The following is a 69,435-nucleotide window of genomic DNA, read 5'->3' on the forward strand; positions in this document are numbered from 1 at the left end:
AGTATCAATTATATTATACTAGTTGCATTAATACATATGTACTGTATTTCCAATACTTTTCACAGTATTGCTCTTTAATGTGCCTAACTAGATTGGGGCACATAATTTGCAGGAATGTCTGCACTTACAGTATATCATATTGTCTGTGCTTTGAGGTCATCACTGGAAATTGCCAGTAACTTTAACTACAATTCTACCGCTTGTTATGAGACATGGGGCCTTTTCAGCTGTAGTCTAATTGGGAAATACAGTCCCCGTTGATGTTCTTCAGACATCTTCAAACTCATGTTTAGCAATCCCTAAAGACTAATCCATTTTCCTTGGCTTTTGCTATTGAGACCGTTGTAGATGTGCATCTTGTTTTATCTAATAATTTCAACATGATTTTTGTTATTCTTATTTTTATGCTTTTTAAATTGGTGCATATATTTCAGAAATTAATTTTAAAAAATATATAAATAGAAAACTGTTACCAAAAGGAAAAAAAAAAAGGAACTGTCCAAAAAGAAATTCTGAAATGTTTGGAACAGATCTCAAGTTGAATATTTTGCTTTAAATTAGTCTCATTAATATTGGCAACTGAAGATTTCGTGAAAATTAAAAAATAGATTATTTCTTTTATGTATTATTTATGCTTGATTAAAACATTTAAATCCATTTTCAGTGGGGGTTTTTTAGCAGCACAAAGCTAATTAACACTTTTACAAAATAATTCAAAATAAAAAATATCCTGTGCTACACAGGACGTTTTCCAGAATAACTTGGAAAATATATTTCTGTATATAGACAGATAAGTTACATAATTATATTTAAAGATTGAAAATATTTCCATATTCCATACATGGTAGCTCATGTAATATTTGCTGTTGACTCTACCTTTACCATGGGTTTTGGCAAGGCTGGAGGAGATTAATGCTTATAGGACTTTTCATAATATGATGTAATTTCTTACTAGTTTTATATATAGGTGTGTATACCCTCCCTTTATTCAGTTCAATAAAGATAGGCAAATTCCTTCTGCCAGATACACCTTCTTCCTTCATCCAGGATTCATGACATGAAGCACTCCGTCCAATCAGGGATGCTACTGCTGTACTATCTCAAGGTTTAGCATAACTTCTCTTCATGATGTCATGTAACATTAGCACATAAAATCATCTGAGCCAGCACCAACCGTTTGTGTATCAGTAATATAATCAGGCAAATGATATTACTGAGGATAAAAAAGTACTGAGATTGAGAGAGAGAGAGAGAGAGAGAGAGAATAGTTTCAACAGAGGCATGGCAAATTACAATAAATGAAAATTATTTATGTATTTAATTTGTTTAGATAGCTAGAATCTTTTGGGACTGATCTGTATGAAAATGAGCCCTAGGGAAGGATATTTTTATTTCAAAGAAAGAAAAATAACAATAAAGGAAGGGAAAAACAGATTGATTGCTTAATATAAAACCAACAACAATTCCAAACAACAAAAGGTCCCAATAAGCAGGAAAGAAATGAATTTATATTTGGGTTGCATGCAAAACTGCCATGCTAAAGTGCATTTTATTGTAATATTCTGTTTGTCTTTCTTTCCCTGCACCCCACTTCTCAAACTAATGAATTTAACCTTGCTGTTGTTGTTCTTTTTCCAGAATAGATTGAAACTGACAGCTTATATACATTTGGCACTGTTGAAATGCATCTCAGTTTCAGCAAAGAAAATCCCTGAAAGAAATCTAACTGGAACGTCAGTCAATGCTGCAGCTTTCCTCTGGAATTCTGAATAGCTGAACTGCAGGACTACAGTTGAACTGGCATTCATTTTAAGGTACTGTAACATGGAACCTTGGAAGACATCAGGAGGTTGAATTTCAGGAAGGTAATGTAGATATGCTTGGGGAAAGTCCGTGTCCCTTCACTGGCAGCCAAGTCTTATGGCCTTGCCTGCTTTTCTTTTAGCTGTTAAGCATTATATATTTATTTACAATGTACTTCTCAAATGTCAAGATAAAGACATTCTTTTCTGGAAGGTGGTCTCAAGCGTTCAAGAAAAGGCATAAATGGCACAAAGTTAAGAAATAAATAGTATGCACAAATTGAAAACATTGTACATTTAAAACCAATAATTAGCTTGCCTGGGAGGGAAGCATACTGTTTCAGAAAGCAGCAACGACAAATTCTAACTTAGTTATGTGCAAGAGTTATACAAAGCAAAATGTAGTTAATTCTCTTTTCAGTTTAGCTCCACCTCTTCACAAATAAATGCTTCTGGAGTCGCGTGGCTGAATCTGTAATTAAAGGCAATATAAATATTTACCAGTGGAGTTCAGGAACACACTCTCCATTTTATCTCATGCTGTCTCAGATTAGCTTTACCTCTCTGGAACTCATCATCCAAGTAAGGATAAAAAAGGTTTTTTAAAAAACTAATTATTTTTTAAACTTATATATAATGCTATCTCAGATTACTATATCTGAGCTGCCAAATATCTGGACTACTACTAGATTTCCCTCCACACAGACAATCTCAGTTGTAACTTAACAGGGAAACAGTTGAAATCTTAGAACAAGACAGATAAAAATGTGTTGGAGAATCCTTAAAAGCGCAGCATCCTGACCAGGCTGCAGTCAGCATGCCTATAGACTTATAGTCCATAGACTCTCTATGGAGTTATCAAAAGATATAACCAAAGACCCAACATCATTGCATCAGCTCAACATGTAACACATTCCTCTTCATTCATACAATAACCAACATCTAGATGAACTCCTTATCAACCTAACAACCAAAAAACAGACTACCAAGAAAAGAACAACACTCCTGTCCCATCAAACCTAATTGATCACATAAATAATATCCAACATAAAGACAAGACTTGGCCCTCATCAGCCAAGTAAATAGTCTACCAACAATAAGGCATCAATCAGGTGTGAAGCAACATCTGCCCACAAGATCATCTCATCCAAGCATGTACAAAGCAGGACAGAAAGAAGGATATATAATAACTAACAACCAACCAAACCTTACAAACCTTACATCTCCAAAACTTCTTCAATAATGCTGTTACCTAGTATAGTAATGAAATATCTGTAATAAAAAAACCAAATACTAAGAACTCCAACCATCTCAAACAAACACATAACTATCCCAAATGTTCCTTCCACTGCCCACAATTCCATTGCTCCAAATTATTAAAGCTGATTTCACAGGGCAGTTATGCAGAAAAATGTGGAATCAGTTCTATTTTCTGAAGCTCTGGGGATGGAAGAAATGGGTTCAGAAGTCTAGCACAGTGGTTCTCAGCCTTTCTTAACTTAAATCCCACCCTTCCCTGTGTAACAAAACAAAAAAAGTTAAATGCTGCCCGCTATCCTGTCGTGTGATCTCCCAGCTACTGTACTTGTAGCTAATAATCTGAGTATGAGAAACAGCTGGGAGAAAACAGATAAGGGTTTTTCACACATACAGAATCTCTCACAAGGAGAGAAAGAAAGATGAAAATAGGAGCTAGCAGGAAAAGACTTGTGGCTTCTGGACTCAGAGAAGGAGGAAAATGTGGTTAGCAAGCAAAAATGGGATTAGGTAGTTTCAGACTGCTGAAGAGAAAAGAGATATAAATTACTAACTGATTTGAACAAATATGGGTCAGCATAGGGGGAAGAAAATGGTGCAACATAAGATCAGCCTACCCAGTGCAGATGCCCAGATAAGGAGAAGATGATCTGAAGACCCAAGAAGAAGATCAAAGTTATGCTAGCTATGGGTGATTGCCAGCTAAATAAAGCCCTTGATTAACTCTATGGGGAATTTAATAATAATTACACACTTAGTAATAACTTAAGATAGGCACACTGATGCAGGAGCAGAAGCATTGCTATTGCAGGCAGAGAAATAAATAATCTCTGAATGATAGATGCATTGGGTCATGAATCCACTTTGCTGGATTCTATTCTCTTCAGAAAGCAGGAGGGAAAAGCAGGAAGGAGAGGGAATCAAGTTTGTATGCTTAATTGAATGTGGCTTGCACAATTAATTTTCCATGGCTGAAAAAGAAACCACACCTTTTTCATCTTTGAAATGTTACGAATAAAGAAAAAAATGGCCTAATCTACAAGAAAGCATTTTGTGCTGTATTTTGTCTGTTCATCTCTAAAGGAACTTCTCACAGCTCAAGGAGAAACAATTTGCCTCAGCTGCTCAATGGAGATGCTGATATGGGATTTATTAATTTATTAAACATATGCCTCTCAACTCCTTCATGACTATACATTTCTCCCATTCCAAGGCTATCCAAGGAATTAGCAGGACCAAATGAAGATACCAGCAAAGCCACCCCTGCAGCCTGTCAAGCCTTACTGCACTGGTCTCTATCCTGGCCTCCCAGTCAGCACACTTCTTGGTCTCCAGCACCACTCACTTGGAGTAGAGTGGTGCTGGACTACCTCCAAGTGAGGAAGAGGTAAGATTTTTTTTACAGTCTTTTTCAGTGGACATTCAATCTTCCTCCACATTATTCAAAATAATTCACAAACTCCAAACCTCACAACTCATCTCAGCTAAACTCTGGACCTCCATAGATATAACAGCCTTCTGGATTCCATCTTTAGGGAAGACCATGGAGGTGTGAAACTGATCTGTAGTACAAATCCACATGTGAAATGCCCAGAATTCAGTATTATCAACATGTTGATTTGTATTAGACTATAATTCCCACAATTCCCAATCAACATAGCCAAAAAGGGATTTTTTGGAATTGGTCAGAAATAATTATTGAGGTGTGGACAAAGAACATAACTATGCTGTCCGCTCTCCTAACTTCTTGCCAACCAATTCCCGACACACAGAGACCCAAAGAAATCACTGTTACTTCTTTCCCTAATTCCATTTTTAATATAAACCAGTTGTTTCCCTAAGATCAAAGTCCAAATGTGCCTCAGCTCCTGTCCTGGTATGTAGATATCACTTGCCTGACTGGCCTTGATTGCCTATTAATTAACCGTCATTCTAGTGTCCCAGCCATCCTAAAAGTAAAGGCAGACTTTGAATAACCAAGCAGCAGTGTTATGCCAATATGCCTTTCCTCCTGGGTCTCCTTTTTCTAGTATACAGCCTACTTTGCATAGCCACAAATGTTCAGACTCTAATTGTTTTTGTATTCAAAACATATTGTCAAGCACAAAGTTAATTGAAGGCAAAGTGGAAGTCAAAGCTGAAGCTTATTGAAAAATGTTAAAACCACTGAGGCATTTTATACTTTCCAAATATCAAAATCAGAGTCATTTAATTAGCAGTTATTTCTTATGGGCTGATTTTTAAAGCTTTGTATTCTTGGGCTTCTAAAAGATTTAACCCCATATTAATTTTCTCTCAAGCAATTCCCAATGGGGATAACAGAGAAGAGAGAAATGGTCCTTTAATGTCTGGGCAGAAGCACTGTAATTTTTAAGTGCAGAAATTTGGCAGTCTTTTGACAAGCCAGGAATATGGGCAAAGTCACCCAAAACAAGGAGGCATAATGTGGTGTGAGAAAAACCCAGATCAAAAATATTACAAGATAGATTAAATGGCTCCAAATTCATTTCTGTCTATATGGAGCATTAGTGGCTTTCTAGGAGACCCAAAATGACAACCATAAAGCACATAACTTCAGAGTCTTTGATTTTTTGAAAAATTATTTATTGTTTCTACTTATAACTTGACATTCTTCCAAGGATGTAGGTGATATATGTGCTTCTCTTTTCTTTTGATTTTTATCTTTCCAATATCCCTGTGATATAGCTTGAGAGTTGACTGGTCCAAATTCACCCAGTGACATTTCTAAGGAGGAGTCTTGGTGTCTCCCTGGCTCCACTAATAACTGTAGAGTTCCTATTCTAGTCTTGGAATAAATAACTGGATATTGCAGCTTCCCGAGGGAAGCCTTTGCACATCATGATTAAAATCAGGATTCAGTTGTGCCTGAGTTCATGTTTTGCATAAGGCAGCCGAAATAAAGCATGGTAAGACTTTATCCTCCAATCCAAAGGCAAGTTGATTCAGGTGGTAGGGTCCAGTAATCAATAGTGAATATTACCAAGTCTTTCTTGTTCAGGGTCAGGTGGCATGGGACCCCTTTGCACCAGGCTGGTCCCTTACTTAGTGCAAATATTTTTTTAAAAAATCAAACAATCATGGTAGGATACATCAGCTCAGGATGTGAGACAGGACGCTTTGACCTTTTCCACATACATATTTCAAATGAAAATTGCTGCCAGCCTAGCTCAGAAGCCACTGTACACCTCAAGAGGTTATTCATTAACACAGCGGGAGATTTCTGCCCAATACAAGCAATGGTTTCAAGGAAGGGCACCTTTTCAATTTAAAATGTAGAAAGTTATGTATAAGGTTATTGCTTTACCTCATTCTTCTACTCTGTGCCTAAATAATGTTAATTGTGTTAGAGCCGCCAACAGTGGTGCAACTAAGAAACTTTAGATCTTGGGCTTAATGACCTTAATGGAGTCCCAATGTAGATGCCAGTGTGTTTTTTATTTGCTACAGCTTCCATATTCAGATGTGTTAGAACAAACAAAACAGCAAACCAAAAAACCGAATGACATCTGCATAGTGATAGGACTGGTCATACAGAATACTTGAACTACATGTACTCAATCAGCTATAGCATCAATCAGAGATATTCAGATCAGTTTAGTCTTACTGATCTCATAATGTTCTGTCATCTTTATTGAATACTAGACCACCCTGTGACCCACTGAGTCATCTTTTGAGAGGAAGGTTGTGCAGTCTGATGTGACCAGAATGAACATTAAATTTTAGGCTGACCATATTTTTTTTACCCCAATGCTGGATGGTCACGTGATCATCTAAGAAGAGTACATACCATAAATAAAAAAATAATTGTAGTTGCAAACAACAATAAGTCAGTATTTACTTACCTAAGCAGAGACACAGAATGACCACGGGCAGGCAAAAAAGCAGTGGGAGCGGAAGCGACTTCTGACTTCCTGCCAGCTTCCCCATTGACTTTGCTTGTGGGAAGTTGGCAGGGAGTGTTGTAAATCATGATCACGTGACCGCGGGGATGCTGCAATGGTCATAACTTTGTAAATAAAACTGGTCTGAACATCGTGGAAATTTCAGTTCCACAGGAGTAATGGGTCCCGGATGTTTTACACATTCTTTAGGTTAGCGGATTTTAGGTACCTTGATTCAAAAATTGTTGTGGTATAATGCACCGTTTGGGCTAACTTGAGGATACGAACAGACAAACAGATAAACACAATGAGAGTTTTAGTAGTATATAGCTAGATATAATATCACAATCACACACAACACCTTGTCTTGCTGAACAGGGATTCATGTTCTAAATATGCATTTTTAGTTTTTTAATTAAATGCTAATTCAGTGATGACTATACAGTTTTAGATTTATTAAAAAGAAGATATGAATAGATAGCCCATAACAAGTTCTCACAAAACTAGAGCTGTAGGGTTACTTGCCTTTCCACCTTGAATTTAAGTCACCAGATTATTACATGGTTGTATCATGAGCTTTTCACAGAAGTCCTCATCCAAAAAAGAGAAGCTACAAGTCCAGACAAAGTCCCTATTGACCCTGATCCTGGGAAACTCAGCCTAGCAACAAAGCCTTAGTAGGTCAGGCTTCTTCTGCCCTGACTTCATATGACCTCCATGCCCATTAAAACATTATTTCCACTGCACTGAGAATCAAACAGTGGAGTATAGAAGAGTATGAAGTTGCTTGGAATAATATATTTGGAGTAATGGTCTGCCTGGAAATTCTGGCACCTATAATCCGGTGCTATCAGTGCTGGCTATCCTTGGATGGAAGTCAGGAACTTCAAAGACAGAAGTCTATCTTGGACCACTTGGTTCTGAAACAATATAGGTGGTGATTTGCCTTAATTGCACTGTTCCTTGAACCCAGCACTTGCTATATCTATTTGCAGAATTTCACTCCTGTCACAGGTTTGACATCACTTAGCTGCCTAATGCTCCATGTGTTGCTGCAGATGGTGAAACCCTTTGCCTTACATCTTGACCAGGACTTCATTGTGGCCCTCACTGTGAGAGACCTGGATCAGGGCACTTGGCCAAGCAGCTCCATCCTCTTGGAGCAGTATTTTCTAATTTGGAATTCCTAGGCTACAGCAGGAATAGGCAATATGGTATTTGCATACATCAATGTGCTTTCAGTACCTCCTGTTACCCACCAGTCTTCCTCTCCACCTGACTTTAAATAAATAAATAAATAAATAAATAAATAAAGAAAGAAAGAAAGAAAGAAAGAAAGAAAGAAAGAAAGAAAGAAAGAATAGGAAGTTAACATGTTTTTAATACCATATTTATTCGCAGTAATTCCTCTGGGCCTCATCAAAGTTCCACTTGGATGGTACCAAGGATCCTGGTGGGGGGTAGTTTGCCTTTTCGTGAGTGAGTGTTTTGTCACTGGCCATGCTCACGACAGTGGCCATTTTGTGAAACTATCCATCACGTGTTCCCAGAACTCCATATATCTCCCTGCTCCAAAATTTCTGGACTAGAACCAGAGAATTCTCATTATTAAAAAAATAATAATTGCAACTCTTATATAATATCAGGAAGAGAAAGAGGTAGATGGCTTAATTTAGCTGTTCTTGTGGGACTTTTATGTTTCCCTTGGATCAGTATCATAAGGTTTCTTGCAACCATCAAAGCTGTGAAGAAAGCAGATTTTAAAAAAGGACAAGACAGATTCAATACCAGTGTATGATTTACACTTAAATCATTTCAACATAGTTTTTGTTTTAAAAAACAGAATTGAATATGAGGGAAAAAGTTTGAAGAAAGGAGTCTAATGAATGAGTTGACTACTTCGCAAATCAAGACTGTAATTAAATATCTGAAAGAAGATATTGAGCATTATTAGGGGCTATTCAGTAGGAAATGAAAAAGGGGAGAAAAATCAATGTTTATTATGAAATAATTAAGAGTTAGAGAAAAGAAATTACTTTATTGATGAATATTGGGAAATGAAAGCTAGGATAAATCATATAAAATACTAGATATGATGAAGAGGACAGAAAAGGATAAATGTCCACTATACTGTACATGCAATAGATTCACATGAGATGCTTCCATAGGCCAGGTAAAGACCTGGTGTTTGCAATTGTACAATGTGCTGTTTGATTACTTTAGGTTGTTTTTGGAGCCTGATGAGTTGTGCAAGCCTAGCCCATTCATTCAATCTACTGTTCAAAGTGTTGTGGAAATCCAGAAAAAGGGTTAATTTGGTATCTTCAGAATGTTATATGAATGCAGCTGCTGTATAATATTACAATCTTGTGGTATGACATGTGGGTTTACTTAGAAATTAATCTCAGAGGCTGGATTGATTCCATCATGAATCATACCACTGTGGCTTATGCAAAAAACTTGTTTAAACAAATCATGGCTTACCACAATGTGTAAACCAGCTGTTCGGTTCTAAGTGGCTTTATTTCAGGTAAGTATGTGCTCAGCTGCATGTACTGGCTGTATTCCTACATATATGCACCCTAAAGCTGCAATTCTGAATATAATATAATTAACTGAGAATAATTCCCACCAACTCAATCTCTACTCCATCACTATCACAGATACATAAACATTTTTAGAATGGATTGTAAATACATTTATTTTTTGGCAGGCATTATAAATAAGAGGCAATTCAATGTGATTGTGACAAACTTATGGAGGTATCAGTTTGAAATCAAGAAATATTATTAATTGTAAATGATGCTAGAGAACTTTGCAAAGAGTTGCAGGGGAACAAAGTACTGTATCAGTGGTTTACTCAAAACTTTCTTCTGAACTAAGAGTTTTTTCAAGACAACGCCCAAAATAAAAATGAGCACAAAATAATTGACAAAGTCACAAAATTCGCACCAATAACCACATAAAAACAATTCATTCCAACCAGTTATACTATAGGTCCATTAAAACCAATTGTTTGTTTTTTAAAAAACACTTTAAAAATATGACTATGTCACATTCTGATACTACTACAATGTTGAAAATGATGCTTATGTAACTAGAAAAGGCTGTATATATTCCTCTTTGCTGTTTGCTGTGCCATTCCCGTGACTTTTTGATGAATGAAAATGGGAGGAACATGGGCCATAAGATACTAATTTTGAACTGCGTCAAATTAGCCTCTCCCTCAATGAAATGGCTTTTGTTGGGCAGGATCCCTTTGTATCCCTTAATTACTCTCAACCTCTGCTTTACAGAGTTAAGGAACTCTCCAGAACAGAATTTGAGGAGGATGTAGGGACAAATAGGGAGGAAGATAAGAGCAAAGCTCCACTGTGAGGCATCATCACTCTTTTTGAAACTATAAACTAAATATAGGGAGCTTACAGGTCTCCAAATGTTGCTGAACTACAACTGCAAACTTCTTTCACATGAAGTCATACATGATGGGACTGTTGGGACCTGTAGTTCAACAAATTTGGTGACCCACAAGTTTGCCACCTCTAGTTTAAAACAAAATTGTAGCAAGAAGGAATTCTAACAATTTATTTTCACCAGAAACACAGACTGTATTTGTTCAAAAAGAAGACTTAAAATGATGCCCCTCAAAAAGCAAGGGTGGATAGAAACAGTAGATGCATGCATGTGTCATTTTTATGCACATTTGTATGAAATAATAAAACATTGATAATTATGGTATCAGCGAAATAATATGATTAAATCTGGAGAGTTAAATAGCACAAGGAATTATCCAATAGATACAGCTGAAGGAAAGATATGATATAACTTCTAATACAGTGCCTGTGGTATTTATATCCAGAACATAGAACTGTTATCATTTTTCTTGATGCTTATCGCATTTACTTGCAATCTGGTATGAATTTTTTATGGTACTACTCTTACCAGAACACCATGAAAAGCTGACTGTTATACTTATTTTTTAGCTAGTAGATTTATGGCTTGGCTTTCAAGATAAAAAGCCCTCCCAAGAAAACTTAAAAAGTTAAAATGAGAACATCCAATAATTTAAATACAATTAATGTTCACAACACATAAAAATTAGTATCCACTAGCCATTAGCATGCAGAACACATTAATAAAGGCCTGAAAAAACAGGGAAAATGCATACAGGAGTTGGTTAGGCAGATAAAACTGTGACCATGCATATTTCCTGAAGCAGAGAATCCAGAATATGGAACATACCTGAAAGAAGTCCAACATCTGCCAAGGCTGCCAGATCTGAGATCAGATACTAAAAGGACAATTATGGGTTCAAGTAGGTTTCAAAGGATTCAGGCAGTCCTTCCACTAAATTAGTTGCTAATCCTTCATGTTCAAGACTTTAAAGTTCATGACCATGTAAGGCTATGCAGCAATCTGAATTCGAAGGGGAATCAACTCTTCAGAAGTTATGTCTTTTCCCAAGCTTGTGTGGTGGAAATTAAGGAGGAGTCGACAGATGCCACATGTGTGCCCACCATGTTCTGAGTCCCCTTTAATCCTGATCACTGCACTGCCCATCAACACATTTAACTCAGCCTATAAACAGGCAGTCAGCAGATGAAATTACTGTAGCACTATACTGTTATAATATGAAGAAATTGATTTAGGGATAAATGGGGATTAAGAAGAGGGGAAAGCCAATTGTGAGGCATTGTAACACTAATCCCTGCAAAGAATTTGGTGGCTATATACTGTACCTGCTGAACTCTCCAAATTCACCTTCCTAAAGGCAGCAGTACATTTATAATGGAATGCATTGTTTGATTATACAGAGAGATTTCCTGTCATTTCACTTACTAACAAAATAAATATGGAATTATGACAGAATGCATTGATTATCCAACCCTAAAAAGATTTGCCATAGGTAAATGCTACAAAATGTAATCCATCTAACTTCCTTAGATGAAGCTGAAAGCTGAATCAGAATTTGGAGGCAATTCTTAAACAAAGTGAGGAAAAATTTATTAAAGGCTCTTAATTGAACAAATACTGCCTACTGCAAAGCCTGAACCAGAGATTTTGGTAGTGAAGGATCTATTGATCTTTGGAAGGATGACTGAAAAATGACAATCGGAACATTGCCATGCATTTAGTGGAGAGATAATATGAGATTCTGCCAAAATGATATCCAAAGAGTCAAAGATATGCATAAATCATATGCTAGGTTTTGAAACTATGAAAATGATAAGACAAGTATGTTACATATACAATGGTCATGATAAAATATATTTGTAAAGAAATGGAAGAAGATGTAATTTTATTCAGGCAACAGAAATATGGATCCATTAGTTTTACTGTTGAAACAAGCTGTTTTTTAATCTACTAATGGCATAAGACGTACTAATAGGGAAATATGGATTCTAAATACTCAGCTCCAATGCATTAATGGATTCATAAACCATGGCAATTCAACCTTATTGAAATCACATGCAATGGAAAATTTGTAGAAGGGTGAACTAACTCTACTGATACTTTCTGCATTTCCAAAAGTGCCAGGATAAAGTCCCCAGCAACAAATGATATTCCATGTAATATCCCCAGCTAAGACTGTAAGACTTTGTTACAAGTTCTATGACTTCATTAGGCTATGCAGAACATTTGACCTCATCTCTGATCTGCATATACTCATGACTTTGTCTCTTTTGAACTATTGTCATCAACCAGCATTTTCCCCCATACATTTGTTTGAGGGGGAAATCTGACTATGGGTGGTATGTGTCTTCTTCAATCTCAGATCCTCTACCAGAGGTCTGGGAATTTGAGGGTCCTGCGCAGTATCTTAGCTGTTCCTAGCACTTCTCTCTTCTGGACAGAGAGCTCTGATGTTGTTCCTGGGATCTGTTGGAGGTACTCTCCCAGCTTAGGAGTCACACCCTGAGCGCTTCTACCACCCCTAGCACCACTTTGGCCTTTAATTTCCACATCCTCTCTAGTTCCTCGTTCAGGCCCTGGTACTTCTCCAGCTTCTCATACTCCTTCTTCCTAATGTTGCTGTCACTTGGCACTGCTAAATCTATCACTACCACTGTCTTCTGGTCCTTGCAATTAGATAGATAGATAGATAGATAGATAGATAGATAGATAGATAGATAGATAGATAGATAGATAGATGATAGATAGATAGTCATAGATAGGCAGGCAGGCTTCGGAGTGCATGGGAGTACACATATGTCTGCAACTCTTTAAGGCAGCTGTGTCTTTTCTTGGGATCCACAATTCTGAGGAAAGATTAATGTGCGTACCTTAAGGAGGCGTAGACAAGTGGGACATTTCCTCCCCTGCATGCTCTGCTCCAAGGCGACTTTTCAGAATCCAGTCCAAACTTGCTCAGCATTACTGATATTCCCTTGAGAATTTTGAATGTGAAAAAGTGGGAGGAAATTAAAACAGCGGAGCCAACAGTTGGGAATGATGGTAAGCTGTACAATCCTGACATTTCTTCACAGAGAGAGAGAGAGAGACATATTCACGCACCAAAAAAAGAGCAAAAATATAAATATACTGTACAGTTCCAATTGTATAGGATTGCACAACTGAAAGGATGCTTTTAAAAATGGTATATAGTGCAGTTGGTTTGTTATTTTCTATAAATGCTACTCTGTGGTCATAGAGAGAACCTTCATCAGGTCTTAATGAATATGCTCAGCCATCCTAATTACATCTATCCCTCTAGCATTTCTCTTACTCTCATTCATGCCATTCCCATAATGAGTTTGAGGGCACAGCCAAATGACCGCTTTAAAATGCTTTCCCCATTCCATGAGCCAGCAGAAAAGCATGTGGGCATAAACTGCATTGACGTCATTACTAATGCCTATTCTATCACAGGAACAAGGTGGGCAAATCATATTCTCTTTACAGATTTTATGTGAGACAAGATAAGGAAAGCAGTTGGTAGATTTCCCTGGCTTCATTATTTCATTGCCTGCCACTAAGAAAAACAACCACCAATCATTTTCCTTAATGGGGGGGGGGGGGTGAGGCTGGATCAATATAAACAGGCATCTGGGCTGAAGGCTTAATCACCTTTCAAGTTCCCTGAGTGACAGGTGGCAAGGGCAGATCCATGCTGTAATCCAGTGTTTCTCAACCTTAGCAACTTTAAGATATGTGGACTTCAACTCCCACATCCTGGCTGGGGAATTCCGGCTGTAATCTATCAATCAGGCTGTTTCTGAACATGTGTCTTGTGCTCTTCTGAAAGAGCACTAAATCATGTTCAAAGATGGCCTGGCCCATAGGATGCAGGCTAGAGGAGGATTTGCCCAGAGCACAAGCACAAGGAGAAATTCCTCCCACTTCATCCGGTGTCCCTCCTCACATCTCCACCCTCTCAGCCAGGCTACCTCTGAACAGGGATTTTGTGTTCTTTCAGAAGACTGCTAGACCCATGTTTGGAAATAGCCTGTCAGGTCCCAGGCACAAAAGTTGGGGAGCTCCCTCCAGATTCACCCAGAGTTCTCCCCTCTGCCCATGACCTACTGGGCTATTTTTGACCACAGGTCTAGTATTCTTCAGAAAACAGAGTAGGAGCATTGGAAAAGATCCCTCCTGCTTCATCCAGCGTTCCTCTTCTGTAGCTGCATCTGCCAACCAGACGATTTATCACCCTTCACAGCAATTTTCCTCCTGCTTTTCCTCCTCCTTTGCTGATGAAACTGCAACATAGTTGCAGTGTGGCAAGGTTTCAGTTCCATGATCCACTCCCTCCACTGTGCTTCACTTATGAGTTCTGCACTTGGCATGGCTGCCAAGATGGGAACATCCTGGGAGGAGGAGGAGCTGGAAGCCACGTCTGGTATCTGAGGCAGTCCTCCACAATAGTAAGCCGTCTTATGCCAATTTTGGTATGTGGAAAAGGAACCCAAAAAGTAGAAGGAGAATAGTTCCCTGCCTTGAACTTGCCCCTTTAGAGCACTGAGAAACCAGAAGACAAGAAGAAAGGGTGAAGGGAAATTAAAATCAGTCCCCCAAGATTGGATGGGGTCATAAGATAGACAAAAATGGCAGACACAACACCGCAGGAGCATACCAGTTTGGGGAAGGCAGGCTTTTGCCAAATGCTGACTTAACAGTACAAACATACATCTTTAATTGGCAAGTCAGTATTTTGAGCACTCTATGACGTACACACATTGTGAGATGTAATGGTTATGCTTTTATAGAGGCATAACTATTAAGTTTTCACCCAGCAAGATGATGGCGACTTCAAGGTCACTTTCTGATCTTTTCAACATTGGAATATGGGTTGGCACAAACAACATAGAGTGAAAACATGAAGCTTACAGTAACAGACACGGAGTTCAAAATGAAATCACTGCAACCTCCAGATTTTCAGGTTGGACCTATGATGCTATCTTTAGAAAGGCCTTGAAGTCATTCCACAGGCCATTTGGAGCCTAATGTTTATGAATGATCAATGTAGTGTCATTGCTTTCTGAATATACTTGTATTTATTCTGGTTTTTATTGTGTTGATTTTATATATAAATTGCAGAGAGTTGGTTGAAGCCAGCTCTATCCAAATGTAATAAATACTTACAAAAGATATTATACTGATATATACATACAGTGAACTTTGGTGATGGAGCTTTTTCCTTTACCTTTCTCTGACAGCTGTCAACACTGAAAACAATGAAGTGTGTATCCTGGAGAAGTGCATGGTAGAGTTGGAGGAGGCCTAGGGGTGCAGCATTACCTAATTCATTCACATTCTTCCCGTGCTTCTCTTCCCCATAGTTCCAAAGTGTTTGATGTTCATTCATATAAACACATATACCAGTGTTTCTCAACCTTGGCAACTTTAAGATGTGTGGACTTCAACTCCCAGAGAGTTGAAGTCCACATAACTTAAAGTTGCCAAGGTTGAGAAACACTGACACATGGATGCACGTGCAGATACTCACAAATATTTGGAAGACAAAAAACTACTTGTTGACTCACTTTATTTCATTTTACATTGTTAGATTTATATCCTGTTTTTCTTCCATGAGCTCAAGGCAACATACATAGTGCTCCCTCTTCCCATTTTTTGCCACAACCACTAACCTATGAAGCAAGTCAGATTGAGAGACAGCAATGGGTCCAAAGCACTCAGTGAACTTCCATGGCTGCGGATGGGCTTGAACCTAAATGCTTCATTTTCATCCAGTGCTCCACTGATGAGTGATGGCATCCATGCCTGCATAGTTCCTCTACAATTTTCTCACAGATTGCAGTGGCTGGCCTACACTGCTGCTGGACCTTGTCTCCAATTTCCAGCATTAAAATTTGTATCATCTATTTGCTCCCATCAGCCTTTGGTGGAGTGCTTTCTTGGCTAGCTCATGATTGCCTCCAGCCAACATATGAATATGCAATGATCTTTCAAGGTAAGATCAAGATGAAGGAAACAAGCAGGTTCCCTGACCTACTCATGCTACAAAGGAACGCTGGTGTTGGCAGCAAGGAATCCAGTCTTGACCTTGTGGCTGGCAGCCAATCAACAAGTATGGAAGACATGGGCTAGAGTTTATAGAGCTGATCCATATCCAGAATTGTGCAATTGTGATTACAACAGTGATCTCCAGAGCAGCCAGTGTTGCCAAAGCCAGAGTGGGAGATCTTGGCAGCAAGTAACCAAGGACTACAGTTTTGACTCTCGCTGGAAGTACCCCGAAGTAGCTGGAGGATGCAATTGCAACTGGTCCACGCAAAATAACAGCAGATGGCAGCATAGCATCTAGTACTGCCAAAGTTGCAATGGGGTAGACAAAACTGGGCCCCTCACAAAGAGTGACCTACGTAATATCAAACAGCTATGGGGATTGCAGGGGGACGCGGTGGCGCAGCGGCTTAATGACGCTGAAAGTTGCCGGCCAGAAATGGTCGACGCTTCAGCGGTTCAAGTCCAGCCTTCACGTTAAACAGGGTGAGCTCCTGTTTCCTCCTCAGTTCCTGTCAACCCAACAGGTCGAAAACATACGTGAGTAGATAAATGGGTACTCTCACTCTGGTGGGAGGAAAAATGCTGGCGGCGCCTTGCAAAAAAGGAGTTGGGAGCAGTTGAAAAACCGTGCGCGCCCGAAAAGGGCGCAAAGCAATGGAAACCCGCCTCCTGCGCTCGCCAGCTGGGCTCTGCTCTAGGAAGGAGGCTCTGGCAAACCACTTCCAAAAAACAATTGCCTTGAAAACTGCAAGGACTCGTCCAAGCAGTCACTGCAGGGTCAGCAATGACTGAGCGCAGACAAAAAAAAAAAAATGGGGATTGCAGCTGTGTGATCTGGTCCCTAGAACATGGATTGTTCTAAGTGGCAGTTGTAGTCCTCACACATGAAATAATAAAATGGTATAAGCAACAGAAAATACAGCCAAAACCCCTTTTGAAGAGAGCTGAAAACTCGGCTCTCTCAGTTTAAAATTACCTTCTGTGTAGCACAATGATAGCACTCTCTAAACATCTGTCTAATGCTGTTTTAAACCTGAATTGTTAAAAAAGAGTCTAATAGTCTTTCAAAAGAGTGAAAACCTGTGTATATGAGAAGCTCACCTGTAACCCAACAATATTTAATATTGGATTTTCGGATATTTAAATAATCTCCCATGGAACTGTAATCTCTGTTCTCTCTCTACTGACCTGTACAAGTATCATACTTGTTAATTCACTACAAAGGGGTTTTCAGTGGTTTCCTTTTACAAGCCTTAATCTGAGATTGTTTCTCTAAATGCCATTCCGCTGTTCTGCTTAGGACACCTTTTCTTCAGAATGCTTTCCCATAAAAACATGCAGATAATGAAGTCAATCCTTAGGGAGCTTTTTAGAAAAATTCATTTCAAAACATCCTTTTCTTGGAGCAGAGAAACCCTGAAATCTGTACCCAATATTTGTTCCATGTAACATATGCTTTTACATCTTGGCTTCCCTGTCGCTGATCCATCCATTCCTAATTACCATAAACAATAAATAATTTTTGATTCATCTCACACTCACAGCCAAATGGAATCTCCTCTCTTCTGAAATCTCTCCCCCATCTCAATCTTCCTCCAAGAGAGCTACATCCAAGAAAGTTAAAACATTTATCATTATGCATGACTACCCCAGTATTTCAAAATCATCTCAGCTGGCTTCCAATTAGATTTGAGGACAGGAGTATTATAACAGTGAGTGTGACATTAAACTGCTTGAGCTGTTTTACCCAGCCCATAATACACCAGTCCCTAAGGGCATTATGTTGACCACACTGCAAAGTAACAGAGCCATAAACCAAGGACTGTGAGAGCAAGAGCAAGATCCGTTGCTCCCTGTGCCTCTGGCTCGCTTTCGTGCAGAGGGACGCATTCTTCTCCATGTAGGGACTGGAGGTAGTTTTTAAAACTATTTTAAAATTTAAATTAATTTTAAATTTTGAAATTTTAGACAACACAACCTACTTTAGATACGATGCAGACGTATTTTTAAGCTGGCAGATGACCATTCTAACGGTCAACTTGCACAGAGGTTTGGTGAGGGCAGCAGGCTGGGTCCTGTCAATGCTCCAGCTTCTCTTGGGCCCTGCATCTTAACCCAGTAAAGCATCTGCTGCCTGTGAATGGCTTTTTTAAAATGCTCGTGATGAGAGGTTCTACCAAAGCAGGATATTATGCTAGAGAAATTGCCCCAGTTAACATAGCACTAACTCTTTAGACAGCAAGCCTCTTTTTCTGCCTGGACTCCCACGTCCAATGATCCAAAAAGGTGTTGTGAGGGGCAAGCTGGGTTCAAGCCCACCCTCAGCCATGGAAACTTAATAGTGGCTTTGGCCTAGTCCTTCTCTCTCAGCCCAACCTATATTGCAAGGTTGTGGTTATGAGGCAAAAATGAAGAGAGATCCCTGAATTGCTGGAGGACAGGCAAGCTAGACGTCTAACAAACAAAAGAGCTAATTCTACAGTCAAATCCCACTTCTCCCTGGTGGTTTCCCCCCCCCCCCCCACATATCAATCGTCTTCTTTTAGAGAGGGGTACTTCCGCTTCTTTCCTGCTTTTCACTTTTGGCCGATCCTTTTCGCCACTTTCTTTCAGAGGGGAAGAAGCAGCGGCGCTCTCTCTCCCCGCGTCCCTGTTGGATCGCTCGCAAACTTTTCCCACGACTGACCTTTCTCTGCCTTGCAGTTACCCCGCGCACAGAGAAACTGCCTTCTCTTCGCTCCGCTCTTTCGCTTCCTGGCAAGACACAAATCCAATCATGATTTCCTCGGAGGCTTTCCCGTCTCCTCTTCCGCGTCTCTGCCTCAGCTCGGAGGCCAGGCGGCTCGCGTAATTAATTGCCTCCTACGCGCGGCGGGAATCGGAGACCCCGGGCGCGGAGACGCGCCATCCCCCTTGATTCCAGAGAGAAAGTCACCCTCCGGCAACCTCCCCGATTTGGAAAGGAAGAAAAGCCACGCGCAGGGCTCACCACGGCCTCTTCCTCCCTCCCCTTTTCTGGCGAGTAACAAGCGAAAATTTGTAGACGGTGCCTAGACGGGGATGCGAGAGGGAGCTGCTTCTCCGGCGGCGTTTGGCGGCGTGGCCATCGCATCTTCAGAAGCGGCAGAGGGCGGGGGCAGCACTCGGAGCAGGTCCCCCTGGGTGCCTGGAGGTGGCTTGGGAGCGGCGTCTTACTGAGCGGCAGGCGCCTTCGGCACCAAGAAGGGGGCGCTGGGCAGCTGCGGCGCTAGCGGACTCCCCTTCGGATCTGGCTCTGGGAGCAGAGCGAAGGACCGGGCGCCTCCCAGCACATGGCTCAGGCGGAGCGCAGTTCTGGCGGGTGAGGCGGGGGTGTTGCTGCCGCCCGGCATGTGCGCGCTACAGTGAGTCCAGAGTCCTTGGCCAGGGCGCAGCGGCTGAAGGCACCTGCCGTGCCCGGAGGTAGGTGGCATTCGCTGGCGATCGCTGTGAAACAGACGGGAAAGGGCCGGACGAGGTGCCCGCGAAACTCAGTCCTTGCCAGACGCTCAGGCGAAGTTCCTCCTCCAGAACCCCGGGGCATCTTCTGCCCTCTAATTCAGTGGTATCCAAACCTCTCTCCTCTCCCTACCTTCCGCTCACCCGATTTTATCGCCAGGGCTCTTGCTAAAGAGGGGTGTCCTTGAGCATGTGCAGAAGGTTTGTGGCATAGTCATTGTAGTGGTAGTGCATGGATATAATGGTGGGAGAGCGGGAGTTGGAGCTCTGGAGCAGGACTGGCAGGAGCAGCCGTGCTCTGACAGAGTTGTAGTTTGTGTCAGCGTTTTACTCCAGGACTTATTCTGGATAATAAAAACTTAGGATATTAGTAAGACAAGGTAAAACACTCTGGGAAATAAGCACGTCCTAGGTGCCCCTGTGCATGTGCAGATGTTTATTAACCCCAATATACCAAGTCATGTTGAGCAGCTTTTCCAGGATGGGCCATTTTGCATATGTTCAGGCTTGACTGTAGAAAGTATTTCACCTTCAACAGTATTGCCCCAAACACACATGCACGTTGCTTGCTGTGGCCAGCAGCAGGTTGGGTTGGAGCTCTGGTAAACTTTTCCAGCACGGCTGAGGAGGCCGTGGGCAGGAAGTGGAGGCCTTGCTGTCAAGTCAGGCATCGCAGAGATGGAGGACAGGGAGAATGTGAGCGCATGGGTGAACTCCAGACAGCACAGACCATCCTGCTTACTTGGCAGAAGATTTATTGTGCCAAAGAACAGACAGTTTGTCATGTTATGGATCCAGAAACTGGAAAATGATGCTCTGCCATGCTTTGGCTTTCCACTTCTGTAAAATAGCAGTCACTTCTGGGCTTTAGCTGGTCATTAAGAGGCAGTGGCTGATTACCAGTTAGGAAAAACAGGATTCCAAATGGTTTTATTAGCACAACACATTTTTCTTTGCTATTAAATTAATCCGTTTTCTCTGTTCACATAGTATGGGCTGGTTAGATACACATGCATTCATATGAAAACACAAATTCAGAGTTAAAAAGGGTACATTTCACATGTGCAAGTGCTAAGTTTTAGACCAGGAATAGATGGATCCAGTTTCATATCTCTCTCAGCCACACTGCTGGAAATGATTGTGGGGCATTTCTCAGTGTAATATAACCCACAAGGTTGTTGTGAAAGATAAACAATTTCTTGAGCTCTTAGGGAAAGGTAGGATATTAATATAGAATGACTGTTGCTGAGTTTCAGGTAATCTTATTCAAATGTCACTGAAAGCCTGTGTGGGACTCAATTTTCCACAGGGGTAGATTATTTGGGAAGGAGGCATTCTCTTGGCCAATGTCCCCTACGTGTCAAAATCTAAATTGATGCAGCAGAAATCTGGTGCTAATTATCTGGGAGACACAGCACATAAATGCCTTTTTCAAGACAGAGTTTGGAGAAGCAGTGCAACAAATGGAATTTTAATGTGACCATAGAAAGTGGAAGTTCAAGTCTTAGTTCAGTCATGACCTTCACTACACAGCCTTCCCCACTCCAGTACCCTCCAGATGACTTGGAAATGCAGCCCCCCAGATTACCACCCAGAGAATTGATGGCCAGGCTGAGTGAGGATCTTGGAAATCACAAGATGTCAGACTGAGCCGTGCAGTTAGGGCAAGTGAAGACAATCTGTTGGACCAGCTATTGTATTGATGTAAGTGAGGAGGAGATGGCATGATTTCTGGCTGGACCAAAGTATCCAAGGACATCACCTTTGTTCTTGCCAGGCTCTTTGCCTTCTCAGTATTTTTATATCATTTTAATGAGAAACCCAGTTTGCTATAGTGGTTAAGGCATCAGGCTACAAATTGGGAGACTGAGTTCTAGCCCTGCCTTAGGCACAAAACCAGCTGGGAGACCTTAGGCCAGCCACTCTCTCTTGGCCCTAGGAAGGAAGCAATGGCAAACCACTTCTGAAATCTTGGCAAGAAAACTGCAGGGACTTGTCCAGGCAGAGGTCAACACTGACTTGAAGATACCAAAACACTAGGTAGTTAGGTAGGTAGGTAGGTAGGTAGACAGATCAACAAGTATCATCATCCTTATTGACCAGAAATGCTTTTGTCTCTCATTGCCCCTTTTGCAAGCAAGCTAGATGCCTAAGGATAATTCTACTTAAGGTTTAAAGGGCAATCTGCTGAATTTTACCTTCACATACAGCCTGTATTACTTTGTCACAGGTTCGAGATTTTGCTCTGAAGCCCTACAAAAGTGTGAGTGCCTTATGGATAAAAAACATTCAGCAGGCTTAGCAAGGCAAAATTCTACATTTAATTCTATATTGTATGCCATAAAGTTATTTACTTTCTCCACTCCATTTTTCTTACTTATTCTTTACATGTACCTAATCAAGGACTGAAAGCAGTAAATAATATAGACAAATTTCATACTTAATGGATGTTATAGGTTGTATGTCTATTTTTATCCCATTTTCAATTTATTATTCATTTAGCTATATGGATATGGACATTTTGTCTTTTTTTGGCTGTCTTTTTTTTTTTTTTTGTACTGGCAACTGACTAATTTTCTGTTCTGTTCTGTTGTCTGTCAAATAAACCCCATAAACATTCTTTCAATAAAATAACAGTGGATTGCTGCAGCTCAGGGTTATGTTTGGAAGTGCCCAAGGGGGAGGGACACCCCCCCCGCCGCTAAAGATAAGCTGTTAAGATAGAAATGACCCAAGGAAGCTAGAGGAAGAGGCGGGAAGCAATTTTAGCATCTCATCTTCCAGTGAAAGGGATTTTCAGTGACTGCCTGTGATTACCATAGTAGCCATTTTGTGAGAGTGCCCACAGCTGGCTCTCAAAATTCCATATGGTCCATTCTCTTCCTTTGACCCAGATCAACCTTTGCCAGCTTGGTTCTTTCTGGATCTGTGGCGTTACACAGCCCCTTATCCACAGCCATCCCACCAACATGTAGCTGGGATGATGGAATTTGCCATATAAAAGGGAAGCCTAGGGCTAGAGAAAGCCAATCTCATGCATTCTGTCCTCATGTGGGTGCTCTTGCACATCCGCCCACACCATTTTTCTAAACACTCTATGTAGCAGATAGTCAGTTTTGTACATTCAGCGCAGACCACTCCAGAGAAGGATGCATCATCAGATTTCATATGGATTCAGGTATGAGCTCCCGTGCTGAGTTTTGTGCTATTGTGCTGAAACAGAAGCAGGAAAACATCTTGTACAGTTCAACTTCGGAAGAATGGAGGTTGCTATGCTAATGGTTGCAGACCATCCATGGAGGTTATAAGGCACAATCTAGAGAATGTGAATATCATATAGATGCCAGAGTGTTGAGAAGTGTTGCAAGTTGAGAGGCAGTTTATTTGTGGTGCTGAGAGGGAAGAAGCTGAACGGATAATGGGTGCCTTTTAATCTCTACCTTTTGTACAAATACCATATCTGAGCTGTGAAACTGAGGATGACCACAAGATGGAAACAAAGAGAGATTTTTCTGTATCTCTGCATTCCCATTTATTTATCCATTAATTTGATTGTAATTTATTTGTTTGATTGTTATGAGCCATTCAGAATCGTTTAGAGTTGTGTAGCATACAGGTTTCATAGATGATGATGATGATGATGATGATGATAGTTATGCAGCCCAGATGTGGGGTGCATAACCTTTTGTGATTCAGTTACTTGTATTTTCTGTTTTAAAGCAGAAGCTAGAATATATTCTATTCACATTCTTTTTTCAGTTGTGGGGTAATAGCAACTGAAGGAGATTCAGTCCTTCCAACCCAGGCATTTCTTTGTCAAGTGGCAGGTTCTGTGGTTGTGTGTTTGAAAATCTTAAATGACTTGTGACAGTAGCTCCAACCCTTTGTAGCTGAATAGTAGCTATGTTAGTTTTTAAGACTATTTATTTGCAATAGACTGACATATTTAAAACAACCTAAACTTTTGTGGGCAACAGTCTATTTTATTGGACATAAAGATGATTATCCCAGCAGAGACGTATCTCTGCACATCCATGGTGGTGGAGAATTGTTCCAGCTTTTTAAATCTCTAGTATACAACAGGGATGTCAGTCTCCAGAGCTGTCTTTGATATAGAAATCTCTGGAGTACCAGAAGGCGTCTGATTGCAGCCTAATTGGTCCTTGAGAATGAAATTAAAATGCAAGGAGAAAATTTTCCAGCTTTTTCGCCCTCCTGGCCTTCCTTAACCAGATGTAAAAACAGTGTGGCCCTTGGACCACTTGCACCCTACTAGCACCATCTTGCACCCTCAGAGTGGGCATGAGCAAAAACATTGAGCCTAATTTGTATTTTAGAGGATTGGAGGACTTTTAAGGGGCAAAATCATTCTTTTAAGCCTGTATAGCATCTATATTTATCTCTTAAAGGTCCTGAACCTCTCTTAAAAATAATGCAGCCCTCAGTGTGCTGTACAAAGCCTGATGTGGCCTTGATGTCATAGAAGTTGCACACTTTTACGGAGTGGAGTCACTATTGAAATGAGAGTATGGAAATACAATAATCTTGCGAGGCGGGGTTAAAGGCCAGATTTACACATAGTACTAATCAATATCCCAAGGTTTATTAACCATTATTTACATAATAAATGCTGAACAAATTATGGTTTAGAATGATGTTTGCATCTAGCCATTATTTCTAATAGGCAGGAAGATTCCATTTTTGCTACACAGAGACACTTAAGCATATTCCTTTGATATCTGCTGGCCAGTGAAAATGGGGATTAATACCGGAATAACTGCATGCATTTGAAGCAGGCCGTCATTATATGATGTACTGTTTTGGAAGTAAAAAAGCTCTTGCCTTCCTGTGTCCCTGGTTTTGAGGGTTTGGGGTAGGTGGGAGTTAAATTTACTACTTCAGAAGCAGAATAGAATGTAGGAACATTTCTTAAACTATTCTTCTGAACATCTTGAAGATATTCCATAAACTGATCCCAAGTTGTGATCATTTTAGAACTATTTAATTTCATTTGCCAAACACATATCCTATCCTTGAATGAAGAGGAGATGTTAGCAGACTTTTCCTCAGACAACACATTAAACCAGTTGAAAAAAATTATCACCTCTAGATAACTCTGGATAAAAGTTCAGAGAATGTGATTGTTTAAATGAAAAGGCATAGATGGCCCCATTACAATTTTGTGCAACCTGTCTTTGTGAAAGTAGATTTCCAGCTCTGCCTACAAGATAAAATATCACAATAAGCAGCATGTTAAGCAAACGTTTAAGATATTTGTTAGCAAATCTCACTCCAGGCATTGATGAAACAGGCTGTCATTATAACTGACATGTTACATTCAATATGTAATTATATGTAAGAATTACATACTCAATATGCAACAATATCTGTGGGAAGTGACAGAAATTTGTGCTGGGAGTTGCTGCTCTATCCCTTGGCCTCTAACATATGGAACATTACGATCTATATCTCTCCTTGTCATCTTCTACTCCAAGGGAAGAAGTGGGTGTCCTAAACAAAAGCCTACTGGCAGCTTCAGTTGGATGAGGCATGGAAGGTAAGGCAGACCTACTGCTGTCTGAGGATTCTGTTGATCTAAGTTAGCTATTTATTACACTTTGGATAAGTTTATATTCCATCCTCCAGAGCAGCAGATTGTCATATGGGAATTACTCCTATGCCTAAATCTAGTTACAGAGAGTTAGTTGGAAGTTCTGGACAAACCATTAAAAAAAAAATTCTTCATCTTGTGTGGTATCATCAACAAAATAGAGCCGACTCTTGTTTGAGCTGTAATCATATCCTCCATAGTTTACTGCAATGTATTCTATGTGGAACTGTTCTTGAAGACTGTCCTGATGCTTCAGTTTGCCCAGAATGCAGCTATCATCGCTTTGACCAGGGCCACCTGGTTAAATCAAATTATTGTGATTGGTAACCAGAGTCAGGGCTAGATAATTTAGTTACAGGCACAACTTAAAGAGCTGGATTTGACCTTTAAAGATCTAAAGCAGCCTGTGGATCAGAATTTCAATCATTTCCCATACCATGAGCTTTTTGAAAATTTTATCAAAAACCCTTCTTTGCACTCTCCAGTTGTTAAAAGTACAACAAATAAAGGGACACAAAAGACATTAATAAATGTCAGGTACAAATCTAGCAAATGAAACAACCTCTGAACATTCCCTGCAGAGTTTTTAGGTAGACAGTTTTGAGATGTTGCTCATATCTGTCTCATAGCTCAGAGTTAAAATCACTGCTGCTTTCATTTTGCTTTTACTTTTAAAATACTCTTTCCTGGTACTTTCTGTACTAGCCTTCAGTGCTTTGTAAAAAAAATTGGTAAGCAAATCAATAACTTATACTGTATCTTGCTTTCTCACTGGTCATTTGAACTTTGAAGCAAAATGTGTAAAACAGTCAACTTTTGGAGAAGCTGAAAGATTTTGTTTGTTTTGTTTATGTGCACACAGAGTATACATTTAAGAATTTCTGGATAAACCACAAATACAGAAATGGTACATCAGAGAAGTGATAATTATTAGGCCCCAAGTGGTTTTTCCTGCCCTCTGTTCTGTCTCTCTTTTTCATGGAAGAAAAAGGCTTAGTCAGTTCTTTGAGCCTTCCCATTAAAAAATCTTTTCGTGAAATGATTGTTCCTTCCAAAGTTGAAGTATCTTTTTCAATTATCCTTTATTTCTAAACTCAAATCTTACTTGTTCAATGATCACTAAGGTAGAAAAAGAAGGCTGGCTGGCTGGCTGGCTGGCTGGCTGGCTGGCTGGCTGGCTTTCTTTCTTTCTTTCTTTCTTTCTTTCTTTCTTTCTTTCTTTCTTTCTTTCTTTCTTTCTTTCTTTCTTTCTTTCTTTCTTTCTTGCAGTTGCAAACATAAATGCACACACATGCACACGCACACATACACTTTCATTGTAAACAATGGAAATAAATGAATTTATGCCGGTTCTCCAACTGTTCTACATTTACTTGATATTTGGAGTATGGTAGAGAAGTGTAAGGTGGGGCAGAAGGTTTAGGATCCCAGGACAGTCAACGTCACCCATTTTACCATTTTGGGGGACTTTCCAAGATTAGATTCCCATTCTTGCAAATAAGAGTTGTAGAAGCCAGCATGAAAGAGAATTTAAAATTGGATTTTCCTCTCCAAGTTTGAAGAGTGAAATCCACCCTGTCTGTAGCCACTGGGATGTTGCCTGAGAGATGATAAAATGGTTCCATGGGCAAATATAATCACATGTCATTTTTATTCCGTCCTTTCTCTTCTCTTGTCATTTTTTCCTTTCTGTGTCTGAAATAACTCAGCCAATTCAGGGCCTAGAGATCTGGCTTTTAGTTAAGCTTTAATGCAGAGAATCTGCAGTGATGAATGGCATTGTATAAATACTTCTTGATCCTAAAAATGTAAGCAGAAATGGTCATTTTTAACTATTACAGTTTAGATAACCAAGTTAAGTTCTGCTGGATTGTCAGGGAGGCTTAGGGATGGAGAAGATAAAAGTATGTAATTTTGGATTTATCCCTGTGTATGCTAGTTCTATAGACAAATTGCTGTGCTTATAAGCTTGACATTACAATTGTTCTCTCAAAGTGGCTGGATTAATGTTTGCTTAAATAAGAATTACTTTTGCATGTATTGCAATCGAATAAGTACTTGTATTCCTCTTGAAGAAATGGTATTAGTTTGAGATACTTTTAAAAACAACTATTTGAGAGTCTTTGGAACTGAATTTCATTTGAGGGGATCTCTTTCTTCCCATTGCATGTATTTCAATTTCATTTTTCCTTTCAGCTTAATACCACAACTATGACACCTCCTGTAAACCAAAGGGTTTTGAAAAATCAGTCACAAACATAATAGTCTTTCAGAGAAACTGCTGAATTTTATTACTTTATGTTGGTAGGGAGGGAAAAGCCTTAATAAAGATTTAATAACAACATCTTGCATGCATCAGGTCTGGATGCTGTGTTAATTTCTATTTTCAAAGTATTCCATTGTAGAGATCCTTGCTTTCCACTATGAAAATATGGGGACTGTACTGTCTATAGCATTGCATAAGAATAGGACACCTGAGACGTGCAATAAGGGTTAGGACTAGGACTGGACTAGGAGATTCATCATAGAGAGAATTCATTTTAAAAAATGAAGATACACATCAATAATCTGTACATTTTAGTTGCTTTCCTACATATATTTATTTAATTGTAACAGGAAGGACAACTGAGTTATGTCCCTTTGGAATTTTTACTATTCCATCCTGAAAGAGGGGAAAATACTGGTAAAATAGAAAATATGTTTAACAAAATTATGAAAAGATCAATTTCATTCGTATAGAGAATATTGAAAGCTATCTAGATGTGGCTTCCAGAGGAAGAAATGGTGGACTGAAGATAATTGAAAGCTATCTAGATGTGGCTTCTGGAGGAAGAAATGACAGACTGAAGATGGCTCCGCAAAAAGCGGAGCCGACAACAGCAGCAGAATGAAGAGCCAGTAAGTAGACCGGCTCTTGGATAATTCCTCCCCGGACAGGGAGAGGGCTTGAGATTGCCCACAAGTGCTCCATACATCTGCTTCTTGTGAGGAGACCACAAGATAGTGGTCTCCGGCAGGTTTAAAACTCTGGGAGATGAGGGAATAGCCATCTTGCTCAAACCACAGTTGGTGCCTTTGAAAGGACACTAGTTCACATACTTCCTTTTCTAATCATTCTCGGAAATTGCTTGTTAATTGCTTTTCAGCTATTAGTGTGGAATCAGAACACAGGATACAAAGCAAATGATCAAGGCTCACTGCAGTGTTTATTATATAAACAGTATGTACTGGAGAGGACCCCACTAAAAGGATAGTGAGAGACAAAAGAGATGCACTGATATTTATACATTTCAGAAAATGGGAAGAAATGATGTATGCATGCATATTCATGAGTAATAGATGTTGGGTTACTTTCTGCCCCTCTACTGTCTACTTCAAAGGAAACAATTGTCTTAGTGAGAAGAGACAGGTCAAAAGGAGGGGGCAATTTAGGGTACCAAATGCCAGGAAGAATGGATTCTTCATTGGCATCTTGAGGACAGATTCCTGGGTTGCCATGGATATGTTCTGATAAGATTTACAACAGGCTGATGTGAACTAGGTGATAAGCCAGCTCCAAGGCTATTGCAAATTCCTTATGTTTCAATTTGATTTAAACGATCCCATTCATCTGAAAACTTATTTTCTTCATATTAGAAACCTTTGGATCAACAAGTTTGACAGTACCAGGTGAATTTCATTCAATCCTTAGCAAAAGAAAGTTTTAACTACAAGTTTAAGAAATATATATAGGAATAAACAGCAAAAGAGTGACTAAAACTTTGATTTTAAAATTTACAAACAGTGTAAGGGTCCAGATAAATTTGAAATAAGATTTTGAAATTAATTATAAAGAATCCTTCCCATGGGAAAATGCTTTGGTTTTGATTTTTTTTTTAAAAGAACATAATAAGATAAGATTTTAAAAATTGGACACTAGAGGGAACTGGAGGGAACTAAAGATTACAATTAAAGGAGAAGAACACAAACTCAACTTACAATTACAAAATGAAGCATAATATTTTAGCATTAGACATACTGAAGGATGTTTTTGAACAATCGACTCAGAAGTTAATTTTAATAGTGTCAACAGAGATCTGCCTTTATGGAGACACTGTATATAAAAGATGTTATGGAAGAGGAACAAGTTCTACCTGACAAGACTGAGACTGAGTTGAAAGTGGATTTAAAAATGACAGGCTAAAAAAATGACATGGAAAAAGATGTTACACTGGACATACAAAAGAAACCAGCTGATGTCTTCCTTAAATAATTAAACAATAAAGCAAGAGAGTGACCTGGATAATTTCCCTATATTGGGTTTACAAAAGAGGCTTGTTAAAAGTTTTGAAGAATCTCCTGAGAAGAGACAAAGAAAAAATGAAAAGAAATCAAGTTCTACGGCATTATTTGAATGGACTAAAGATTAAAAGTAAAAGGAAGAAATATAAAGTTGGTTTATTTGATCAAGGTTAAAATAAATATGTTGTTATCTCTGGTAACCCTTAATGGACTTTGCTGACACCAGGACTGAAATGATTATGCTTTATGGATTTGTTTATAGATATGAGATGGGATATGGGAAGAAGAGATCATTTGTTGTATTTTAAGAGAAGGTGATAACTTACTAAAATTGTTTATATTTGTGATGAAGGTGGGAAGTCACTTCTTTATATATATATTTTCTTTTTCTTTACTATATTCTTACTTTTCTTTCTATTTCTTTTTTTTCCTTTTTTTTTCTTTTCTGCACCTTCTACTCTTTATTCTATCTTTTTTTAGTTTGTATAAGTTTTTACTGTTGTAATTATAATCTTTAATAAAATTACTATGCAGAAAGCTACCTAGATGCTTATGTTCATAAAACCTGATTTGGACCTAGATCATGGCTTGATTTGCACATTATATTAAACATGGTTTGTTTGGCTTTCACTTTACATGTTTTATGAATCTAGAACAGTTGTTTATAAGGTCTAGTTTATAGCTTTGCACATTGTACAAACTAGCCTACTGTGATTTAGTTAATTAAATATGGTTAAACCATGGCATGGAGTAATATGACTGAAGATGAGTTTGCACACGTGGAGTAGCCCGTTGGATTGAACTGAATTCTTGCTAGTTTCAGTAGATCTGCTCTCATTATGTTTGTCTAAATCCAAACCTTTAATCTTACACTCGGAAACATTGATGACCTACTGAAGTTAGCCATCTGTTTGCAAAGTAACCAAGGAAGATTACTTTCTTCAATAAGATTTCATCTGCAAAGGGCAGTGGGATGCTATTTTGTCTGGACTAAATTCAGAATAATTTTGAAACTCACAAAAAGCAATCAATGAAACCTAAATACATATACTTTTGCAGCGCTGTTGGGATGCTGTCATGTTTCTTGAAGTGACACTAGTGTGGCTGCACTGTTTATGGTGAAAAAGTCTGTGATAAACTTCAGTAGGAAAATGATCTGAATCCATATGCTTTCTTCTGAATGGAGGGTAAGGATTTCCTCAGATGTTTAACAATTAATATATGATTTGATCTTGGTTAACATATTTTACAGAGAATTGGAGTAAGCCCAAAAGCCCTAAACTGTACATTACCCCACTACACACACACACACACACACACACATACACACAAACACACAAATATAAAGAAGTTCAGTGATGAATGAGTTGTATATGTTTGGAAATCAAAAGCAGAAAAAGTGGGGGGTGGGGAATGGGTGGAATGGCCTGTTTAAACACTTTTCATTCATATTTGTCTGGCTGGAACCCTGAACAAGAGCAGTCTTGTTCAACATTATACCTGGATTCTAGCTCATGTTGAGTCATATTGCTATACTCCAGCTCATGTTGAGTCATATGCTTTAAAACAAACCATGGTTTAGCATGACATGTGCACCCAGATTGTATTGTAAATCCTTATTTGTATATATGAACAAATTCTTGGCCTGAAAGAATGTTCAGGATCATTCAAGCTGGATTTCATAAGCATCTTCTGAAGAGATGTCTGGAGTCTGCTTGGAGTGCATTTTCCTAGCTAGGGAATGAGCACCAGTTTCAAGTAGTTCGTGAGTGCTACAGAAATATTCCAGTTGGCTTTTCAGGTTAAGCAGCAGTGATGCATAACTTTGTAAACAGAAGAGCTGCTTTGTGAAACATGAAATCTGAGACAAGATCTCAGGATAGGATGTTGTCAGGTTATTTGTCACTCAGCCCAGTAATGTATTTAAACTGGTCAGTTGTAGTTGTCCAAAGTCTTCAGCTGACGTCTTTCCTCATCACTAGCCACTTGATCCCTTGTAGACAGGAGACACCAGGGATAGAACTTGAAACCTTCTTTAAGACTTTATGCTTGACTGCTAAACTACCACTGCTGCTAACAATGTACTGAAGGGCCACCACTTTTATGAAGTGGAATAGACAAGCACTCTGCAGAGTTTGAAACAAATAGATAACTCTGGAACGTGCTGAAGATAAAATTGGGAGCTTTTCCCAATCTAGAATCAGTGATTTCTTTTAAATAGTTGGGAACATTAACCATCCATTTCAGTTTCTATAGTGTTTAGATTTTGCCTTTTTATTCTTTCATGGATACTTTATTATCCAGCAAATAAAAGAGCTTTTATCTGGCATAATACTTAAGAGACCTGAGTTGTTTGAAGGACTGGCTTTTCCTATATGAACCTGTTAGAAAATCAAGGTATGGATCTGAGCTTTTTAGCCAGATGCAGGCATCATACCTAAACAAAGTAACCAACACAGGTAAGGAGCTTAGAGAACTATGCACCGCTACACACCTTTTTGCCTATCTCTTTCTGTTTCCAGCTTAAAGTCAGAAAGCCTGTTAAAGCAAAGTTCCTGATTGCATAGAAGGTTTTTTTTTTTTTCCACATTCAAGCAGATCCATGTACAATCCCTATGTAGAGCTTCCCATTCAATGAGGGGAAGTTGGGGACTGGGCAGACAAAAATGAATAAGGTAAATTGGTCCTTATGAGTATTGCTGTACCCTGTTCAGGCAAATACCAATGCCAGGTTTTTGTATGTTTACTTTTAGATTTTTCCAGACATCCTCATTATTCATTTTTAGCATCTGGTTAAGACTGATTTTATTTATTTACATGAGTAAGTTTGAAATTTTATTTTCTGACAAATAAATGTAGGAATAGCTTTTATTGGATTGGTTTGATTTTGTCTTTATGCTAGATAGTTTCCCAACAAATTGATACCCTTATCTGCAGCCTTTACAACCTTAGTATGTTTTATTCCTTAATTCTATTCTTTGATTATTCATTTATTATTTTCTGCTTTGAAAACATTGCACCCTTTGCAAATCAGGCTAAAAATCTCCCATCTGGTACCTATCAATCAATTTAATTTCAAGACATATAATCCCCAACCAGTGTGGAAATCCTCCAGCAGTCTGGAAATATATAGTTTCTATTCCCATAATTTCCCAATTGGCATGGTTAACACAGAAGTTCAGCACCTCTAGAGGTCATTAAGTTAGGTAAGGATGCCCTCCATGAAAGCATCTGGATATTTCTTTGTCCTCTTTTCTTATATTACCTGGATCTGATTAATCAGATTACCACTGAGACGTTGCTTATAGGTATCATTAAAAATGTGCAAGACGGGTAGCATCACAGAAGGAAAAAATCTTTTCTGACCACTACCAACTTGGCAAAGTACCATTGGAAATGATAACTGAATGCAGGAAATAGTGTGGTGACTCTGGTTTAGTTTCTCAAAAGGTGAATCATCCTTGGCCTGCTGTAAAAGTTCTGCCACCTACTCTGCTGACAAAATTGGTATTTTGTTCCATTTAGGAGCTTCTATTTTGGATACAGAGCTAGAGTTTGTGGGATGTAAAGCTCCATTTTGATCTGCTTGTTTGGATTACTTTCATTTTGTTTCACCCACCGATGAAAGCAGCATGCTTGTTATGAGCTGAAACCTACATTCATCCAGGTCTGCAATCATCAACAATTTAATTCAAAGCCATACATGCTGTCAGTTTCCCTGACTTTCCTTCTTAGGCAAAATTGTTGAATCTTAGCTAGATGAATTAGCTGCATGTTAAATTTTGTGGAATGGTGCCTTGGACCCTGCTATTTGACTGGGTGTGGGCAGGTTCTAAAGACACATGAAACTTCTTCCTATGCTCCCCACAGGGATTTGATTTTAATTTTCTCAGACAACAGCTTATCCTTCCAATATTGAACACTGTTTAGTTGAAATTTTGAAGCAGTAAGATGTCAACTGGGGAAAGAAAACAGGACCTGTTACTTGGCTACTGACCCAATAGCATAGATCAGTGGTACAGTTCCTATTTGGCATGTAGAAGGTCCCAAGTTTAATCCATGGTATTTCCAGGTAGTTTAGGCAGACCTCCTGCCTGGAATTCTGGAGAGCGATGGCTATTGAGTGACAACAATTATTGACTAGATGACGTAGAGTCTGACTCTGTATAAGGCAGCTTCCTGTGGTCCTCAGTATGAAGACCTTTGGGTGAGCCTTATCAGCATTTTGAATCTGAGCCACTACTACACTTTCTGGCAAAAACAGATGGATGAGTATAATCCCTCTCTACCCACCAGTTTTTCTGCTGTAATTCCACAGAGAAAACGTAGATGCATACTTTTTATTCCCTTGTGTGATTATAGACACATATCTCCTCAAAGTGGAAGAAGTTGCAGCAGGCAGAGGAATTAAGCAATGCCTTCCATTTTTCCCTTCAAAATCACCCTCCCCTTCTGTTTTTGTGTAGAAAAAAAGAACTGTTGGTGTTTCCATGCAAAACACACATTTCAAATGTCAGTTTTGCTCTTTATTTTAAAAAAACCTTTAACTGAAAAGTGTATCAGGGGTTCTTTCTAAATTATGTGGGTGAAAGCACATGTACACTCTTAGCTGTAGAACTAATTAACTTTGTTATAACAAAGCTTCAATAGTCTAAATAGCTAGGTGACTCTCAGGCACAAAACTATCTTTAGATGTTTTGGATAATTGCTTTTTTTCAGCTAGTTTAAGCAAAGAATCTTCTCTTTTCTCTCTGTTTCAGTGTTGTCCACAGGCCAAATTAGCCCCATCTCTACTGATCATGGTCAACAGGACATTAAACTATTGGGATTCTGATTTTGAGGATGAGGTCATCAACATCAATGTTGGGGGCCTGAGAAGGAGACTCAGTTCAAGTGCCCTCTCCAAATTTCCTGACACTCGGCTTGGGCGCTTGCTTTCCTGTGACTCTGAAGAGTCTATCCTACAGCTGTGTGATGATTATGATGTGAGTGCCAGGGAATTCTACTTTGATCGGAATCCTGGCTTCTTCCTATATGTGCTCCATTTTTACCAGACTGGCAAGCTGCATGTTATGGAGGAACTGTGTGTCTTCTCCTTTTGCCAAGAAATAGAATACTGGGGCATTAATGAATTCTTTCTGGATTCCTGCTGCAGCTATCGCTATCATGAACGGAAACTGGAGGGCCATCATCACAACTGGGATGAGGAGAGTGAGGTCAGTAGTGTGGATACATCCCCAGATGAGATCTTAGATTTCAATCATGACCTGCTTCGTTATAGTACGCTGCGCTGTGGCAATCTGCGCAAGCGCCTTTGGCTCACCATGGAAAATCCAGGATACTCCATCCCAAGCAAACTCTTCAGCTTTGTGTCTATCAGTGTTGTGCTGGTTTCCATAGCCACCATGTGTATTCACAGCATGCCAGAGTACCAGCAGTTTGATGAGGAGGGCAAGTTGAAGGATGACTCTGTGTTGCAAAACCTGGAGTATTTCTGCATCTCCTGGTTCACATTTGAAGTTACTGCCCGCCTGCTGTTGGCTCCAAACCTGAGGAAGTTTTTCAAGCATCCCCTCAATCTGATTGACATTATCTCAGTGTTGCCTTTCTATTTCACCCTTTGGGTAGATGTGACCATGAAGAGAGACTCAGAACTGGGAAATTTGGGTAAGGTGGTGCAAGTGTTTCGTCTCATGAGAATATTCCGGGTGCTGAAGCTGGCAAGGCATTCAACAGGCCTGAGGTCTTTAGGAGCCACCTTGAAGGTAAATGAGCTTTAGCTCATTTATTTTTATTTCATATTTTCATGTTTCTAGAAAAAAAGAATCAAAAGAGTGGTAAGAAACACTTTTGTCTTGATCCAATCTTAAATTTGTGTCTGATTCTAACCTGGTGAAGTTTACTCATGCTTTTGAACATTTTAAAGCTCAGTTACAATAATTGATTATTGAGTGATTTTATCCCATCAAAGTCATGATGACTCTTAGTGATCCCATAGATTTTCTCCATCATGATCTGTCCCAAACCTGGTCTTTGAGGTCTTCCAACGCTGCAGTCATCGCCAGTGTAACTGAGTCCATCCACCTTGCTGCTGGTCATCCTCTTCTCTTTCTTCCATCTTTCCCCATCTTCCATTAGGGCCTTCTCTAGAGAGTTAGGCCTTTACTAATGTTTCCAAAGTACAATAATTTGAGCCTAGTCATTTGTGCCTCAAGTGAGAACTCTGGGTTGATTTGTTCGATGATCCATTAGTGTGTTTTCTTCGCTGTCCACAATATTCTCAGGAGCCTTTTCCAACATCAAAGTTCAAAAGTCTTCCTATCCTGCTTCTTCAAAATCCAACTTTCACTTTATGGAAGTGAAAGGGAATAACATTGCCTGCCCTATTCTGATCTTTGAAGGTATAGACTAATCACAGCATCTGAGTATCTTTTCCAAGGCCTTCATGGCTGCTCTACTGAGTGCTGCTCTGTGGTATATTTCTTGACTGCTTATCCCTTTACTGTTGACGGTTGATCCTAAAAGGTAGAAGTTTTCTACCACTTCAATATCTTCATTAACAATTCTAAAGCTGGTTATTGTACCGGTTGGCCTTCTTTATATTTAATGTTAGTCACATTTTTTCACTTTGCTCTTTGACTTTTATTACTAGAATTTGCAGATCCTTTGCATTTTGGGCTATTAGAGTAGTGTCATCAACATAGCACAAGTTATTGAAGCTACTCATCTTTCAATCCATCTTTCCTTAATATTAATTCAGCATATAGTTTGAATAAATATGGAGAGAGTATACAGCCCTGTCTCACTCCTTGTCAGTCTGGAGCCAGTCTGTTTTGCCATGTTTTTTCTGTACTGTGGCTTCCTGACCTGTATATAGATTTCATGAGGACAACAAGATGTTCTGGGATTCCCATTTTTCTAAGCACATTTCACAGCCTGATATTATTGACAAAATTGAAGCCCTTTCTATAATCAATGAAGCACATAGTGACATCTTTTTGGTATTCTTTGGCTTTTTCAATTATCCAACATGCATCAGCAATAATATGTCATCTTCGTCAGCCTTTTCTAAAGCCAGATTGAACATCTGGCATCTTTTTTTCCATGTAGGGCTCTAATTTGTGTTGGATGTTCCCGAGCATTATTTTGCTAGCATGTGAAATTAAGGATATTGTATAATAGTTTATATACTCTGTTAAGTGTCTTTTTATTTGGTATTGGTATGTAGATTGACCTCTTCCAATCTGTTTGCCACTGTGTCATTCTCCAAATTTGCTGGCAGTTATCAGCAAATTAACATACTGCAGAGTGACAGTTACCATGATGCAGTGTTATAAAACCCAAATGGAGATCCAATACTCCTTACCAAATAAATAAAATCATCTTCTGTTTCAGTAGTAAACCTTATTCCTATCAGTAATTCCCACATATTCTCAACAGCTACATTTCCTCCAGCCTTGTTCTTATCTATCTAGCATCATTTCCTCTGCAAACCCTACCAAAAAAGAAAAGAAAAGAAAAGATCTGTAGAGTTATATCTGTCCTTGCCTCTGTGTATGGAATTAATGTGAAATCCTCCTGCATCCTATCTGGCCTCCAAAGGGTATCTTTGTTTGATTTGTGCAATGGCAAAAGTAAGCTCTTGGCATGGAATATGGGTTAACTTGGCCTATTTTAAATGCAGCATTTACACAGGTTGAGCTCCTGTATCCTGCAGAACTCAGTGAGAGGTTTCCATTGTGGTCCTCTGCAGGTGGCTCTCTGTTTATGCTCAGGCTTCTGTTTCCTTACCATAAAAAAAAAAAAAAAAATGGGGGGAGGAAAGCAGACAGTATTGAAAAAGAAAAAAATTCTTGCAAACGTTGAACTTTCCAGCTTGATTCCTAAAACTTAAGTTATTTGTTCAAGTTGGTTGATTGTAGCTCATTGACTTATGGGCTTGCTGCCAGGCAGCCTAAGGCTAACCTGCACGAGCACCATCTGGCACCAGGAGTTTCAGGGCCAGCTGGATGTGTGCACGTGGCTGGTTGTCAGAGCAAATGACTGAAATGGGTGATCTCCTATGGCACAGAGGAAATTTGAGGGACTTAAGTTTGTTTTGCTGTCTTTATTTTTATTCGTTGCTTGTAATATTCAGTAAGTCTAGGAAAGTCACGTCAGCTGCAGAGAACTCTAATGAATTCTGAGAGAGACTCTAGCTAGCATAGGACCAAGATATTATGAGCCGGAGGCTAGCACACTGTGTCTGGCATTCCAGAAAGTCCCAAGGGATTGCCGTAGTCTGGGTCTGTAAGCATCAAACACCTGGACAAAATAGCTGAAAATATTAACTATGAATGTCTTCCTTCTGACTTCAATTCCACAAGCTCTCTTTCAGCCATCTGAGATGCTCCCAACCTTGATGAAGGAAAAATTTGGTTTGATGCTAGTTCATATTTAGATTCTTCATGTTTAGTTTGTGCAAACTGCTGAGCAATGCCGATTAAAGTTTCTCAGGTAGCCACCTTGGGTCCATGTGCTGCACCTGCAACCTTGTGAAATTTCTCCCTTCTCTTAAATGCTGTGCCAATTAATGTGTCCTCATTATTACTAAAACTGGCTCCCACTAGCGGTGTTATCTGAGTTAGACAACAACCAATTCTCATGATAATTCTAACCTGCTTAGGTCTCCTTAGGAGGACACCATGAAATATCATGGAATTTACTCCTGGGAGAAAAATAAGTAGGATAGTAGGATAAAGTGACTCTTCATTCTCATGGAGAAAGGGTGCCCTATTCCTCCCTCATCAGATGTCCTGGCATCCAGATGTTTTCTGCCAACTATTCTCCTTTGCATAACCTCTGATAACCTGCCACTTCGCTTACCCAACTGTATACCTGAAATTATTTATTTATAGTTATAGTTAAGGATTTTGCATGCAGTAAAAGACAAATCTAAAGGAAAAGACAAAAAAGAAATGAAAAAAGAAGAAAAAGGTGCAAGAAAAGAAAAAAAGAGAAAAAAACTAAATTTATGAAATCCCCTCTTAAGTGTTATACAAATCCCTTTAACCCCATGCCCCTTAGTCCACATCTTTTTAGTCCTCAAACCCATAAATCATCATATCATTTTTTTTTCTTCTTTCAACAAAAGGTCCATATAAGGTTTCCAGTCCTTCAGGAAATGTTTTGTTGCTTCTTCTCTGGCCACATTTACCTGCAATTCTGATTGCCTCCCTGCTCGAAGCGCTCAGTGGAACACCATTTCCAACATGCATCCACAGAACATAGGAGCAGGACATAAAGCAGCAAGCAGCAAAGACTTCTGCCTCCCATTCAGTTGCCAGTTGGAGCCCCATCACCATGTGGGAAGGGAAGCCTCTCTCTCCTTCTCTAGGGGACCTCAGAATTACAGTAAATATTCACCAAAGTGTCACAGTAAATATTCACCAAAGTGTTCCTGTCCCTTCCTGAAGGCAGAGGGCACTCAGGCCTGTCTTCCCCAACTCATTTCCCCCACTGCAGCTGTTAAATTTAATTAGGCTAACTTTTTTAGCAGTTGGTTTTCACAAACCGGATGAAATCAGCAAGACAACATCCCCAAGCCTAGTGTCTGTTTGGTAGGCTATCTAGAGCATGATGTAAATGGAAAAGGGAGCAGAAGGGAAGCGTTGCCATCTCTGTTCAAATCATGCACGATCCATGTGTGTTCTTGGGAAGGGATTAGCGCTTCTGCTTCATTTGATTTGGAGGTGGGGCCTTTACTGAAGATAGTTATAGTATGGAATCTGGGGGTCTTTCCTGGTTAGTCTGCTTCTGAGCCATTATCCTCATTCCTCAATCGTTAACGAAGCTGGCTAGATGAGAGAAAGGTTTCACACACCTTTGAATCTTTTTTTAAAAAAATTGCAGTATGCATTAACACTGACACATGTATGTTCTCTCCCTCTTTTAACCTTCTTTTGAACAGAAGTAGAAGAAAAGCTTTCTGTCACTCAATTCAGAAAGAGGGATGGGTTTCTCTTTATTTTACGACAGCTGTAAGCCGCTTTACATGTTTTGTAGTAGAAAAGCAGGATAAAAATATTTTAAATGAATAAGTATCTCACGCTAAACACACTACATAAATAATAATCTGGTGAACACCAGTTTATGGATTGGGATAAAGTTACGCTCACCTCCTAGTGAACACATCTGTACATATATGTATGTATGTACGTATGTATGTATATGTAGGATTATGGAAGTTATTTGCCACTTTTTTTTTTTTTTGGCTTCTCAGTCTGACAGCTCTGGTATTCCCAGTTGGTCCCCTATCCAGTCCTTCAGAGGCTAGAGAAGATTGATTAAGAGCTGTGCAAAATGTATGGAATAACCTCCCCCATATAACTAAAACAAAATAGAAATCCATGTTATGATAGCTTAAATGCAGACTGACATACACACAAACTGGGTAGAATATCCATTTTTAAAACAATGTCAATTCCTTACCCCATTCAGGATTAAAAACAATTTAATCAACTTATATATAGCAGCAGCTCAGGGCAAAGTGGAGACTTTTGCTCCTTGGCCTCAGCATTGCAAATCAGGAGGTTTGAAGGTGACTCCCCAGCTGTATTCAGACTGCTCTCTGGAGACTAAGAAAGGGTGAGTAGAAATATCCCATGTGCAGATTTGCGGTGGTCAAGCAATACTAAGTCAAAACTTCCTCATGTTTTAGCAAAGCCCTTTTTCTTTGTGTTTTTCAGTTTTCCTAAAGAGGATGGAACACTTAGTAAACAGTCTTAGGAAAAAGGATGCCATAAAAAGAGGTGCAGTGCATTGGTCCCAACCCTAACCAGGATGCATTAATTACATAATTAAAGGGCAAATCAATGTTGTATGGTTTCAATTTAAATTCAGACACTGGGGGAAGAAAGATAACAGAAGGGAAAAGTGTGGTAAGGATAACAGGATGAATGTCTCCTCTTGGCTGTAACATCCCAATTATGAAATTGCCTTCCCAGGAAGAACAAGTTGGAGTTACCTTGCTGTCTTTTAAGCACCAGGCAATGTTTACACTTTGGAAAATGCATTACGACTAGTTTGAGTCTATAGTTTGTGCAAATAAAATACATAGCTGTAGATGGATAAAGCTAAACATCATCTCATTTGCTTTTTAGAACTAAAGTTCAGGTAAGCAACCAAGGGCTTGCCAGATGCTTTGAAGGGCAGCTTTCAGAATCACTGACCATGTTAACTAGGTCTGATGGGAGTTCTAGTCTCAAAGGACATTGTATTGCCTACCCCTGAATTATAGGATTTAAGTCAAAGGTTTTGTGGAATATGAGGCATTGGCTAAAAGAGCTGCTTATGAGAGAGAGTACGAGATACACAGTATGAAGAAGCAAGAGAAAGTAGAGTTGGGTGTTGACTAATAATTTGTTGCCCAAACCAATGTCACATATTTTTAAAGTACCAAAACAACAAAACTGCTCTTTTTGCTTTCCTCTACTCTCCCCACAGTGACTGGGTTCACACACAGTGCTGAGCAACATTACGGTGTATTTGACTATAACTTAGTTTTATGTATGAACCTGGCCATTGGTGCCGATAAACCGGTGTTGGTGACATTGCTTATAATATGAACCTAATCAACTGTGTTATAATAAATCTTTGTTAAACAAAGGTTAAGACAAACTAGGTCAATGTCTCATTTGAAGGAAAGTCTAGCGTATTTTATGTTAATCGCTGCTTCTGGTTGTCTCAACATCTTCCCTTATTATAGACCAGAATCCTATTCTTTGTACAATTTTGCAGAGTTAACAGCCCGCTCATATGAAGGAAGAAGGTGAAGATCCCCTAGTTCACACATTTGGCTACGTGACAAAGTGTTTTGTTTAATTTTAGTTTGGTGTGATGTGTAAACTCAGGATTATGTTTTGTAAGCCATACTTTATGTGTGTGAACCAGGGCACTATAACATATCCAACAAACACAAACCATACCTTAGCAGGATATATGAATCCAGGTCTCCTTCCTGCAGCAAGTAAGACAGAATCTTGAATGGGCCAAGGCAATCATCTTGGCACCGATGATTGCTTATGGTCCAGCTGTAGTAGGTGGCCAAGAGGAAAGCTTTGGTTTGCTGTTAGGTTTGTTCTGACTATGCACGGCTAGGAGCAAGCAGCCCGCCTCCTTCCCTTACTAACAAATGGCACCGTAAGGAAATAAAAACATAAACTGCTACGTCTAATGTATCATGCTTGGCTTCATCAAATAATCCAAACAGCTTCAGTTAAGACACCAGGAGCGTTAGAGATGTCACCAGCAAGTTATATTGAGATCAAAACAGGCTTCTTACTAAGAAGGTAGAGAATACGCAGCCTGCATAATGCATCTGCTTCCTGGGCAGTGCATTTCTTATTTCTGCTTTATGCTGTAAAAATGTTTTGGTTTATTGCTTTCCCTTCCCTTTAAACAACCAGTGAAGTAAGAGGATGAAAGTAAATGTAATGGCTGGTCTAAAAAGTGGGAAATGTATTATTGATCCAGAACCCTGGGACCCATTCTATTCAAGTGTAAATTGCATACTTCAATCTGTGCCTAGTTCCTTTGTACACATCGTTTTCTCCTCATTCACAGCACTGGGATTCCTAGCCCTTAACTCGTCATATTATTTTCCCTTCCTGCAGCTTAACCATGTTCTCTGCTTCTTTCTTATATATATATATTAATGGGTGCATTTTGAGTTGTTCCACATTTCTGCCTAGGTTGTGTTTCTATGGGCTGTCATTTTCTTTGGCAGCTTCATTTTGTGTCTGACTACTGTGCTGTCTCTTTCTTTCTGTCACTTGTGCCATGCCTATAAATAGCCAGCTCTGGCAGCACTTGCCGTGCTCTAGGTTAAGCCTCTCTACTGCATCTGCTGGACTCCTGTATACTTTTGAAAAGGAACTTCCATTCCATCAAGCTTGTCTTGATCTTCCTGCTGGGCCACAGAATAGTTATTATTTGAGATCTGTTTTGGACAAATAGCAGTCTTTTTGCCCAAACAGGTTTACAAATCCAATCAACCGAGTCTGGATTTCTTACACGTATGCTAAAGGAAATGTCTATCTGTTAATAAAAAGCAGGTAGACTCCTGTTAAGGCTGAAGTCTAGAGTTCAAGGGCTCATGAGAGTGGTTTGCCAGGATAATTGCAACTTTCATCTCAAAGCTTCTCCTACTTTCCTTAGCCATGCGCTTTCACAGTAATTGTGGTTGTTATGCTACAGGGAAAGAAAAGAAGGCAGAAGAGGGACCACTTTTCATCAACCAGGGAAGGAATCTCCATCAATGACAGCACAGTTGTGAGGAAATAATTTTTTGTTTGGGATCACAGCAACTAAAGGAGTGCAAGAAGCTTGGTACCCCTGTCTTCTTGGCCCAGGAACTGGAAGGGCTCCATTCTCTGGTCCTGTGTCCTGAGAATCAGCTCTGGATATTCAATCGTATTGCATAAACGGGACAGGCCGTGAAAAAGATTGCCAGATTTAATCCAGGAAAAGGGGAAGCCTGGTGGATGGTGACAACAGTACTAGAAGTACATTTGTTTCTCAGTTATTTATCTCTTGCAAAATTATAGGTGCTAAATCTGGAATTGGTACCTTTCTTGATCTGACTTGTAGCTGTGTAGGCGTCACATTGCATTCTGAAGGCACTGGGTGGGCATCCCCCTTTTTTAAATGTCTGCTTTAAATCTATAAAAAACAGGGAAATGAAGGATATTTATTTGCCACTAAGAAATCTGTCTTCTTCCTGCCAGATCTAGATACCAGACAGGTGTCTGTCTTCACTGAATACAAACTGAGATATGACTGGTGGTGCCAGTCTGGAGTTCAGCAACAGCTTTTGTCCCAAGAAGTAGATATTGGGGAGATTATTGCCATCTCCACATTCTGCCCTTCTCACTGGAACCAGAGAAGCACCAAAGGCACTCATCAATACCTTATCTGGAGACTCAGTTTGCATTAGACCTAGCAATGTTAGTCAGTAAAATACTTTGTTTTATATTCTAAGAGATGCTTAAAAGCTCATTGATCTGGGAAGTTGCCTGATCCCTTAACAAGAAGATATCAGGTGGTACAGCAGGGAGCAGATGGGTCTCAATCCTCCATACAGTTAGAATGTGGGGATCCCACTTAAATAATTGAGAATCATAGCACAGTTCTATACATATTTGCTCGGAAGTTAGCCCAAATGAATTTGGTGAAGCCTGCTCCCAAGTAAAGAGCAGCAATGTTGAACAAGCGAACTGAATGTAGGACATTAGCTTAGCACTTACAGACATTCCAGTTCCATAAACAGTTTTAATGAGAGCAAAAGTTATCCATTTGTAATTAAGTTAGCTTCCTTGCAATGGAAAATGCCTCCCCGTTCTAATCTGAAAAACAAGAGGAAAGAAATGTGGATGTGTGTTACATTTATTTAAACTCTAAAAATCTAACCCACCCTCATACACTACAAATAATTTCAAATATTACAGTTATAAAACTTGCAACTATGTGAAAAAGAGAGTGTCTGTGTCACAAACTCTTCAGGGCTGAAAGTAAGAATGGATAGAATCTAGAAAGTAACTTCTGTCCAGAGACTGCTGACCTTTGGTTTGCTGAAGCTCTGTTGCACACTTATGTTTACATGGGAAGTATTCTGGGAAGAATTTAATAAATATTATTAAGCTTGTATTTGGACTCACGTTATAAAGATGGGACTATACATGCTAAGAGAAATGCTAATATGGGATGAGGTGGTATGTACAGCTCAAACTTGGTGAGAGGCATGCTTAATCTTTATTTTGTCTGCCATTCTTCCTTGCAAATGCAATTTGAGCCAATTGTAATTCATTTGTTTCCCCCCACCCTTCAATTTTGGCTCTGAAATGTTGGTGTTATTGACAGTGGAATTGATGATGTAGGCAAGATCTTCTTGGTTCCATTTTGTCACCATGTCAGAAAAAGTAACATAACTCACTGAAGGAATATCTGCAGTTTTAAATGCTGAAGTTCTCAGGTCTACCTGCAAGTAATCTGTTCCTCAAACTCTGGAATATTGCTGCCTGCCAGAGTAAATGAACACAACCATCTCCAATACAGATGTGTTGGACTACAACCCCCCATCATTTTCAGCATGGGTTATTGACTGAGGATAATAGGAATTGCAGTCTGGGCATCTGGAGGGCGCTGATCCAGATGTGCTTATGGACATACCACTGAAAGAAAATTGGGAAATGATTAGCATGGGTTATTGACTGAGGATAATAGGAATTGCAGTCCAGGCATCTGGAGGGCACTGATCCAGATGTGCTTATGCACATACCACTGAAAGAAAATTGGCAAATGATTTTGGTATAAGGTAGTTTCATGCTAATTTCTTAATGAAGAGATTATTGGAAATGTGCTAAGGCAAAATATTGTTTTGTCCTCAGTTTCATTCATGGCCTTAGTCAACTGGGGTCTGGTATTATTGAGACAAGAAGAGATACAACTTAAAGGGTATTAAAACCAGCATTGGAAGAATGGGCTTTCCTTTCATACTAAGAATTTCTTAGTTATTGATCCTAACTACCTACCTCCATTTTTTTTTTCTTTTTTGTCTTTTCTTTTTCAGCATAGCTACAGAGAAGTGGGAATTCTTCTCCTATACTTGGCTGTTGGGGTGTCTGTTTTCTCTGGAATAGCCTACACTGCAGAAAAGGAGGAAGATGTTGGTTTTGACACAATTCCCGCTTGCTGGTGGTGGGGGACAGTTAGCATGACAACTGTAGGTTATGGGGATGTGGTACCAGTGACTGTCGCTGGCAAGCTGGCAGCTTCTGGTTGCATCCTAGGTGGGATTTTGGTTGTGGCACTGCCAATCACTATAATCTTCAATAAGTTCTCCCATTTCTACCGCCGGCAAAAGGCCCTTGAAGCTGCCGTGCGGAATAGTGACAAGAAGGAACCAGAGGACTCTGAGAATTATACAAGTCAAGAATCTGATGCTTTCAGTGAAGTTTACCAGAGAGATGAAGATCTCACCCGGAAGATCCTTCCAGTCTATTGAATGATTGGGAATTGAAGACTTACCTCGTGTCAGAAAAAAGGCAAATTGTTAGCACAATGATCAACAAAACCATTACCTATGCCATCATGGATTCATTCATTAAAGTGGCCTGTTCCAAAACCATGTACAAGGTAACCTCTTCCTGAGCCGATGCAGAATATGCACTGACCTTATGCATCTGGATTTTCAATATTCTTCCAAGCCAGTATATGTTGCAACTAATTCAAACCCCAGTCTGCCAAGGGACATCTGGAGCAAAGTGGACAAAATAGTTCAAGATTCCATCTGTATCCCAATCCTTCAAAGCAACAAAAGAAGGCAGATTCATGAATACAAGCATTTCTGTGTGAGTATTGTACTGGCAGTAATACTCGTAGCATCCCACTGGTGTAATTTACAGGCAGGCATCCAAGTACCTGGATTGGACTGGAAATTCAAGTTTGGAAACTAACAAATATGCAAATTATACTTTAAAAAAATACAGTTTTATTTCAGCTGACATTCAGTAGCTGCAACTAATCTGCTTCACCACATATCCTGAGTCTAAATGCAACCAAATATTTTCACATTGTCTGTTAACTTTTTCATACTCAATATTGTTTTTCACCCAGACATTTCAATGTCCTGATTCATAATTTATCTTCAAAGATCACCAAAGAAATGAAATACTAATTGTGAAGTTATGACAAATATTGTTTGTTGCTTCCATAGAACTGAGATTATGAAAAAACTTCTAACTTGCCTTATAAATGTCTGTCTGATGGAGGCATAGAGGCTACCAGCATAACCTAAAAAGATTTTAAATTGTTAAAAAATAAATAGGAGAGATTGGAATGGCTGAAGTGCTGAAGAAGGGTTGGAGCACAAGTCATGTTCATGTTACTTAGTTCTCTATGGCTGATTTTGCACTCCCAAATCTTAACAAGACTTTATATAAAATCTATGCATGGTGTATAGGATGATATAAAGATTTCCTTCCCCTTCCCTGCTCCTCCATTTCCTTCTCCACACCTTGTTCTCATTGCCATCCAATAAAATTATTTGATGGTAAGCTCAGAGTACAGATGAAAAGGATGTATTTCATCTATTACAATGTATTAATTGGGGGATGGGGGTGCTGCTAAAAATGCAATCGTAGCTATTGGAAAAGAAGCAAAGAGTTGCAAATCCATACAGCAAGGTAGAGTTGTCAGTATTATGATTTGCTTTGCTGTTGAGTTTCCTGGAAACATTTGGTTGTCCACTGTGGGGAAAAAATGCTAAACTACAGAACCCTTTAGTTTCATCCAACTGGTCTTGTATCCTTCATGATTTATTCATGTAGAGTAAGAGTGGGTGATACTGACCATCCCAACAATAAGACCTCTTATGTTAGGAATGGAGAACTGGTGACCTTCCAGATGTTGCTGGATTCCAGTTCATTCTACTCCATCAGTATAATGTAACCAATAAATGCTGGCATTTGTAGCCAAACATCTAGAAAGACATAATTTCTACACTCTTGTTATATATCATGTCCAGCAACGTTACTAACTTCTGTTAGTAACTTCTGTTACTAACGTGATTATTATTCTACACTAAACAAGACAACAGGTGTACTTGATAAGTCTCAGCAGGTGGCACCACAGCTTGTCTGGGTTCAGAAGCTAGGCAGAATCGTGCCTGGTTAGTACTTAGATGGGAGAAACTACCAGCCATCCCAGGCCTCTATACCAAAGTAGACAGACTACAAAGGCTAGATAGGGGAATACAAAGATATCCTGGAAGAAAGTAATGACAACCCCTTTCATTACTGTTGGCAATATGATTAGATGGACATGTCCAGGTAGTCACCAGGAACTGAGCTCAACAGTTTCCCCCACCCATCACACTGACATAGTTTAAATTCATTAAATCAGCACATACCCTCTAATCTAGTGTTTCTCAACCTTGGCACCTTGAAGATGTGTGGACTTCAGCTCCCAGAATTCTCCAAGGTTGAGAAACACTGCTGTAATCTATTTTAAGATTATTGCTAATGTAATTGCTGACCAAAATAGAAACAACTTTCTCCCTTCACTTGTAATTGCTACAGACTCCAAAGAAGTGCACATTGTCCACTGAAAAATAAGTGTTTTCATTTCTGTTCAGATACTTCATATTTTGCCTCTTTGACAAGAGGTTCAAATACTTACCCTGCACATTCCCTATCTCCTTTTTGTGGCTTTTGGAATTATCATGGTCATGATTCCTGAAAACCAAAACCAGAGTTTCCTGCTATTCTGAGATGGGAAATAGATGGCAAAAGGAAGTCTAAACCTTAAAATTGACTTCACAGATAAAAGTATACACACACACACACACACACACACACACACATTTTCTCCAAACCACCACCATCTACATATATCACATGCCTTCTCCCCATGGCTTTCAGTCCCATTGGCCACCCTCAATCTAAAGCAACTAGAAATGGAAGAGAGACACAGTAGCCTCCTACTTAATAGCAGCTTATATTTGGACAGATTACTGTGATATTTCATTGTGGATATGGTTTGATTTGTTAGCTTGCCTTTAGTAGCTACAGTATGTGGCAGAGAGAAATTAAAGAAGAGTAGTTGAGTATAGTAGCTTGACAGGAGAAAACCTGTCAGGAAATCTATTCTCAGTTCAAAGGACTTTAAGGAAGTCTTTGTTCAGGATGGAGTCCTACAGAAAACCAAGGGCTTGGAATAGCCACATATTCCTTGAACTACTGAACAATTCCTGTGGAGTACGTCTGGCGTTATTACTGAGGGGGTGCTGATGGTAACTGTAGTTTGAGGATGCTTTTCTATACCCAATGCAATTTTTCACTGGATGCCATATGGTTTAAAAATAGTTGTAGAAATGTTTGGAATGCTTTAGGAAAAGGAAACAGCAAGAAAATTAAGTCAGTCTGTTGGCAGGTAAGTTTCTGTTATCCTTCAACACATTTGTAATTTAGAATTAGTCATTAATTAATTCAACATATTTCTACCCAGCCGCTAAAGAAAAGCCATTGTTGAACAATGTAAGAAGAACAGATTAAACTATATGAGAAATGGCAGCAACAAAATCAGTGAAACTTTTGCCAGGAAACAAAGTCTTCAGTTAAAGGTACATGAAAGTAGGCCAGATAGAGTTGCCAAGGATAGGCACAAGTGAGGGATTACATTGAATAGTATTCACCAATTATCAGCCTAAGAGCCTTTCCCCTTTTGCACCTAACCATGGTATGAACTTGCCATAGCAACCTTTTTTCTACCATGTCCACTTAAGATTGTCTTCATGTTATCTATAACTCTCATCTGGGCAGCCTTAAGTCATCCTTAGACACTGTTCTTCAGGGCCATTTTGATTTGGACAGTAGGAGAGTCTGGTTCTTTCCAACTGGACTCTCCCTCTGCACCCACCAGCTCTGCAAACCAATCTCCAGCTTGGAGACCTGGATTGTCCTAAACAGCAGCTGACCAGCAGCGGAGGACCATGTGATGAAGTCGGGGGCAAGGGGTGAGGCAGTTCAGTTTCTGCTGCTCCATGATGCAACCCTCTTCATGTTTCTCAATTGTTCAAGCTGCTGTTGAACAGAGGTCTAATGCTCTTCTGGAATACTGCTAATCATCATATTTTAAACACCGGTTTAGTACACTTCTGCAATAGCACTAAATCTATGTTTAGCTCCATTTGAGCATGGAAATCCAATTATCAGTTGACTGGGTCACTTTGCACCTGTCCAAAATACTTGCACAAAAACAGAGTGAATTTTGATAGATAAGTTCACCACTCAAGCCATCTGTCAAAACATGCTTTTTCCTCTAGCCCCACGTCCATTCCATATTAGGGAAAAGTGATTTATGGATACACTTCTGCTGGCTCATGATATTTGGTGAATGGGGAAGAAAATAAAGCTGGGGGAAATCCACCAATCCCTTTCGTTAAGATGTTCTGTACACTATAAGTAAAGATAGCACCATTTGCTGGCATTATGCCTACTACAGGAGAGGGATTGTCAGTAGGAACAGAAAAGGTTATGGCACTATAATTTTCTGCTGGCTCAAGGATTGGTGAATAGCACTTTAAATCAACAATAAGGAAGAGCACTTAGTGGTGGGCTAAGGAGTAGAGTTATCAAGACAAATGATATGGTCCAGGCAAACGCCATAAAGTCCTGGTTCATGCAATTTTTTCATTTCTAAAAAAGATAAAAATGGTGGTGTCTGTAACAGAGAGAGACTCACCCTATATATATATTTAAATATATATATATTTAAAACCTCTTGTATGCTTGGGTATTCTCTTTGGAGCTTCTAGTGTATTTTGATACAGGTAGTTGGTCGTTAAGTGGGGCAGTTAAGTCACGTGACTGGTCCCAATTTTATGACCATTTTTACAAAGGTTAAGTGAATCACTTGGTTGTTAAGCAAATCATGTCATTAAGCAAATCCAGCTTCCCCAATGGATTTTTTTGCTGGAATTTGCTTAATGACCACGTGATTCCCTTATCTAGTCCCCCAAAGAAATTGCATCTGCCACAAGATCTCTGACTGAAAAAGGAAAGACACCCACTATGCCAAATTGTGCAGTTTTGTGGAGAAACCCAATGCTCCTTTGTGGGATTTCTCTGTATGAATCTGAAGGCAAATAAGCATGTAATATATTCTTAAATATACCCAGAAGGTTCTTCACATACTTTATTTTAAAAAGCCAGAATAACCTTTTGCAAAAGGTATGTAGTTGAGTGGAAAACCAGCGTATGCTCTGCAAAGAGGTTTGAGGTTTAATTGCCGGGATCTCCAGAAAAATCTGGGAAAGATTCCGGTCTGAAATCCAGAAGAATTGCTGACAGCGAAGGGAAATGAGAGACAGTCAGAGAGACCAACAATCTGACTCATTATATATTTCCATTAAATTTAAATTAGACATACAACAAAGAACACACACATCGTGCCTCAGAGACATTCCAACACATAGGGGCAGGGTATAAGATGCAGGCAGGAACAGCATACACTGAACTGTACAACCAAGTAGCTGGCATTATGTACAGGAACATCTGCATAGTGTATGGACTAGACCTTCCCAAGTCCAGATGGGAGATTCCACAGAAAGTCATGGAGAATAACAGGACTAAGATCCTGTGGGACTTCCAGATCCAGACAGACAGGCAGGAACTGGCTAATCAACCAGACATCATGGTAGTAGACAAGGACCAGAAGACAGTGGTGGTGATAGATGTAGCAGTGCCAAGTGACAGCAACATCAGATAGGAGGAGTATGAGAAGCTGGAGAAGTACCAGGGCCTGAAGGAGAAACTAGAGAGGATGTGGAAAGTAAAGGCCAAAGTGGTCCCAGTGGTGGTAGGAGCACTCGGGGCTGTGACTCCTAAGCTGGGAGAATGGCTCCAACAGATCCCAGGAACAACATCAAAGCTCTCTTTCCAGAAGAGAGCAGTGCTAGGAACAGCTAAGATACTGCGCAGAACCCTCAAACTCCCAGGCCTCTGGTAGAGGACCCGAGACTGAGGAAGACACATACCACCCACTGGGTAAGAGGGGATTTTTTGTTTGTTTGTTTGTTTGTTTAAATATATATAAGAGAGATTGTCAGGCCCAGCCCAAGAACAACGATGAAACAGTCCAGTCCAGTCCAGTCCAGCTCCTTTATTTGCTTACACCTTAGAGACAGAATCTTGCCAAACTAAATCTATGCTACAGCAACTAGTGGATATACCCTGTGAGATTCTAGGAAGTGGCTATCCTGAATTTCTTTCTCTTCTCATGCTCCCCTTGTGGACTATGCTGCCTCTTGCCTCCTCCCCCCTCCCGGAATGTACCCCCTCCTTCCTGATAGCCTTGATCTCCCACATCAGTCTCCTCCTCGTAGATACATTCCATCACATATATATCTGATAAAACATGCACACCCACAGATACATATACATACATGCACACTTTTGATTCATTTTTAATTTTAATATGATTAGAAATATACAACATTTAAAAACAACAACAACAATAAAGTTCTTATTTTCATTAACAAAAGATGTAATCCTGTGAATTCCTTCACAGATCCAGTTGACATACATTTGGGCATTTCATTCCAGTATCTTCACAGAATAAAAAAGACTAGAAGGGGCAAAGTTCAGCTAGCATTCATCTTCTCATTTGAGAAGTTTAAATTAATTTTTTAGATGTGGAGATGTGGAAGACTGCTGACAATCTTTATGTGTGTGTGTGTGTGTGTGTGTGTGTGTGTGTGTAACTTTAGTATAAAAATTTCTCCTTACACTCACAATATAGGTTCTTTGTTCAGAAACTATTTCTCCCATAGCATTTCCTGGAATCAAGATGAGAGTGAACTTCCATGGTCTGTTCAGGGAGAACAGATCATAGCAGAAGCCGTCTCTCAACACAGTCCTTTGTTGCTGTGAATATGCTACATGTTTTAACAATAACAGAAAATCTCCAGCCATTCTAATTCTTTAACAAGGAAGTCTAACACACTCTGCTCCCATCCTTTGCCTGAACAATCTGGCAATTTGCTTCTATTGATACAATCTGGCAATTTCTCTCTAAATATTTAATAATTAAAAAAAAATCAGTTAAAAATATCACTAAGAACTCTGCCTTGAAAATTAGGCAGATCAACAGAGCAAATTTGCCTGTGTAGATTCACCTCTATAATTTGCATATTTTCTTCTGCTATTCTTTCTGAGTGTTTCAATTAATTTTTCAATTATTTGTTAGTGTTACTTTAGCAATAAAAGGAGGGTTTTTCGCTTTGTATGAAATTGTCCCCAAGTCCTTACGTAAAATAATTTTTCATCCTTATATCCTTTGGTATTCTCATGATGGTAGTTGAGTGCAATGATCAATTTCTAATGCTACCTTCTCTGACCTCCCAAATGCAGGCAAAGCAATTATACTCATTTATTTAATGTATTATCTCCTGTCTGCCTATAAAAATACAATTGAGACAGCTATCAAAACCTAAATGAATAATAAAACCATGATTAGAACAAAACCATTAAATTCAAGAAAAAGAGACATTAATTTACAAAGCCAGATGGATCTAAGTTAAAAGCAAGATTAAGAGAAGAACTTTGCTGATTGCAGAAGGTAAGCAGTCATGTAGTTTGGCAAAACCCACCTGATAAGCTGTTTCAGATTATGGGTGCTACCATCACAAATGTTTTATTATTTAAACCCACCTGCCACCAGGATCTGGCAGTGAGGATGTCAAACAAGCCTCTTAGAATCTGCTCAGGCAGATTCATTTGGATGGGGGCCATTTTGAGCTGTAAAGGACACAATCAAAACTTTCAACTGAACCATGAAATAAAATGATTAAGCAAGAGTTTAAAAAAGCAGCTACTGGACTATATAAGGGATTATTTCCAAATGTGATTTATGCTACCCAACACTTCAGCATATGTCAGTAGGTTTCAGCAAGTTTGCTATAATATTACAACCAGAGTTATCAATTGTGTTAATGTTGATATACTACATCGTAAATCACAGGCATCATGTCTAAAATCCCAGGTTCTGAGAAGTAACAATTGAAAAAGGCCATCACCTTCCTCTCCTGGTTACGAGCTTCCAGGGTGTGGGCTGCTGTGTGATACAGAACGCTGGAATAGATGGATCTTTGGCCTAGATTATCAGGACTCTTATTAAATTTTTATATTTTCATGGTTAAGCCTCACACGTCTCCCTGTTATTTTTATGTGATGCTACTCTCTTCTATCTGCACCTTGCTGTGCAGCTGCAGCCCCCCCTCCTTTTTTTTTTTTTGCTGACAAAAGCTTCAGAATTTTTGTGGATGTGTAGATCAACACCATTCATTGATTGGGAAGGAGAAGTCCCTCTTGATATGTCCCTGGGGGAGCCATATAGTTACTTTGCCCCAGGCTTCAGCCTTGGATTGCTTGATCTCCAAAAGAAAGCAGACAAACCCTTTACCTGGCAGCGAAAAATGTCTTTCTTTTCCTCCTTTCTGGCTCAAATGCTTGAGTATGCCTGGATGAACAATATCCACATTATCATGATTCACCAAAGCTTTGGACTGTTGTTTATAAAAGAACAGTGTTGCATAATGGCTTCTGTGATCCACTTCTAATGCAAACATCTCCTCTTTTCAGAACAAAATAGAACTGTTTCCACTGGGGCAAATTTAGATGCTCGCTTAGGATGTTCTCTTTTTTCCTGGTGCTGCCCTGATTTAGAGAAGCAATTCCCACCCATCCCCTTACCCCCAGGCACTACTGATGGTGCTTAGCTTAGTGAAACAACACATTTTGCAAGCAGAAAACCCCAAGCACAAACTTTGCTAACTCCTTGCAGGGTTAGAGAAGATCCCAACAATATCAGTAATATAATCTGGATCAACCAACAGTCTGCTTCAATATAAGGCAGCTTCTTCTGCTTCTAAATAAACAAGATGAGGGAGAGCCCTAAAATCAGATATTTTAGTGCTTATGGAGTCTCTGCCGATATTAAAGCAGACCACACAGTCTTTCCTAATTATTCAAGTGATGGTCCCAAATACAATCCCTGTTCACTATCAGTTCACATTTGATACTCCATGATACCTAGTTGCTCCTTCATTATATTAGTACTAGATTCTTCTAGAAGTATCTATGCCAGTGTTTCTCAATCTTGGCAACTTTAAGATGTGTGGACTTCAACTCCCAGGATTCCTCAGCCAGCATGGGTCTGATCTATACTGTCTCCAGTACAATTCTCCCTAGTGCTGACTGCTTTGTAATCATGTAAGAAAACTTCTTACAAGTCCCAAATCAATTGCCTTTCAACTCCCCAAAAGTAAATGGCAATGGAAGTAACTTTTAACTAGATTCTCTTGTGCCATTCCCCTGCAATTCAGCAATGAAGATCTGTGGCAAGAAAAATATTTTCCCACTCATCAGTCCTGTCCTCTACCTGCTCAAAAGTGGATGTACTAAATAACCTTTTGCCTTGTTGCCCATGGCAATTAAAAATTGTCTCCAGGCAACCGGGCAGAGATACTTTTATAAACTGGGAATGAGTTGGTTCTCCTATATTGTCGTCTTTATTTTCTTCTTTATGGCTGCTGACATGCTGCAAAAGACAAAAAAAAAAAGCATATTTTTTTTACATGGTAGTAACTAGACAAAGGGCTAGTTAAGCTACTGGAAAAATGTTGAGTGGGTGGGAAGTGGAGATGTATGAGACTGTTAGGAGTGTTGCTCAGGACCAGGGAGAAGAGGATCACCCCTTCCAAGCAAAGCAGTAAAAGTTTCCCTAAACTGAACTCTTCAGATAGAAATAATTTTGAGGAGAATTCAATTGCCTTGATTATTTTGAATGATATAGATGTCATGTACCTGGCATTGCTTTCTGTTTTTAGTTGTAAGAAAAACAGGCAGCTTTCATTCCTTATGTTAAGTACTTACAGGAATCGGAGCCTTTTTCAGGCTCTGAGAAGCCCAGGAGCAGCATGTATATTTGAGCATCTCTCACCTCTCCTTTTTTTCACCGCTCACTATGATTTACTTCTTTATTATTTTATTTTCCTAATGAAATCAATGGCCCAGTAAATGGGACTGAATGAAAAATACTGAAATAATTCCTAAGAGTAAATGATAAATGTTCATTTTTCTGCCTTCAGTAAAAAAAAATGTCTTTTCTTCCAACTGTTTAAAATATTGGGCCGTACATTGGATGAGTCTCCCTCTTGTGAGGGGCCAAAGGCAACTGCCTTATTACCATTTTAAAAGAAACATCTCATCTCTTAACTGTGTAGGAAAGGATATTTTCTGTTGATACGGATGTATAGGGTTCCAGATCATGATGATGATTGAAGGAATAGCTATTGTCTCCACATCCTGCTTTAGGAACTTTCTGAGTTACTGAGGAAAACCTGTAGGGCGAGGTTGTTCAAGAAAGTCGATTCTGGAGCTGATTCAGAAAATCTCTTCCTAGAGCTCCCTTTCCATTTAGTACCAATGTTCTGTCAGTGGCAACTTAAAAATGAAAAAGAGAGGGCATCTGTCAGGTTCAGCCCAAGAACAACAGCGAGACAGTCCAGAATCAGTTCAGCTCCTTTATTAGCTTATGCCTAATAGACAGAATCTCGCCAGACTAACTCTAATCCCCAACAACAGCAACTATAACCATGATGCCCTTAGGGAGGGCCCAGTCTCCTTCTCTTGACTTTCCCACACTCCGGCTGGGGGCTGAGGAGGTGCTTTCCCTGGAACCTCTCTTCCCCCTCCCGGCAACCTTGAAGCTCCATTCCAGAATCCTCCCCACTCATGTCTTTCATCACAGCATCTCTGGGAATACTGCAAATTCATTGGGCAGAGTAAACAGCTAATATTTGAAGAATTAGCAGAAAATTTCAAGGGAGGAGCTGGAATCACAATGGATCCAGTTTGTGAGAACATTGGGGGTGGGGGGATGCTGGCTGAGGAATTCTGGGAGTTGAGGTCCAGACATTTTAAAGTTGCTAAGCTTGAAAAACATCGCCATATATCAGGGAACTCTATTGCCTAGCAACCAGAAAACACTGGAGAAAGATCCAGGACTGAATTCATTCTGGACTTCCATTTTAACTGTAATACGTACAGCTACAAGACCTACCTTGTTTAAATTGAAGTACTAAAGGTTAAGCAAGGGTGGACAAATCTTTTTTGTGCCAAGGGCCACACCTGAACAGGTGGAAGCTGGGATTAAAAATGGATGGGAGAAATAGGAGGAACAAATTCAGTAAAATGTCTAGGTTTTTCTCTTATGTTAAATGCAGAAGATGTTGCTACTTGGGTGGTTCTCCAAATTCATATTGTAAACTGAGTGGTTCTTAGCCACTACTAATTTGAAAATCTGCTTTTAGCAGGAACTTATGCCAAAAAGTAATTTAGTGTCCTGTGGATGGATTCTCACTGATGGAATTCGTCCTGCAGCTATGTACTTCCTGGACTTGGAGTCACATTAAGCAGGAGAGGAGTAGCAAATGAAAGGGGGAAGGAGAGTGGTAGTGGTAGATCTTGACTATGTTCCACCCTGCCATTTAAGTGGACCCTGCACCTGCTAGGAAGAAAAAAAAATGCAACCAAAGTATTTTCAGAATCCCAGCTGGGAGCCAAAAATTCCAACACAACTGGAGGACAATAGCTTGTGGAAGGATGATCTACTCCTTCATTTAATGGTAGGGAGGGCCCTTTTTTATCAACTGACAGCAAATATGGAAAATAATGTATCTGTCTCCAAGAGCTGTGAATGCTAAATGGATGGAGAAGGTGAGAAAAGTCAAAAGGTATGTAAGCATTCTTGGTCTAAGTTGCCAAAAATTGCATTAAGCTACAGTACTGATGACTAAGAGTAGCTAATGATCCCGAAACCATCCCCAAACAAGAAAAGCAAGTTAGAAGTGATCAGGGTGAGCCCTACAGTTCAGAATGGATAGCCATCCTTCTTTGTTATAGTGATGAACATTGCTCTGGCTTTTCTCCTTCAGAGTAAAAGCTTTGAGCTCCAAGGCTGCTTTTATATAAACAAACACAAAAAGTTACATCCTACTGATGTCCAAACACTGGAATTAATGAATATGTACATGCATGCACATACACAGAAAATCACATGTCCATTATCTGTTTATTTTGTGTGACTGGAAGGAAATTCCACCTGGAGGACAATTATTCTATTTCATGCATAGCTAGTTTTGGGGAGAAGGGAAGATTTTTGGTCATAATATTTAACTAATTTTAGATCCTGTAATTTTCTTTTCGCAAGTTTCCCTTGGCTAAGTGACTCATCAGTATTTTGTTATGCCTACTTTTGCCAGGGAAGGTTTTATAGCTCCCAATGTATTTTTAAAGCAGGTCTAGGCTTTTTTAATCTGAGACCTGGAATGTCATCCATTGTCCTAATTGTGCCAGACATTGTAGTTATGAAAGATCTCTTTTGAGTTATTTCATATGTCTCAACCAGCATCCCATATTGCCCATACATCTGCCCTCCAACTGCAGATGAGCAGAGCAATCATCTGTAAAATTACCTGTTTACTGTGAGGCATCTCCTCCGCTTGTTATATGGGTCTTATCGATACTATCGCATGTGTTCAGCCTTGGGAGCCCCAGGGTCTTTCATAAGGCCCATGTTTTCAATCTGAAGATCTCCATTTTAACCCTAGCAGCTCTATTGGAAAGGCAAAGAGAAGCCAAGCATCCTAGTATTGAGTTTGATTGGGGATTGATGTCTGTGGGGCACCAGTGGGCATGGCAATACCTCTTCTGATGCCCTCCAATCTCTCTATTCTACCTGACTTTATTTGTAATTGGGGGGGCTTCTAGTTAAATAATAATTAAATGGAAACATGGCAGCCAGAAAAGCAAAATCCTAGCATTAGACATAATCTTCTTTTACAGATATGAACCTACATAGGTAAATGGGGTTGTTTTTTTACTGGTTGACAGAACAACCATTTTGTGAGAAAACTCATGACATATTCTCAAAATTCAGATTTGCCTATTGACTCAAAAAAGGGGTATTTGATAGATGAATGGTTTACTTGGTGTGAAGCTATTCAGATGCTGAACTGCTATCAGTGCAGATTCATGTTTGAGCAAACATGACCATCTGTGTTTTATTACACATCCAAGATATTCTGAATTGTCTGAATCTTTTGATACAAAAACCCAGCCACATCCAGAACTAGCAATTATATATAATCAGAGGCATCTAACTTATCACTTAGGTTGGAGGTGGGAAGCCTTTGTGTTGTTGAACTACATTTCCCATTATCCATCACCACTGGCCATGCTTCTCAGACTGTTAAGAATTAAGATTCTCTATCCTTATTTATGTCAACTCTGCCTCCTTTCCAGCATAATCCATTTTTCCTTCCCTGCTTTTCCTCTACCAGTATCATTTTTACTTTGTCATCTCATTGCTGGTTACATCAGTTGAATGCAATAAATTATTTGTGACACCTAGGAGTGAGACAAGTAGCTTTTAAGGTTCTTAAAATGATACATTTCTTATGTAGTAATGCTTCTGAGAATACTGGGAAAAATAGACTTTTGGGAACTATATCATTTACAAAGTCAAGAAGGAAGGTAACGTTGCATGCCACATTGGGGTAAACTCCCATCACAGTGATAAAAAGCAGTGCATTAAATAAAAGAGTAGATGAATTTTTTAGAGGAGATTTGTTCCTTCTTCTGAAAAAAAAGTTTAAAAGGCTGATTAATTTCTTTAGCTAGGAATTATCTCCCTGAATTGGAAGTTCTCTTTTATCGCAGCTTAAGTTGTCATGATAACACAGATGATTAAACACTGGCTATGCCAAAACAATTTATATACTTGTTTATTTTATATCCCATCTTTCATTCAGGAAATCAAGGCAGCGCACAGAACACTCCCTCCTCCATGTAATTAGCTGTACAGTATTCTATTCTTATTTCATGTGATGCTATGAGATGTTAATGAACAATTGTATCACTTCACGTTTTGTACCAATGTCTATTCACGTGAATGCACTCATTACTCACCCCAAAGAACTTCTAGCCTTACACTGTAATCTATCTGAAAGTTTATGAAAGTAAAAATACTGAAATTACTATTCTTGAGCTTGGAAGAAAGGCAACAGTCATGTGAATAAGTCTTTTTAAAATTAATAATTTAAAAAGTGACGTATCCAATGATCTTTAGCCATTCCTGATATGAAAGCTGCTGCCCATAATGTTTGCTGTCAGCATCCCTAAATGCCCCAAATACTCCTTCGCCAACGATGATCAGGGAATGAAGATTCTGTGGTTATGCTACCCCTGTAGATTAGAGCCATATCTTTCTAAAAAGGAAGTCGTGACACATTCAGCACAAGAACTCACTGATAGCATCTGATTCCGAACAGAAAGATTCTTTGAAGAAGTTCAGACATAAAAAAAAAAAAATGCATTTTGTCTTTCTGATAAAGATGTTTGAAAAGTGACCGAGGAAATTTTTCCAGATCTTCACATTAGATTCCAATCTTTATGGTTTTCATTTTCCTGGAATAAACAGGATTTTCAGCATCCATTTGAGGATTGCCGCCCTCTCAATTTCTCCTCATCTTTTGGCATTTTTCTTTAAACAAACTCTAGGAAAAGGTCAGTCTCTCCTTCCTTTTTCTGGTTGCTCTCAAGTTGTTAAATGAAACATTAGATATTACATCTAATTTGACTCTAATATTTTAAATTGTCAAAATCAGCCAGAAAAGACTTGACCCCATAGTTATAAGCTGATGGCTTAGATTCAGGTTTCCTTAGGTGTGCCTCACATGGTTTGCAAATCCATGTTTTTTTTTTAATGAATATGTAAATTACCATTCTTGTGGGTGTCCCAACCGTATCAGCCCCTTAGGAATTTGGTCATTAATCTAAGTGTGCAAATACTAGCCTTTTTCTTGCAGTTTGGTTTTGAAGAAACAGGTCTGAAAGCAGTTGTTATATTTCAGCCTGCTCAGTCTCAGAGATTTGAGTACAATCATACTATGCTAATTCCAAGAGATAATGAGGGGCATAACTAGTGAATATTAACTAGTGACATGAGCCATCTGCTATGGGTTTACTGGTGAGCTGCATCTTGTTCATCCCTGGTAGAGTTTAACTGCTGAAAAAGAATGCTACAGATCTGAATATAGGGTACCCCCTTTCTCCCAATATGTCCTGGAATCAAAATATACTTGACATCATATGCAAGTCAAACATGTGAATGACAGTTGTTATGCAAATAGATAACTTAAATTATGTACAGTAATAATTTTATGCATGGGAGATAATAAAGATTAAACTGATCCATCATGGAATCTGCTTCTGTTATTGATTTTTCATGCAGCCCGTGAAAACACATAGAACATTTCAAATTTGAAGGTCGACCAAAATTCCATAAAACAATGAAGAAACATTTTAATTTTTCAGAACTCTGATCAAGCTGAATATAGTCAAAATTATGAGATTTGGGGAGAAATTTGGCTTGGCAGTGAAGCCACAGGATGCTTAATTTGATTTCACTCCGCTAAATAATATGCCATGAGATCCATAGAGCACCTAGTAAAGATTGGTCCAATTGAGTACTGTCTTCTACTTTATGTAAGTCAACCCCACCCCTAGAGGCTACAAATGACAGAAGTGGGATCATACACTAAATCATATTGTAGTTTGTTTAGTTTTGATTTAGCATGTTGTGTGAATTCAGCCAGTTTGGTTGTAACAATTGTTTAGCATTAAGCATGAAAGCAGGCTGCATGCTGACTTCATGGCTTTAGTAACATGCCAAATGCTTTCACCATCCTCTCCCATTTTGTTTAACACCCAGCCTGGGGTATAGCCGTGGAGCACTCCAAAGCTTTCTCATTGTTTTATGACATTTTGGTTGGCTGGGATATTTGCAATTACACTTATAAGCTTTCCTGTTTGTCAACAGAACATTGACAAATGTTCTGTTGATATCAGTTAAAAACCATTACATATAATGCTCAAATGTTAGAAAGGATGGGAAGGACAGCTGCTGCACTTCTCAAATGTATCTGTATATGGCCATTCCTCATCTCTCGGCTGCAAATTTTTGCAAGCAAATACGTGGAAAGGGGAATGTTTGGTGTCATGGCACTTACAAACTTCTTTGTAATAGAAGAGAATACAGTGGTACCTCTACTTACGAACTTAATCCGTTCCGTGACTCGGATTGCAAGTCGAGTTGGTCGCAAGTCGAAGTAAATTTTCCCATAAGGTTCAATGTAATTACCGTTAATCCGTTCCGGCGTCCGCGGACCACGCGTCAGGGGCAGAAAAATGGCTGCTGACCACGCGGCAGGGCGGAAAAAATGGCCGCGGACCACGTGTCAGGGGCGGAAAGATGGCTGCGGACCATGTGGAATGGGTGGAAAAATGGCCGCAGACCACGTGGCACGGGCAGAAAAATGGCCGCGGACCACGTGGCACGGGAGGAAAAATGGCCGCGGACCACGTGGCACGGGAGGAAAATGGCCGCGGACCATGTGGCACGGGAGGAAAATGGCCGTGGACCACGTGGCACGGGTGGAAAAATGGCTGCGGACCACGTGGCACAGGCGGAAAATGGCTCGTAAGTCAAGGCAAGTTTGTAAGTAGAGGTAAATTTTTGGGGCCGAGCTGATCGTATCTTGAAAATTTCGTAAGTAGGGGCGTTCGTAAGTAGAGGTACCACTGTATATGTAGTTCAGGATTGAATCGGTGGGTTACTGGTGCACTCTTCACATCCATAAATCCAGAACTAGCAAAAGAATTGCAACATTACTACATAACACACCCAATCCAACAGAATATATTAAGATTGAACTACCCAGACTCATGGAAATGATCTTTGCCTCACTACCTACTTGCAGTTCAATGGACAATTATACCAGCAAATTAGAAGAACATCCATGGATCAACTATATAGATGACACCTTCATCATCATCATAAAAAAGACATATGAGACAACAACATCTTTAAAGGAAAGAAGTTCAAAAGAGAAGATAACAACACACTACCCTTCCTAGATACCCTGATCAGCAGAAGAAAACTGGCAAGACCCAAGTTTATAAAACACACACACGCACACACACTAATCAAGTGGTTCACTATCAGAACAACAACCCAACTGCCCACAAAAGGAACTGTGTAAAAACATTATTAAGACAAGCACAAACACACAGCAGTAGCCAAAAAAGAGGAAACAGACCACCTATGCAGCATCTTCCAACACAACAAATACCCATGCAACCTCATCAAAAATGCCTAACTGCACAATCCATGCAACACATCCATTACAACCTACAAAAAGGATAACGTTCTCATACATCAGAAACATCTCTGAGACAACCTACAACTACTCAGCATCACTGGAACACACAAATCAACAAAATCCCTCCAAAACATCTTAAGAAAACTAAAAGACCAGTACCCAAAGAAAACAACAAGCTTGGAGAGCTCCAAGAGTCCAACACTTCTTCCTCTCTAACCCATGGTTTAGCCTAATGGATCCCAAAGCCCTCCTCCTGATCGAACTAAAGATTAATGTTTGATGCAGCACTCCACTAGCTATGTTCCCATAATTTGTTTAACAAATTTGTTAAATGAATGACATAGCATGTTGAACAAGCCTTGTAGCCTGGTAATTTTAAAATTAGGCTTATGCTCAAACTATCTTCAGGGTGTGTAGGATTAGTTATTAGGCAATTCACCTAATGCTATCCAAATCTGAGAGATTTGCTTGTGGTTAATCTCCCATTCCAGCCTCCAAATACAGAGACAAGAGTCTAGAATGGTATTGCAATACGGAGCTGCTCCCAATGCAGTTTGTAGAGGCTTCTTCTTTTATTAGTGGAGCAGGGAAAGACACAAGGGATTCCCCCTCTTCACCTCCACTCACCATGCTACAAGCAGTACAAAGGCACAGTGCTTGGCAGGAAATTACTGTATTTCTGAACATCTGCTAGGCTGATACACAAATTACAGAAAAGCTACAGCTGAGATCAGATGGGATAGAATTGAAGGTCTGAAAGAGAACAGCTCCAGGAACACATCAGACTTCACAAGGGGAAAAAACCCTCAGTACGTACAGGGAAGGGAAAGCCATAACACGGCTATCAGAATCTTGTACCGATGGAACAAAGAAAAAATAGGAAACACGGTCTTATTTCTCAGGAACAAGTTGGTTCCTCTAGTTCAGTGTTGAAGTCCACACATCTTAAAGTTGCCAAGTTTGAAAAACACTGCTCTAGTTTATAGAGGAAGACTGCCAGCCAAGATGCCTTCCCTAGAGTACCTGAGCAAGAAAACAATTAGCTTGAAATTGCTGTTTAAGGAATTCCTTTTCAGTCTAATGTTAAGATTTGTTCCCTCCTTTTTGACTTCGTATGAATTTTTCAGTATTCAGTTAATACAGTAGTACATGTGAATAGATTGCTACTGCTGGATTTTCAACTTCCCCTTACAAGATAGTGGATTGCAAATTTTCATTAAAGTTCCAGCAGTAAAGATTTTAGCTTCCATAGTAGAGCCCAGGACTGACACACATTCTTTTCTTTGTTTGTGGAATAAAACTCCCAGCTCCTGGTACAAATAATTCCTCTGTTGAGCTTCTTTGATGACACGTCCCATATGTATAGAATAGTGATATAGGGCAGAAAGGAAATGGTTGGGGCTGAGCCGTCCTCACCTGTCCACCATCACCACAGGGAACTTTAAACCAAACAAACAAAATTTGTGGTAGCCAGAATACTGCTTAAGCTAGTTTCCCTCGAGAAAACAGGACCAACCATCCCTACCTTAGATTGTCTGTTATCAAATCACTGAGTAAGTCAGACTCTGTCAGCCACCTTATGCAACCACGGCCATGACATCAGGGAAAGCATAAGAGAAATTACATTGATGCTGAGCACAGAAGGCGTCTGCCAACTGAGGATGATAATATTTGGCCTAAACAGTTTAGTACTGAAGGCTTTCATGTGTGTGCTAGAGCTTCATACAGCAGTGTTTCTCAGCCTTGGCCACTTGAAGATGTGTGGACTTCAGCTCCCAGACTTCAACTCCATGGCTGGCTGGGGAATTCTGGGAGCTGAAGTCCATACATCTTCAAGTGGCCAGGGTTGAGAAACATTGTCATATGGTGTTTTAGACAGACAGTAATGACTGTATTGTTCTGGTAGGTGGTTTGCTTTAAACAATGTTTTGAATTTGCAGAGGCACTTGGGGGGGGGGGTTCAATAATATCAAAATTGTGATGAAATGTATCTACGAAGTGGGGGGGGTGATGTGGTGGATCGCAGTAGAGAACAAGGCTATCAGGAAGGAGGGGGTGCATTACAGGAAGGGCATGGAGACAAAAGACAACACAGTCCAGAGTTGGAGTGTGGGAAGCGGTTCAGGATAGCCACTCCCTAGAATCTCCCAGGGTATATCCACTAGTTGCAGTAGTAAAGAACTAGTCTGGCAAGATTCTGTCTACAGGGTATAAGCAATACAAGAACTGAATTTTGGATGAATTGTTTCCTTGCTGTCCTTGGACTGAGCCTGACAAAATGGGGCTATAAAGCCTCGCTTCTTTTTACATGCATCCAGTATGTACCAAACATGCTAAAAAATGGGTAGGACTTGATCCATTTGCACCCATTATTTTTGTGTCATTGCCTTCCCCTTGTGAATGTGCCTCCACTTTGTTTTGATTTTATTATTAGTTTTAATTGTTCATCACCTGGGGGAACCAGGTAGGCAGAAAAAGGGGTTATAAACACATCATAATCAATCACATCTGTTCAGACAATTGTGTTCCAGTATCCTCAGTATAACATGGACAACACCTGGGGATACTGCTCTGAAATTACCTGTGATATCTCCCCACTGGCCATTATTAAGAAAACACAGTTATTCAAATGCCATTTATTTCAGGGAAGGAGAATGAGGTATTGTAAAAGTAAAGAGTACTGGCCTTGAATCCTGAATGATCCACTGTACAAATGAAAATAATTTTCTACTGAAAGATGGATTGCATAAATTCTCTCTATGAATTTTCTTGAGTTGCTGCCTATAGTTCTGGGCAGCCTAAGATAAAGTAGGTAACCATCCACAAAATCAAATAATCAGCTCATCTTAGAAATATGACTATTCTCTGTGGTATTACTGAATTGCTGATATATCCAGCCGTCTGAGACAGCATGAGGCTGCTGCTTGATGGATCAGAAACTGACAGTGCAAACCTATAAAAATCTACTCAAGGGCCCGTGTAATTATATATAGCATTACAATTGAAGAAAGTGTAAAAAAATGTTGCTAATTTATTATGCAATGTGTTTTTTAAATTCAATGGATGTTCTTCCAGGTATGTTGATGTACATGGGTATCAAGAATTTCGCAAGCAGAACTGGGGGAGTTTAGACCAGAAATTAAAAACTTGCATGCATTTTCTAGAATAAAATAGTTAAACCTGCTTCAGTCTGATTTGTTTATTTTGGTTAAGTGGTTTCTATAAATTCCAAGTGAGCCATCACAAGCTGCTGGAGATAAGGAGAAAGCTTCATCTTTTTTTCTTCCTTTGTTTAAGGGATTAAACTAATGTTTGAAAGAGGATCTCTGTTTTGGGATTTGTAATGCCAAAAAAGATTACACTGTTTAAAATTGCTGGCATCCTGGAAGAAAATATCCAGTAGTTTATGATCTGCCATTCTGTTCAAGAAATAACTAATTGCATTTAGGTACAGCCTGTGGGAACTGTTCTGCCTTAATAATAGAAAAACTAAATTTAAAAACATCAGCAAACAGCTGGAACAGCTGACCATGGTGCAATTTTGGACCAATTAAAGAAATGCCTGACACATTTGTTAATATTTTCAATCTTTACCTATAATTTACATACTGTAATTCTTATGCCTAATCATTTGTGAAACTAATGGTTTAGAAATACTTTTTTAAATGATAGAATTAATCTGACTAAAAATATAATTTTTAAAAATCTGGACCAGATATTTTATTCATTAGGCTCATTGACAGAGAATACTATCTTTCCCAGCTTCTGGTATCTAATTGTTCTCAAACTGAGATGCCAAGAATTGAACATATAACTTTCTGTACCTAAACCACGTGCTTCACCATTGACCTATAGTTCTTTGCAAATACACTGCTTACTTATGTATATTAAGAAATCAATTAGGTGAGGTCTGCCAACTCGCGTGGGTGAGAAGGGATATAACCAACCCTGGGGATGGTTGGCGCCTTGAAGATGCTTCCCGAATCTAATAACTTCTAGTTAACATCCGTTTCTTGGAAGATATTTATTATTTATATAGAAATCTTGTAATGCATTTTAATTAATATTTATTCTATTTTAATTAATATTTATTCCTTTTATTTTAAACCACCCAGAGTGGCTCTGCACTGAGATGGGCAGCGACAAATCTGAAATATAAATAAATAAATTGTCCAATGTACGGTTCACAAGGAACCAGGAAATAAATCATGCATTTCTGGAACCTTTTAGCAGCATTTTTACCTGCAGAAATAAGCAGGAGATACCTTTAAGGGCAGGGACATCAGCATTTTCATTCAATAATGTTTTAGATCAAGGTTCTTTTTGAAAGGTACATGAAAAATACCTTTTTTTGTTTATTGATAATTCTGGTCTAGTGCTGCAGCAGACGGACCTAGCAAGAATCACAGTTTATGCACTTTCTCTAACAGAGTATAAACAAGACTGAAGTGAGCAAGAGAGTAAGCAAGACTGAGAAATCATGGTATGTATGTTTAGTGACAATACAGAGGAGCATTTCTCAACCTCAGCAACTTTTAAGTTGTGTGGACTTCAACTCCCAGAATTCCCTAGCCACCATGGCTGGCTAGGGAATTCTGGGAGTTGAAGTCCACACAGCTTAAAGTTGTTGAGGTTGAGAAACACTGGTACAGAGCAAAGGTTCCATAAAGGAATTTGCCAGTTTTAAAAATCTAGAAGGCATTCTTACCTTTTGGCTGTGTTGGTACAAGGTACTTATTCGTTTTTTATTCAAGTAATTGATAAACAGACTGCCTTTGCACAAAACACTGGACTACAATGTTGTTATTTACTTGGTTGATTTCCTGTTTTTCTATTACATAAAACGCTGAAGGTTTTATCGACAAAATACAAGAAATTATCATAAAAATATAATTACTGCAGAACAAAGACACAATTTACTTCACTATGTTATGGTTAGGCATGTTATGCGAACACAGCTACTGATTCAAAGAATTTACCTTTTAGCATGCATTCCACCACAACCACCTTCATCCCACAATCTGCTTTTCTAACAGTCTTTGACAGGATACATTTTTTAAAAAGTCTGATCTATTCGGCTCCCTGCCATAAAAAGCATCGTTGGGTAGATTTCAGCATCATTCTCCAAATTGGAATTAAAAGCACCAGTCTAGCAGCTGGGTGAAAAGTTCATGACTATTTTCTTCTAGATTTGCCCTCCTGCCAAGTTTTCTATCAGACATTCTAATCCATGTTGTCATAAATTTCCTTGGAGAATATAGAGAAAGATTGAATTCTCCTGTGATTTTTTTTAATAAAAGCTGGAGAAAAAAATGTATTTTATTCTGAGAGCTACAAGTGGTATGATCAAGAAGGGGAGAAAAACAGTGCTGCCAGAGATGTGCAGTGTATCTTTGGAAGCTCAGCTGCTTCCAAACACTTATTCAACCGTGTGTTTATGAAGATTCTCAGTCATCCAGGTGGAATTGTCTGTACATTCTAACAGAGCCACCAGTTCTGGGCTACAAAGAGCTGTATGACCACTAGATGGCAATAGGGAGGCACCACAAAAAGACATCTCTTTGCTGCTCTTAGTGGTTGTCTAGATTTTGCACCCAGGTCTGGTAGCCATACTTCATAAAGTCTTTCTTCAAAAGTACACAAGGCAAGGCAGATGAAGAAATTAGCTCAGCAAGGCAGCAAGTGACCATCCCAGCTAAATGCATATTTGAGTCTAAATGAGTGCAGAGTTTAAAAATCACTTTGGATCTTGTTCTATAAATTCTTATTCGATTTTGTGCAAGAGGGTTTGCTTTGAAAATGGTTTGAACAGCAATAAGAATTTTGGAGACATTTTCAAAGGTAGTGGGGTAGCATTCTTGCAATTATTTAATTACAAGGTAGCCAAGAGGAGTGTATGAATATCTTGACTTTCATCTCTCCAAGAGTGCACCCTAGCTCACTTCTGACATTTCTCCCAATTCCACTGAATGCCAAGGGAAGAAACCAGAGAGGAACTCATTCCCTGTTTTGTTTTTTGTTTTTTTCTTTTGCATTCACAGTGCTCAGTGCTAAAGGGAATCATGACCATAAGAAACTATTGAATTTCTTCTTCTTCTGGGGAAATGTGGAGAAATATGCATAGGAAGGAAAATACTTGGCTTCAAGGGCATCCACAGGGTGGTCAAAAAATTCAGGATGTGGCTGTAAGTACACAATTGAAGCTCCTCCCCTTTTTTTACATGCATCATTACTATCTTGTTTTTTTTTCTTTTACCACTCCAAATACCTCTCATTAGTTTCTAAGTCCAGAAAAATTATAACCCAGCCTTCACCAACTTGCCACAGATGTTGGACTTCAACTGCCGTCAAGCTGTATGCAATATAGTTATTACTTATGCTGGTAGGAATAATTCTCAGTGCCTCCATATCTTGGGGCCACAAGACATGCATCATCTACTGAAGAGATGGCAGTGAGGAACCCTTTGAGGATTTTCGAGGCAGATTTTTTACACAGCATCATGTAGAACAATGATTTATTCCTTCAAATTTAATGAGGATAGAGGGCTAATTTTTTAAAGAGTTGGAATTACTTTTTAAAAAATATATATTAAAAACGGATACATTTCTAACTCTTACTGCGGCCCAGTGTCTTTATAAAGTGAAGTTCTGGGAAAGATTTTTCAGTAATAATTCAGTCCTAAAGCCTCTGACCACTCAAAGTTTGTTAAGTCCCACTGTATTCTATTTATACTGTAAATTTACAAGTTATGCAAGATACAATAATGCATACTTTTAAAATGATGTAAATGTGAAGATTCTTATAAATTTTGC

General features: G+C 39.3%; 1 protein-coding gene across 1 annotated transcript; it reads left to right on the plus strand.

The window, feature by feature from the left end:
* The first annotated feature begins 34,569 nt into the window (after positions 1-34,569).
* Positions 34,570-46,809, plus strand: KCNS1 (potassium voltage-gated channel modifier subfamily S member 1). The gene is made up of 2 exons (XM_007426745.3): positions 34,570-35,563; positions 45,406-46,809. Exons 1-2 carry the CDS (start codon positions 34,598-34,600, stop codon positions 45,838-45,840), a joined length of 1,401 nt encoding a protein of 466 aa, XP_007426807.1. The 5' UTR covers positions 34,570-34,597; the 3' UTR covers positions 45,841-46,809.
* Positions 46,810-69,435: the final 22,626 nt, after the last annotated feature.

Source organism: Python bivittatus, unplaced genomic scaffold (genome assembly GCF_059951505.1).
Source record: "Python bivittatus isolate LINGU-HERP-01145 unplaced genomic scaffold, Pbiv_v1 ctg000700_np1212, whole genome shotgun sequence".
Lineage (NCBI taxonomy): Eukaryota > Metazoa > Chordata > Lepidosauria > Squamata > Pythonidae > Python > Python bivittatus.

Coding starts and splice junctions, on each gene's coding strand:
- KCNS1 (XM_007426745.3), top strand. CDS start 34,598: ATGGTCAACAGGACATTAAACTATTGGGATTCTGATTTTGAGGATGAG. Junction 35,564..45,405: donor CTTTAGGAGCCACCTTGAAG/GTAAATGAGCTT, acceptor TTTCTTTTTCAG/CATAGCTACAGAGAAGTGGG.